General features: G+C 42.6%; 2 protein-coding genes across 3 annotated transcripts; one reads left to right on the top strand and one right to left on the bottom strand.

Annotated features, from left to right (window-relative positions):
- The first annotated feature begins 28,012 nt into the window (after positions 1 to 28,012).
- On the top strand, positions 28,013 to 59,523 carry LOC134457627 (microfibril-associated glycoprotein 4-like). The gene is made up of 4 exons (XM_063209633.1): positions 28,013 to 28,030; positions 28,147 to 28,243; positions 58,824 to 58,991; positions 59,170 to 59,523. Exons 1-4 carry the CDS (start codon positions 28,013 to 28,015, stop codon positions 59,421 to 59,423), a joined length of 537 nt encoding a protein of 178 aa, XP_063065703.1. The 3' UTR covers positions 59,424 to 59,523.
- On the bottom strand, positions 49,530 to 54,272 carry LOC134453378 (uncharacterized). 2 transcript variants are annotated; one of them, XM_063204247.1, is made up of 3 exons: positions 53,698 to 54,272; positions 52,965 to 53,574; positions 49,530 to 50,138 (listed from the first exon to the last, which is right to left on the bottom strand). In XM_063204247.1, exons 1-2 carry the CDS (start codon positions 53,968 to 53,970, stop codon positions 52,972 to 52,974), a joined length of 876 nt encoding a protein of 291 aa, XP_063060317.1. In that variant the 5' UTR covers positions 53,971 to 54,272; the 3' UTR covers positions 49,530 to 50,138; positions 52,965 to 52,971. The 2 variants fall into 2 exon arrangements, with proteins under 2 accessions (XP_063060317.1, XP_063060316.1); XM_063204246.1 differs by lacking the exon at positions 49,530 to 50,138 and having other exon boundaries at positions 51,412 to 53,574.
- Positions 59,524 to 72,089: the final 12,566 nt, after the last annotated feature.

Here is a 72,089-nt window from a genome sequence, read left to right as displayed (position 1 = left end):
CTTGCTGGCAGAGCCTCATGACGTAGATAGAAGGAGTCCAACTAAAGTTCTGGCTCAGCTCTCGCTTGTGGATGTAGGCTTACCAACCATTTTGGTTGTAGTAGAGAGGCTGGGAAAAGTGGACAGTTATATCGTATGTGGGCTATTGAAAATGGTATATTACTGTGTTTGTGCATAGTGTATTAAAGGGACAGTTTGTTCAATTTCAACATGCAGTTGTATTGCTCACGCTACCCTTGACTTGTCAGTACCTGGTGATGCCACATTTTTCGGCTCAGCCCTTTCCGAGATATGAGCAATTCTAATGGGGGCAGCGTTTGTTTACATTTTTAAAAAATGAAACATGGGCCAACTCCAAATATTTTCCCAAAAGGTACTGCTGTTTGCTAGTTGTCTGCTGATGTTTTATAACCTTTTGGATGTTTTTGGGAATAAATAAAAATGTTTTTTTGAAATGTAAACAAAGAGCTGCCCCCATCACAATGACCAGGATCTCGGAAACGGCTGAAGAAGAAGAAAAAAAAATCTCAGGCACTGACAAGTCCAGGGTAGTGTGAGCATTTCAACTGCATGTTGAAATTGACCAAACTGTCCCTTTAAGAAAGACAGATCAGCGAGTCTATCGGTTTATCTAGAATATGAAACTGTTCTGGGTCTCCGCGCTGTCTGTGGCCATGCGTGATTATAAACAGGGGGGCGATATCTAGGCCTATCTCTCCTTTGCTTTCACATGAGAGATGCATTTCATAGGCAAATCTAAAACAGTCTCAAAGTAGACCATTACATAGGCTACTTAGAAATAGCGACTACTTTAATATTTTCCCCAAAAACGGCATTTGCCGTGGAGTAACGACATGCCTGGCTGCCGCCTAAATGGACTTGCGCCCTCTGTCCATGGTGCTGAATCCGCGGCACTACTCTTATGTGAAGCGCGTTAGTTTCACGAGGGGATTGGCTTACAGGCTACAAAAAGACCAAACTATACAATAGGCTATGGTTGAAGGCCCTACCCTTTGCCGACAATGATGAGAAATAATATGGTCACTCAAAGTGAGTGGCATGGCGTCAAACGTTTCCTAGCCTACTCGGTGCAAAACAATAACTCATAGCACCCGAGAAAAATGCCATGTTGTAAAAATGGCATATAGCCTACAAAACAAAACACAAAACAATAAACCGGGCGGCGGGACTTTCGATTATATTCCCTCCAAAAATGTCCGCATGTCACAAAAAAACAGTTATTTGCATTGTCCGTAATTATACCAAACTAAAAAAGTATTCCCGTAGGCTAGAAGAAATCAAGTCTTCAGCTGCTATAATCCTCGTTACAAAACTGAAACAAAAATGCCAGCACAAATATTACCTAGGCTATATAGCCTATCTATTTTTGCATTGCGAGCTGTCCACGTGTGTGGTGCTAGGGGCGAAATGTGCACTGGCAGCACTCGTCGTTGAGTTTGGGAGATGTCTTTAGTGGGAGTAGGCCTATTTGAATGTGTAAAACACGTTGGACATGCTGGACATTTTCAGGAGGCTATGCTTGGGGAAGTAGATCGATTATTATTTGCATGCGTCTTGTTCCACCGTCAAGCTTGCATCAGCATGCCAACGTTAGGCTATTTGCCAAACTAACGTTGACGTGGTCCTGACATTGCTGAATAGCATATCTCTACAAAATCGGGAGTAAATTGAATTGAATTGAAGTCTCCCAACATGTCTTGCCAATCCACGAGGATACGGAAAATCTAGCACACCACACGCGGAGAAAGCGTTCCTTTGATAGAGAGGATACCTGCGTCTTTGTAAAGTGCTGCGCGCACGTTTGATTGCCGGTTTTACAAATTACGGGGATAAACATGCCAGGTCCAAATTACTAACAGGAAAAGAGGGACGATGACAAAGGGGATGAATCGCCAGGAAGACACGGGTGATCTTTCTCGCAGAGCAATGTTGTCTTCAAGAGCGAGTCTCGCCTGGTTTTGTGTAGGCTAGGGTTACGACACGCAATCCACCGCTGGACCAGCTGGCTATCAGCAATCACCGCAAGAATCAAACCTGTTTGTTTCAAATCCTGGTCATCCCTCGTGAGTGTAGGCTACTGCATATAGGTTAGGCCTAGTTAAAACATTGCTACGACCCAATTTGGCACACTGTCCACTCCATGCGCAAAAGACACAACGTCGGAAGGGATTCGGTTACTGACAGAGGTACGAAGCAGTCCTCAACTTCAGAAAAAAAGATGGAAATGTGGATACTATGTGGGCCTGGAGAAAGAGGTTCACTCTCTCCAGCAGTTCAAAACCACCGTGTCAGGTTATGCTTCGGAAGCATATCTGGGTTTTTTTCCGACAAAAACGAAGCGCCATAAAGTCACAGTCAAGTTTCTAGGCTATAGGCCAGTACAGCAGCGTTAATAAACTCCAAAAAAGTCATGTGACATACCCTAATAATGACAATCTTACTGTGCAAACGAAGTGTGGGGGATTGGGGTAATAAAAACAGTTGGTGGTGGGTAGTGCGCGATAGCTCTGTGATGGGGAGGGGGATTCTTTTGGCTACACCTAGCCTACCCAACTCAGGACTCTGGATCCAACCGAGAATCTCCACAATGAGGGAAACACATCGAAAACATAAAATTAAATATGCTATATGCACAAATAGAGTTCATATCAATCAGACATTCTATTAGGTTAACAATGTTATTTTGAAACCTAATGAAGAGCCACATAATAACGGTCTGGCACACCCTCATGGCGCTGCTGCAGCGCATTGACATGGAGGAAACAATAATATGATTATTATTTTAAATAATAAAACGGTTCAGACGGTATCTGGTGGATACTGCCACTGTTTAAGGCCATTTCACTTCTTGAAATTGAGCCTATAGGTCTGGGAAGGTGTTACAATATTAGAACCTGGCCTATTCTCTGCGGTGCTTAGTATGTCGGTAGAACGCGGCGACTCCCTCTATCTACGTCGGATCAATATGGGCCAGGTTTGTCTCCGTGCGTCAGCGGACACACACACGCGCGCACACGCACACACACACACACACACACACACACACACACACACACACACACACACACACACACACACACACACACACACTTACTTTCTTTCTTTCTCTCTCTCTCTCTCTCTCTCTCTCTCTCTCTCTCTCTCTCTCTCACTCACACACACACACAAGTTGTGAAATGATGCCACTCTTGTTAAAAATTACATAGCACCACCAGCATGGACAGCTCCCCACGAGTCACTTATAATGGTTGGTCTTTTCCTGGGATTTGATTCATGTCGTTTGGGGGAAAATATTAAAATAGCCTTTGTAATGGTAAGAATATTTCCAAAGAGCCAAGATGGGGCTTAAGATCAATATGGGCCAGGTTTGTCTCCGTTCTCTCTCTCTCTCTCGCGCGCGCGCCACAGACCCACGCAAGTGCAAGACAAGTTTTCACCACCTCGTGAAGTGTTTAGACCTGGCCTATTTAATGTCGCTGTAAATTGGTGTAATGTAGCAGAAAGTGCGAGACATTCGCTGGACTCGTTGCACGCAACAAGTTGTGAAATTATTTCTTAACGGTTTTAACCGCATCATTCACGACTCTCGAGCAGTTTGAGAACTGAGAAGAATGAGAGAGAGAGAGGGCAGTGACTACCATGTCACTGAGACTATGTGTGTATTGAATCCAAGTGCAGAAAAAACATATCCATATAGATTATTACATAATGCACCATGTTATTACATTTCCATCAAAAAAAAAGTTGCGGCCGCATTCCGTAATAAATTTCACATTTTGTAATAATTTATTACAAGATGAGAAAAAAGTTATTACGAAATGCGTTCAAGAAATGTATTACGAAATGCGTAAATTATTACACAATGCGGCAATTGTCACCGCATTATGTAACAATTTGTTACATTATTACATATTGCACCGTTATTACATAATGCGGCGTTACAGCGCATTTACAGTCGGCCACAAATATGAACAAGACGATGAGCTCGCACCGCTTTGCTCTACTAACACACCACGTGTGAGGAGAGGGGGGGTAGGCAGTGAGGAGGAGCTGAAGTGGGGACCTGCGCAAATTTGTGTAGAGGTATGAGACAAGACCCATATACACACGTGAGTGAGTTGTTGACCAACCAATTCATGGGCGTGTGACCTCGGAGGCAGTCCGCAGACGAGCGTTGAAGGGGATAAGCAACTGCAGAAGTTGCAAGGGCTGCAGTCGCATTCATCCTGCGATAGTTAGACACCATGTGACGTGTCACCTCGTCAACGCAACATTGACGAAATGTCGAAGTTTGACAGGAAATCTAACCGTCATGCAGCATTTTCATCCAGGGTGCATTGCTGTCTAAATGCGCATGCATGCGTTGACCACATCTCGATCTCACCTACTGTTGGCCTGTTTGGTTGCTTGCCTGCATGGCACAACATTGTGCTGGCACTCTGACTCGCTGGCTGACTGGCTGACTGGCTGCTGGCTGGCAGCCTGCTGGCCGGACTGGTTTCCTGGCTGGTCGGTTGACTGGCTGGCTGGCTAGTTGGTGTCATGGTTGCTGCAGTTTAAGTTAGCCATGTTAGCCATTCCCTTGTGGACATCTGTTCATCATAAGTGCTGTTACTTGAAGCTCATCTGAGATATCCACTTTTGAAAAGAGTTGATTGATGACATCTAACCTATAGCCTTAATCTACCATTATGATTCAACTCTGTTCATAATGATTTTTTACAAAAATATTTCACATGTGTGAGGGAAGTTCCCCCACAATATGTTAACAGAGCAATATGACACAATAGTATACGGCACTCTAGAATGGTGCAAGAGCTCCGATTCACTTTCAATGGGCGGACCCAACGTTCGGTGGTCACTAGTTTTCTGTAATGCCCACCTAATAATACCCGCTGCCAATGGCAACAAGTTTGGTCACTTCAGAGATCACTCCGCAAGAGGATCGGTCATATCTTCACTGATATGTCTTGCCTTCTGAATTTTAGCAGTATGGGAGCAGCGCGATTAACGCACTCTGCTGGTGGCCCACTGATGCTCCAGTAACCAACCACTACTCAAACGTCTCTAGACGAATTGCAACAACACAAGAAGTCTCTCTGTCACTGTCCGCCGGCCGCTGTCGTGACATCTTTTATTAAAACTATTGCCTAGTATTTTTTATTTCATTTTTTTTTTTACATGTGAGGAGTTCGTTGACAGTTTCCTTAAGGGTGTTGTAGCCTGTAGGCTAGAAGTTGCCTACTCCAGCCAACCATCCGGCGCACAGTGCTGTGCCTGTAGCAGGATCGATAATGATGGTCAGGGCGCACAGCAGTGCTTGGGTTGCTATGCTTTTTTTCTGGAATACTGTCGCCGATTAGATAGAAATATTCATATGTTATGAACCCTGGTTCAGTAGATATCGCGCAGTGAACGAGGCAGCCTGCAAACAGTTTGAAGCGCAACGTGGCTGTAACAAGTTAGAAAGTAGCCAAACTCTGTTGCTTGGTAACCTTTTAAAATTATGAGCGTTCCACGAACTATCTTTCTTTGCGCACGCTATAAAATGGCAATAAACGTGTTATTTTAAACTACTGGTTAACTATTTATGCTTTCTAATGTTGGTAAAAGCCGTATAATAAGCGGGATAATGTATTGTCCATACGTGACTATCGGAAAAAAATTCCCTTCGAAGCGGAATAACACCCCTCCGCCTTCGCCGTCTGGGTGTGTTATTCGCCTCGTCTGGAAAATATTTTCCTATAGTCACGTGTGGACAATATTTTATCCCTTACATAGTATCATACTACCAGTGCCTCAGTCATGGTGGATTATGGGGGGGAGGGATTTTGGGGCTTAATACAGTTAAAATCGTTGGCCAGGGTTCCCTCTTTTAACTCGTCTTAAAGCAAGACAACGCTTAACATGAAAAATAAGACACTTTGCCACCTTTATAAACCCCAGCCAACGATTTTAACTGTATTAAGCCCCAAAATAGTGGCATACCCCTTTAACTCATTGGCTGCCAGCCATTTTCATAAAAGAGTAACCCAGAGTGCCAGAGATTTTTCAGCATTTTGGGTGTTTTTTGGAGGCTCACAGAAAATTGAGTTCTGTGTCTATGTCAACACCATACCTATCAAAACACAGATTAGACGCTCATCTGTCATCAGAAAAAAACGGTGTCTCTCTACCCCCTTCCGTTCTTTCATAATCATCTGTTCAAAATAAGTGGAATTCGCCAAAATGCTGCTTTCTAGCCAAAAAGCTGAGAAAACGCCATTTGAAGTTGACCTATAATTGCAAGTGTTTTTGCTCATAATGACACCGTCCTAACAACTCCAAACCTATCAGATGCTATTACAGAGTCTCCTGTCATCTGTAGCCAGAACAAAATATCGTTTGTATGGTCTTTTCAACCTAATAATGTACTGAAATATAACGGGGTGGGCTTGAAAACAAGAGTGTTTTGGTTTGTTGCTGGCGCGCACAATGGATCATGACAGCAGGTGCATGTAACTCATGTGAAATACTAAACTCACAGAAATACTGTCTCATAGTCCCTCTGTTTAGCCTGTAGTCCTCTCGTTGGGGAACAAATCACAGCTGATTTGTTTCCTCCTGTACCATGTGAACTGAGAGGCAGGCAGGCAGGCAGCACAACTTAGCTTACTGCTGCTTCTTTGGCAGAGCGGACAATTTGCAGATTGATGATTACAGTCATCATGTTTCTGCTACAGTATAGTGATCTTGTCATATATTGTTCAATGAATTTTCTTTTGATAAAGTACTGATCACATATCCAACATTTCACAAGCCGATTGGAGTGGGGAAGGCTAGCTGGTCTGAGGCTAAGTGCAATGCTTTCTCAATGTGAGCTGAATGTATCTGACCAGACACAAAGGCTAGCCTACTCTGTTCCAAGAATCTGCAACCCCCCTGTCTTTTTGATGATACAGTAAGCTGATCATACTATACAGATCCACAACTGCAACTGTAGAATGAGTAAAAATAGTTGACTTACCAAGGCTCCTTTATTTAGGCTTAGTTGTAAGTTGTTAGCGATTTCGTGCTAGCTAGCTAGCGTAGCAAACAATAGCCAAACATTCCCAACCGAGGTGACCACTAGTCCCGTGCATTTTACTGTTAGATGATCTTTTGTACACATCATCCTGATGTTGTGTAGGCTGATCACATTATCCAAAATGAAACAGTTGCCACACAGATCATCTCTGGTTGAACATGGTGTATTTTGGGCAAGCTAGTTACAATGCCTACTAGCTAGATGGCAACAGGGGGGTGTATTTTGATCATGAGAGGAAGTTTTTTTTTTTGTCAGGCTCTGACACTAAAATCAGTAGAATACCTGTGTTAAAATCAGAGGGCAAGAAAGTAGACTACTGTCACAGGTACTTTACTTTCAAAAATGATTTTGCTATGCTACTTTTGAGATTATAATAGTAAAAAGGGATGTTTTTGTCTTGACATTTCCTCTTGATGTGAGCTAATGCCCTGCCCTGACTGTTCCTAAGGACACTTCTGCCACCTACAGGAACAGTTAGAACATGACTAGAGGCGTGAAATTAATACACAACATAGGTCAGACCGTCCTCAAGGCGTGGCTGTAAAAAAACGCAATTATCGGCGAACGACGTCGAAGGCAGGGGGCGTCACTATTCAAAATGACGTCACTCGACGACTAAGGCAGCCAATGAGTTAATGACACCAACTTTTAGTTGGTTCAACAGTCTTTATTGTTGAAAATAATGACAATTCTTAGCTGATTTGACACCCTTTGTTGTTAAAAAGAATAATCACATGACACAATAATTTAACATCAACACCGGTATAGTGTGGAATTCCACGCTTTTAAGTGTTATGGGGTGTGACTTTTTAACAACATGCAGTGTAAAATCAACTAAAACTGAGTGTTGATATTTTAACATTTTCAAAAGTGTTAATTTAACACCCAAAAGGATGGTCACATATACACACCAAAGCAGTGTTACATTTAACACCCTGGTTGTTAATTTCACACTGGTATTTTTGCTGTGCATGCTGATGCAAGCTCGACGGTGAAACAAGACACATACAAATAATAATCGATCTACTTCCCCAAGTATAGCCTACTGAAAATGTCCAGCACGTCCAACGTGTTTTACACATTCAAATAGGCCTACTCCCACTAAAGACATCTCGCAAACTCAACGACGAGTGCTGCCAGTGCACATTTCGCCCGTAGCACCACACACGTGGACAGCTCGCAATGCAATAGGCCTATGTATAATATTTGTGCTGCCATTTTTGTTTCAGTTTTGTAACGAGGATTATAGCAGCTGAAGACTTGATATCTTCTAGCCTACGGGAATACTTTTTTAGTTTGGTATAATTACGGACAATGCAAATAACTGTTTTTTGTGACAATCAGACATTTTTGGAGGGAATGTAATCAAAAGTCCCGCCGCCTGGTTTATTGTGTTGTGACGTGCATGTGGATGAGCTTTATTGAAGTTTCATGTAATAGGCCTACTGAGCAGTGAACTGAAATTGAAAATAGGCTATATGTCATTTTTACAACATGGCATTTTTCTCGGGTGCTATGAGTTATTGTTTTGCACCGAGTAGGAAACGTTTGACGCCATGCCACTCACAGTGACCATATTATTTCTCATCATGTTAGCAAAGGGTAGGGCCTTCAACCATAGCCTGCCCTATTGTATAGTTTGGTGTTTTTGTAGCCTATAAGCCAATCCCCTCGTGAAACTGTAACGTGCTTCACATAAGAGTAGTGCCGCGGTTTCAGCACCATGGACAGACGACGCAAGTCCATGTAGGCGGCAGGCATGCCGATACTCCACGGCAAATGCCGTTTCTGGGGAAAAAAAATATTAAAGTAGTCGCTATTTCTAAGTAGCCTATGTAATGGTTTACATTAGGCCCGTTTCCACCAAGCAGTACAGTACGGTACGGTGCAGTTCGGTTCGCTATTGTGTGCGTTTCCATGACAAAACTTCCCGAACCGTACCCAATAAAGGGTACCAAACCGTACTGGAAAATGGTACCCTTCAGGAGGGGTACCAGTTTATGGTACGGTTCGACAATTATCTGCGTTTGTCCCTAAATATAAACATTGCTCCCGCGATTAACTTCAAAATAGCAACGGACATAACTGACAGGCTGATAGACCTGCATTTGCCTTTCTCTTGATATTAATTTTAAAATGGAGAAAACAAACATCTGGTTTGGAGGATAATGAGGGAAGAGTAGGCCTACAGCTCTCAACAGGGAAGTGGCAATCCAATGGAAGTTGAGTGGATTTAAAAAAAGAAATGTCCATCCAGGAATTTTGATTTATTTTGCGATATGCAACTTTTACGCACCAAGAGTCAACCCCCGTGAATTCAGCGCAGTGTTGCACTTTTCACCAATTACTTAAACTGTTGCACGACTAAACTACCTTACGCATCTTTTTCATGGCTTTTCAAGTCTGTGATGGTGAAATTAAAGCATGATAGATCCACCTTCTTTGGTCTCGTCTCGGAAAGCGGGGAAGTAAGCGACAGACTGGTTGCCTGGCAACTCACACGCAACTTACTCCACAGCAGCTGGAGCAGCGCAGAAAAAAAGGGATTTTACTGTGAATCTACCAGAGGTTACGCCAAGTTTGGTGTAATAAGCAGCCACGTGTGTAACTAATATGAAAACAAAAAAAGCCTCCATTGCTGTCGCTCAACAAAACTAACCGCTCGCTGTCTGTGTTCGATGTGCCGGCCAAGCGCTGGCTGTCACGCGCCTCTTGCTGATTATAGTCCCTTTTGCGGTGGAGACACAACTGTACCGAACCGCACCAAAAGCATTCCGTACCAAACTGGCAGATAATGAACCGTACTGTACCGTACTGCTTGGTGGAAACGTAGCTCATGAGACTGTTTTAGATTTGCCTATGAAATGCATCTCTCATGTGAAAGCAAAGGAGAGGTAGGCCTAGATATCGCTCCCCTGTTTATAATCGCAAATTACGCATGGCCACAGACAGCGCAGAGACCCAGAACAGTTTCATATTCTAGATAAACCGATAGACCCACTGATCCGTCTTTTTTAATACACAATGCACAAATGCAGTAATAGACCATTTTCAATAGCCCAAATACAATATAACTGTCCACTTTTCAAAGCCTCTCTACTACAACCAAAATGGTTGGTAAGCCTACATCCACAAGCGAGAGCTGAGCCAGAACTTTAGTTGGACTCCCTCTATATACACTGTAAAAAATAGCTGTTAATTTAGGGTAATTCTGCAACAGCATTCTACAGTTTTTTTTTTAAAAACAGACAACTACTGTGAAAATATTACTTTGAGTCACGTATTGAGCATAAATAGTAAGTACTGCACAATAGCAGCCAGGCCCGTTTCTAGGATTTTGGGGGCCCTAGGCAACGGGGTTGTCGGGGCCCTAGGGTTTTTTTGTAGGCGGGGGGGGGGGGGGGGGGGGGGGGGGGGGGGGGGGGGGGGGGGGGGGGGGGGGGGGGGGAGGCACCTGACAGGGTAGCCACGGCGCCAGAACTTCAGGTTTCGGAGGGGCCAGACAATTTTTGGATGGCACTTCAGTCATTGTCACATAGCCTACCATTACAACACAATGTCACAGAAACCATAGAAATCTAATGGAACAAACAAGAAGTCACCTTATAGACAGTGTTGTGGCAGGGCAACACATGCATGAAGGGCAATGAATGCATAAAGAGCAAGCATACACCAGCATTTCCTGTGAGGAAATGCAATCTAGTATGATAACTAGTCCCTACAGTTCATTTTATGAAACTTTATGAAGAAAGACCTGGGCAAATATAGCCCATTCCATTCAGTAGGCTCCCCTCATGAAGTAGGCTAATTTGTTCAGTTTAGGCTAACCTGGCCTGTCTCACATGAGAGTATGCCTATATGGCCCAATCAGATTTTTTGACCCTACCACGAAAATCATGATCTGCATTGCCAATCACAAATAAAGAAAGGTCTAATCTTTCCAACCACTTTTAAAATCTAACCAAGGGTGCTCCATTTGTGCAATACCAACTATTGACTCATAAAACAATAGGCCTAGTCCAGAAACTCAAGGCTGAAAAACGAATGAGCAGGCACAGTGGGGGGTTTGGGGGGATGTGATATTGGTAGCAAGAATTCTAACCAAGCCAGGGGGGGTCTCCCCGACGAGATTTTTTTTTCGTATTGCATCCACCACGCATTTGAAAATACAATCCAAAGTTGTTAGTAGTACCGCAGCACACACAAATAGGCTACTCTGTAGCGACCCAGGATCACTGAACAACCACCTACGTTACTCCGTGGTTGACAGCTGTGTCAATTATAGGGGACCAATACCCCGGTGCCCTTACCTTGAGTTGTCTTGACCGCAGAATGTATCCCAAATCATGGTCCCAAATTCCAATGTGTAATCCATATAATAGTAAGAAAGTGGGCTACAATGTAGCTATCCCAGCGCACTTGTGTGACTCGTGTTATCCGAAATATTGGTCATATGCATATGCATATGCACATTGTTCATTCGTTTCTTCTTGCGTTTGTCCACATTCAAAACAGTTCCGTGTCGAAAAAAGGTGCGTTATTGAACAATCGACGTTTGCCCAGTGCTTGTTACAGCACATGGATAATGCTTCACGGATGTTTTTGAAAACATAACACTGTAGCCTAAATGAAGCATCTCGCTGTCTGTGCGATGTCAACTGGCCTGGGACAGTTTGGTTGCAGTGCAAAGAGTAGCCTAATATGTCGCCTTCAAGATTAACTTTTATTTTAAAAGCAACTGTCTTGAGCCAAAAATGTAGGCCTAATATAAACTGGCGTCTGCGCAACATCCAGTGAGAGATTATGTAGCTTCATCTTCAGTTTGTATTTGCGCTGGATTTGACGGTTGAACAAATTGGAAGGGGGGCCCCCTCGAGATGGGGGTACTTCGACTAACTTTGTCATTGCACTTTTCGGCAAATGACATTTTCACGCTGTCGCTGATGCAAACCTGTTGGAAGGGGGGGCCCCTCGAGCAGGGGGTATTAGGGAGGCGATATTGCTTCCCTCGCAGCAGAGCCCTTCATAAAGACGGCATTGCCTTATTATAAAATTATTTTCAATCGTCGTTGCTGTTGGGTCCATAACCTGTCGTCCTTGGGGGCCCCACCTACTCGGGGGCCCTAGGCAACTGCCTACATTGTGTACCTTAACGCAAAGGGCCTGATAGCAGCATTGGCCGTTGTGGAAGCAACCAAGATATTTTAGGCAGCACCATTGAAACCCATTCATCCTCCACTTGTCCGTGATCGCCATCAAGCTGCAAAAGCCTACCACCTGAAGAATTTAAGTCATTCTCACTGGTTAAAGATTCTCTGATACTAACAAGCATTAAACAATTTCTAAGGAAACTACAATACTTAAAACGTGTTTGATGCAGCACAGTATGATGATTTTCATCACTATGATTTTGATAGTGATGAAAGTGTGAATGGCTGAAATTTTTTAAGAACTTGAACACTCTTGCAACACGCAGATCCATCTAAACCAATCTGCTCATCAGTGCCTGGCCTCACCTGAGTAGGGCTGTTATGCCATTATTCAATTACGATGGGAGGGTGGGGTGGTAACATGGCCAGGGTACCACAGTTATGGAGAATGATGGGTGGGGTGGGAAGTTGCCATGGCCATATTCATGAATGCAACTATGACCCAGTATTTGCCTGTCATCTCACAGTACAATTCAACTTTTACCTGAAATGTACTGTTATTTTACTTATACTACTGTATAAATATTGTAGAGCACTTTTAGTTTAACAATATTAATACTGTGAACGTTCTGTAGAGTACTGTTATTTAACAGTTCAATTGCTGCTGAAAAAATGTTATATACTGTGATACATTAAACAGCACTGAGCTGTATTTGATGTTTGGTGTGAAATAACAGTAGAATTACAGGTAAATATAATTGCCAGTAACTGCCGTTATTTTGCAGGGGAATTTTCTTACAGTGTATGTCATTGAGGCTCTGCCAGCGAGGAGCCCAATATTTCAGAAGTAGCTGTAAAATGATACATTTTCATAAAAAATATTGCAATTTGGCTTTATTATAGACTGTGAATTTCACATATATGTTTCAAAACATCTCTCCTGACAACATCCAGTATATATTTAGTTATAATTTTAACCTAAACGTTACCCTTTAAACTCTGGATTTATTACACATTACTTTTTCACAACGACATTAGTTTAACCCTTTGGAGACGGCGCATACAAATATCGTGCACTGGGGAACGATGGCGTTGTGGTTGTTATGGCAATAAAATACACATCTGCCGATTAAAAAAAATGTTTTGCTGACATTACTACAACCTAACCAATCAAAAAAGAAAGATTTGGAAATGCTTAGTTGTGATTGGTAGCTAGGTTTATCTATCATGTTAAAGGTACCGCCTTCAACAGCTGAGCGGCAACTCGAATGGAGCCGACGCTCACAGCTGGATATTGACGTTCACTTGTTATGATAGCTGCTCCACCTCGGAAGCGCGTACAGTCGGGATGAAGTGGTGGCAATGATGACAGAAAATAACAATGAGAGCGATATTGACAGCGAAACCGGTGGTCTTTCAAGTGATGAGGAGTTTGCCTTGGACGAGGAGTTGGGTGGAAGCGATTCAGAAACAAGGTACGTGATGAGCTACGTGAACTTTTGCTAACAATCTAGCCAACTTTTGCCGGTGAAGTTTGAAGCTATCTCGTTGTTGTTTGTTACAGTATGTGGCCCATTGCCTCTGCTAATATGAAATGATGTTTGAAAAGGGCATTGATCGAGTATTAATTTCTGTCAGAGGGGGGAAAATGAGCTGGTCTACTGTAGCGATTCATTCATTCAATCTGTCAGCCCGTAGGTATTACCTCAGTCTGTCAGACGCGTCAATATTCTGAGATGGTACTCCCGACGCTCACTTATTTTCCTCAGGAAAATGTAGGCCTATATTTTTCATGAATTTTATATGTAAAGGAAGTATCATCTCTGAAACCTCTATTTAGCTCATTAGATGTATCAGCACATTTTGTGCTTTTCTGTTCAAGTTGTCCAAGCTATGACGATAGCCTATTTTGTTTCTCACAAATAAGCTAGCCAACTTTTGCCGGTGAAGTTTGAAGGTATCTCGTTGTTTGTTACAGTATGTGGCCCGTTGCCTCTGCTGATATGAAATGATGTTTGAAAAGGGCATAGGTTTTGATCAAGCGTTAATTTCTATCAGAGGGGGAAAATGAGCTGGTCTACTGTAGCAATTCATTCATTCAATCAGTCAGGAAGTAGTATCTGAAGCCCATATTTAGCTCATTAGATGTATCAGCACATTTTGTGCTCGTCTGTTCAAGAGGTCCAAGCTATGACGATATATTTTTCATATGCATGACTATAAGCTACCAATCTAAATTTATGAGGAGGAAAAAAGGCCACTACTGAAAGCATCTAATGCACACTCCATGAATGTTTATGTTTACTTTATCTAATTTATACATTATGATTATGTAACTTATGCCTGTAGTCCTATGTGAATCATTGTGCAAGTTTTATACTGAAAATCTGTTTTGTTGCATGTGTTGTATGGGGAAAACACAATGTGCACAAAAGTATTGTGTGCTGTCTGAGTGAGCTAACATGATAAGTTGTTTTTTTATGATTGTATGATCACCAGTGTTGTTCTCTGCTTCCCTTCTAGCTTTCATCCAGAACCAGCATATGACCTAGTGGGCGGACCAAGTGGAGGAGGATGAGGAAGAGGGAAGGCAGAGGAGGCCGAAGCAGAGGAGAAGGGGGCAGAGGACGAGGAGAAGGGGGCAGAGGAGGAGGAGGAGGAGGAGGAGGAGGAGGAGGCCAAAGCAGAGGAGAAGGGGGCAGAGGACGAGGAGAAGGGGGCAGAGGACGAGGAGGAGGAGGAGGAGGAGGAGGCCGAAGCAGAGGAGAAGGGGGCAGAGGACGAGGAGAAGGGGGCAGAGGACGAGGAGGAGGAGGAGGAGGAGGAGGAGGCGGCAGAGCATGGGCATCAGCTTCCAGGGTCAGAGGAGGAGTTGGGTCACAACAGCCTGTTTTCGGTACCAACTCTTACAACACACCAGACACACCAAACCAGCTACCACCATTCACACCCCTAAGACTACCAGGCTTACACCTGCCTGCAACACTCCTCCGAGGTGCAATGAGCTATGCTCTTGATTTTTTTAAGTTGTTTTTTTACAGTGGAGGTCATGACACATATTGCACAGCATACCAATGCATATGGTTGGATTGCTGTGCTGCATAAGCCAACATATGCCAACAAGCATGGCGAGTGGGTAGATACCACAGCAGAGGAGCTCTACAAGCTGGCAGGATTTTTATTTTACATGGGATTAGTAGATGTCAGCCCTAACAGTCGTTACTGGAGCAAAAAGAGCCTGTATCATGGTCTGTTGGGACGTTCTTTTGTGACACGCGACCGATACAAGGCCTTGATGGCTATGCTCCATATCGTAGACCCCAGTGCTGAAAGTGACTCAGAGAAGCTGTCCAAAATCTCCACCTTCATGGCCCACATCAAAGACCAGTGCATGAGTCTTTATCAGCCATTTCAGCAGGTTGCTGTTGATGAACGCATGGTAAAGTCTAAGCAACGCTCTGGAATTCAACAATTTATGCCAAACAAACCAGTAAAGTGGGGAATCAAATTGTGGGTTTTGGCAGACAGTGCCAACGGGTATTCATACGATTTTAATCTTATATTGGGAAAAGAGCTGGGCATAAAGAAGGAATACAAAGTATATTCTTTCTGTGATGCGCCTCAATGTAAAGTGTATCTACACTGTACAGCAGAGAAAAACTGTGCACTTTGGCACAGCCAAGACTATCACAAGGAATTGTGAGACAGTGTGTTTTTTGAAGATGTGTTCTGTTCGGGGAGAGCAGATTGTCACTATTATTATTTTATTTATTCATTATTTATTATTTATCTATGAATGTATTCATCTATTTATAAATGTAAATATTTCTATGAAGCAATATATGCATTGTTTTTCCATTGTTATTAACAACAAGAACAAAAAAGGGGGTGGGGGTTGGGCGGGGGGGTGTCATCTGTATTCATCCAATTGTCCAATACATCTATTGTCCTGTTTCAATCCAAATATTCTATCAAATACATTTTTTTACAAACAGGAAACAATAAAGAAATGGTTTATTGCACCAGATTTTGTTGTATTTTTGTATTCACTACTAGTGCATAGCTAGTCCTGTCTTATGGTAATGTGAATGTCAGTAAAAGAATTCTCGCAGCATTCTAAATTGATATAACTGTTTTTTTGCACCCATAACTAAATGTATCATATCTTTTGAACAGTATGTCCTAGCCACATAAACTTTATATCTTTATGTAGCACACAAAATTCTGATCATTTGATACACTCTATATTTTTGTCCATCTAGTACAGAAATATGTCAAAAAAGGATTTATGTCTGGAATTTTCCTTTTTTTAACGGATTTTTGTACAAGTACCAACTGATCTTTGTCAAGATATTTCATTAATGAATGAAAACTATATGCTCAAATTTATATCATTTTATAGCCCTGGTTCTCCTGATTACAATGGTATATATAATACATTTGGTGTATGTAACACAACTTAGAAACACTGAATTTTATGGAAGGTCTTCATGCAGCGCCACAAAATAGAATCTTTATCATCGTCGCCAAAGGGTTAATCATTTAAAGCATTGACTATTTTGAAAGCATGAATTTACTTAATTTTAAGAGCCTGCAACAGCAAAATTTACATGTCACGTCATCTACCCAGGTATGTTAGTGCTGAATGAACACATTCTAATGCAAGATGAGTGTCTTGACATTTAGATGCCACTTATTGCATGCTTTTATGTTCCTCAGAGGCTGAGATATTTAGGTTTTTATAGGTTGAGGGCAACTTTTCCCAAAGAGGGCTTAGGCATTCAGCAGCCTTTTTAGCAGGTGCCTTAGGCATCAATGGGTTAACTCAATTAGTAAAATATCCTTTGTGTGCATGCACTAAGTATTATTTTGCTTAATGTGTGAGATAATATCCACGCACACGCACGGGCACGCGCACGCGCACACACACACACACACACACACACACACACACACACACACACACACACACACACACACACACACACACACCTTACTTATTTATTTGGGCTGTCATTTCTATTCAAAACTAACAGGATAAAACAAGTTGCTTATTGGAAGATAAAAGACATTTGAAGCCAAAAGATGAAAAAAAGAGTATTTCCATTATGAATGCATACTAAGGGGACCATTATTGCATGGTATGAACTGCTCTCAAGCCAACATGAGAGCTCTTCAGAGGGGTGTGCATACAGCTTAGAACATATGCGGCTGTGACAGCGACTTACCCTCCATACTGGAGCTATTCGAGGGAAGGAGCATCAGGAAGGGAAAACAATGCCTGATCCTAGTCACCCCAACTATGAACTGTTTTCTATATTACCATCTGAGAACGGCACAGAAGCTTGAAATCTCACACTACCAGACTCCAAAGTAGTTTCTTCCACCAAGCAGTTAGANTACTGATTCATGCTGAAGACAACAAGGCACTTTCTTTGCACTCCACCCCTCTCTCTTTTCTAATTTTTATTTTTAGATGCGTCCCACGCATCTCTATAAGAGGCTTTGGTGTCCGTCCGTCCGTCCGTCCGCCGTCCGTCCGTCCGCCCTCCCGTGATGCGTTTCTGAATTGTGATTCCCTCTTGTGATTCCCTCTTGTGTCCACAAGGTGGCAGTCGCTCAGTTTTGGCCTGGAGCTCATGTGTGCAAACCAAAACGTCTACCATAATGGTTAGCAAACCGGCTACGCAGCTGATTGATTGCATTATCTGACACAACTGCAGAAGCACAGAAGTCTGTATGCATATTCCATCCATGTGTGCCATGAAATAGGAAGGCATGAGACATTTGCAGATAGCGTTTCCTATGTACACATCTATGGCCAAGAGACCGTGCTCTTTGCCAGTGAGAAAAACATGGCGGCACTTCCTGTTGATTTTCACATGAAAGTTTTGCTTAATTTAAAGTCCCTAAGCGACTATAAATGTTGTGGCTTCCATATATTGATGTAAAAGTGCCCCACGAAGTAATGAAGCACAACAAAGTTACTCCACATTACCATTTGACCACTCGTTTTTCTATGCTAACAGGGTAGCTAATGTAGCATTGTAAATGATCCAGGGAGAAAGGGGGAAATGTTGTGATTTCAGTCCGCCTGAGGCAACGATTTTCGTGGGGAAGATGACCTGCATCTCGGTGGCATTGAACCACGCCCCCGTGCCTTATTTGGCTCGCTCAGCACGTGCGTCCTCAGTCCAATCGCAATGCTTTATTTTCCCCAGACGTTTAATCGCATTTAAGTGAAAGTGCCATGTATACACATCGCAAAATAACTCTTAATCCGATCTATTTAAATCGCATTTATTAAATCGGACTTAAAAACATCATGTACACGTAGCCAATGTCTCATTGATTAGTTTATGGAACTTACGATTTGTCTGTTACGGTCCACGAAGACAATTGAGGCAGTCGGTTCATAATAGGGAGGCGGAGCACTCGGAGGGTCACAGGCAGCCTCAAAATGAATGGCAGTGAACGAGGAGCCCGTGTATTGAAGGATAAAACTCGCTGTTTTGAACTAATAATCGTCCGGGGAAACTTCCTTCAAAGTTCACAGCCTGCCTCGTGAATTCAGGGAAATGACAAAAAAGTGGGATAATCATACGTACATCCAGATGACCACGAGCACTTGTAGAATCCACAGTCCCCCCCTATCAGCTCAGTTTGACAGCTGTCAGAACGCACCCAGCGAGCGGGGCATTCGGAGGGTACACTATTTACAGCCTTCTCGCTATTTAACCCATGCCTGCAGTTAGGGGCGCTGTCGAGACGAGAGCGCAGCCCATTCATTCTGAATGTAGTCTGCAGTCCTCCGTTGGCGCCCCTACAGTGCAGTACCTGGCGAGTGGAACCTCTCGTAATAGAACTTCTCCGAGAGCGTCTTGACAGCTGTCACACTGAGCTGATAGGGGGGGACTGTGGATTCTACAAGTGCTCGTGGTCATCTGGATATACGTATGCTTGTCCCACTTTTTTTTGTCATTTCCTTGAATTCACAAGGCAGGCGGTGAACTTTGAAGGAAGTTTCCCCGGACGATTATTAGTTCAAAACAGCGAGTTTTATCCTTCAATACGCGGGCTCCTCGTTCACTGCCATTCATTTTGAGGCTGCCTGTGACCCTCCGAGTGCTCCGCCTCCCTATTTTGCATATGAACCGACTGCCTCAATATCCACGTGAAAACGCAAACGCCTGCAAACCACTGTTTTGACAGAAAGACAGTTCACCTGTCGCCTACTCTGTTTTCTTCCCAAAGCGGCATTTAAAAGTATTCCATGAAATCCAACATCAACGTCACTTCAAATAGGTGACAGCATCATGCACACACATGAAATAACACTTCAGTGAGGGGGGGACATCACTGCTCTCATATTAAAGTGAAAAGAGAATTTCACATTTTAGTTTATTTAATGTAGGCCTATGTAAAATTGCAAATAGCCTATTCATTGAAATCTGTCCAGAAAGGGTTGTAATGTTTGCCTGTTTTTTATGTTTGTAATTATTATTTTTTTTTAAATAAAAAATCGTGATTAAAAAAAAAATAGCCTAACAAAAATAGAGATTTTATGTTAAAAAAAAAATGTGATATGGGATGGACCGATGGCCCCCCTAGCTAAATTCGCCTTAGGTCCCCACATTGCTAAATGTAGTGTAAGGGATTATTTTGAAAAGACAGTAACATGTAATCAGCAATGCATTACAGTTTTTCAGTAAATTGCCCAACACTGTTGAAATCCTATGGTACTTTTTCAAATCCAGGCTTATACAGTACATGGTAGGCTTATTGATAAATTGCCTTGACAGGTTATGAGGAGGCCAAGGGGGCGTTTGGGCAAAAAAGGTTCAGAACGGGCATAGACGGACGCATCTGTTGTCCGCCTGTCGGACTTGTTTTTATATTTTTGAGGACACAAAAAACATTTTTTTACTCTTTATAGGCTTCAAACCTATAATACGATGTAATAAACTAATCTTGAATCTTGAATCTTGAATCACTACGTCAGCTATGAGATGAAAAACAATATTTGATGAGAAGAAGTCCTTTAAGGTATTTCATGGCTGAATTTCTATCATGGGTCAAAAATGACCCACGAACACCACAGGTATATGCAGCTTTTGAACACAACACAAGGGTTAATGAACAGTCTGACTCCCATACCATGCTTGTACACATACTGCATCACACTTTCTAAAATCATTTGGAAAAATAAAAACAGAAACCTATTATTAACACCATACTGCCTTAGTCGTTGTAAAAAGTACATCCTCTGTTGGACTTTAGTACAGAGGCTCTCTGTGGACTTGCCATGTAAGCAAAATGTCCATGAAGACACCAAGGTATTTGTACTGGATTTGTGTTGGACACTGATCTTGGGTCAAATATCTTTTCTTGGGTTTTACTGACATTGATGGGCAAGATGGTGGGCATCACACCAGTCAAGTCAGATTGTATCTCTTAATGGTATGATGCTGTATCCTGATCTATGTGAAGAAGCGACAGAATTACAGTGTCATCTGAGAATTTGACAATGCAGTTATGTGGGTGTATACTCACACACTCATTTATGCAGATGGTGAAGAGGACGGGAGAACTCACACAACCTTCGGGAGCATCTGTGCTTGTGCACTTAGTTTGTGAGGTAGCATTGATAACTCTGATGTATTGCGTCCTGTTTGTTAAAAAGGAATACTACAATTTTAAGATAAAATAATTACCGATGTTCATTAGAATCTCTAGTAATTGAAAAAAAAAACAGGTAAAACTGGCATGCATTGACACATACTGTTCCAAGCTTGCACCTCTCTGTCTTGGCTAGATCAACTTTCCTTCTGATAATGAACAGAGAGAGAGACAAATGTTCATGCCATGCCATGAATGTTGGCCTACATGAGACATAATGTTCCAAGATGGTGCCGTTCTGTCTAGGCTTAAAAAACGGCATGGTTGGCATTGGTTTGTCATCACTGGTTTTCCATACGATGACGGACAAAAGAAGAAAATCAGGTTCTGCTGTTATGCTGTCAGTGTCATGGGAAAGACAGACGAGCACCCAAGTGTGTCACATTTTCGTAAAGTTTATTGAATTATGAAGGGGGGGAGGGTGTGTGTGTGTTTGTGTGTGTTTGCGTGTGTCCGTCCCAGTGGCAGAAACAGTTGGTGTACTGGTGGTGGTGGAGGGTCTGGGGTCACCCGCCAAAATGCTGGGCATCCTGGGGGAACACACACAAGCAGAGCAGTCAGAGGCACAGACAGGGGTAAGCAGAATCAGAATCAGGATGGTAGATGGCTGGTCAGCTTACCCTGGCAGGAGAGCAGGGAGTGTCAGACGGGTCCATTACATTTTTACATTACATCACATTTGGCAGAGGCTTCATAACCAAAGCGACTTACAGTCAAGGACATAATCACATCAGCAACACTAGCAGATACAAAGTGCCCAGGAAATATTCAGAACAACAAGTGCAGATGCCAAGTTTACTTTCCTTTTAGCACACACACACACACACACACACACACACACACACACACACACACACACACACACACACACACACACACACACACACACACACACACACACACACACACACAAACACACACTGGGACAGGTCAAGCATTGGTGCAGTGAATAGCATATTGACGCACAGGTGAATCCTATTTCTAATTTCTACCCCTACTCCTACGCATTCCCCTGGGCTCTCGTTCCTTTAAACGGAGAAGTAAGGGGTAGGGCTTGGAACAGTGTTTCTCAACAGGGGTACCGGGGCACCCTGGGGTGCCGTGGGCCCCCATCAGGGGTGCCGCGGAAACGTGGCTGATAAAAAAATTATGTAATATGATACATATTCGTCTAAATTGATAAGTTAATGCTAGTCAGTGGAATCTTTCATCTGCCATTTACGCACAATAAAGTACATTTAGGTCGCCCCAGTAAGCTGCAACTTCGAAGGTAGGTTGTGTGACGTCTCCAAATGTGTTACTTTTCTAAGCTTTTGTTGTATTCGATGCGATGCCATGTTACAGCTTGTTGCTTAGGGGTGCCTTGAAAATGTTCAGTAATTGAAAGGGTGCCTCGCCTAAAAAAAGGTTGAGAAACACTGGCTTGGAACACAGACCCTCCGAATTGAAACACCACTTCAACAATCACGGAATGACAGCTAGTCCCCCTGGGAAACAGCCCAGGCGGAATCCGCGGCGCGGAATATCACGCCAGGGGTGTGGTCACGGATACTCCCATTAGATTCTCCCTGGGGCTAACTACGTTTCTCACCCGCCTTTCAAACCTCGCGGCCTGGCCTGTCTCTCGCGGCAGACAGCAGGCAGACCCAGCGAGATAGCAAACGGCGAACGGTCGTTTGCACACATTACTCACCCAATATCCCAACACAGTGTGTACATAGCTTAAATACGATTGTGTTTTGGTCCTAGATAACATTTAAGCCCCGTTATTGCTTTGAGTGAACAGACCTGTCCTCTTTTTGACATTTATCTCTCGTTGCCTAATGAAGGTCAGACAACTGAACACTAACAGCGAAAAAGAGCACTTCTGAAAGTTTGAGAGAAAATATTTTTTTTTTGCATGTACACAAGTGAGCCCACTTACCCCCCAACTTGTAACTTTTTGCCATGAAATCTGACGGTTCCGGGTAGCATGCACGCGCTAGCTGTATTCTGCCTCGTTGACTTTGCATTGACGTGACGTCACTCGGCCGGCTAGTTTTTGTTGTCATTTTTATAAATAAATGTGCAAGTTTTGAGGATGGCAACAGCCAAAATATTGATTAATGGGTTGTCAGGGGGTTATATAAGCAGAAATAAAGTTGCCACTCATTAACACCAACAAACTGACAAGATATGAGACTGGACCCACCACCTACATTGTACAAGATAAACGTTTTAACTGTACACAACATTAACATTACTTTGGTTGCTACTTGCATGCATGCATGCACAATATGAACAGAACAGTCAACAGTGACAATAAACGTACAGTTAGCCTATGCTAAATCAGGGTAACCCATTCAATCCAGTTATGTGTTATTAGGATCATCCACACAGTTCCACCTGCCCAAAAAATGAAAGGTAGTGCTACTAAATTGTATTTGAAGTATTGGTATTATCACGTTTTCAAAGAGGTAGGTGGATTTTAGCGGCATTAAGCTTCTTACCTTAGCTTGCATAGTGGCTTCTGTTTACATGCTGCTGGTGGTGGGGTCGTCCACATTGTTTAGTTCACACCAGGCATTTCTCCATCTCGATCTTTGGTTTTGGGAAGGGATGAAATGTAACCCCTCCCTCCAGCCTTTTTGGATCTCCGTTGTCGGAATTACACACGCCATACGCACAACATTTCATTTTATCTTTCAAACTCGGGATCTCTCTCATAGACTTCCATTCATCAAAATGGCTAGCTTGACTAAGGTCCCGAGCTTAGTAACGGTTGCTATGCTAGGACAGTCATGGGTGAGCGGTTAGGGCGTCAGACCTGCATCCCAGAGGTTGCTGGTTCAACTCCCGACCCGCCAGGTTGGTGGGGGGAGTAATTAACCAGTGCTCTCCCCCATCCTCCTCCATGACTGAGGTACCCTGAGCATGGTACCGTCCCACCGCTCTGCTCCCTTGCACGGGTGAGGCATGAATGCAATTTCATTGTATTCACTTGTGTGTTGTGGAGTGCTGTGTCACAATGACAATGGGAGTTGGAGTTTCTCAATGGGCTTTCAGTTTCACTTTCACTTTCTATGATTGGTCAGTTACTGTTTTGGGGGTTTGGCCGCGGAAAGGTCAATTAGTACCTGACCTCACTTGAGTGCAATGGACTGTCACAACATGATTGAATTACTGCCTGCAGCTGCCAAAGCTAATCACTCTAGTCACATAGTTCACTTTCACCTCTATATAAACTCAGACTGTCACAATGCTTGAGTTGCTTGCCTAAATGGCACAACACAGTGCTGGTTCGCTGGCTCTCTGTCCGGCTTGTTGGTTAGTTAGCTAACTGACCGACCAACTGGCTGTTTGTTGGCCGTCTGTTTGGCGGGCTAACTGACAACTGACTCTTTTGGTTGACTGGCTGACTGGTTTGTTAGCTGGCTATACTACTGACTTGTTTGTTGGTTAGTTGGCTGACTGGGTGTTGGTTGGTTAGCGGGCTCTTTGGCTGGCTAGCTGACAACTGACTCTTTTGGTTGGCTGGCAGACAGGTTTGTTGGCTGGCTAGCTATTTGGTTGTTACTGGATATTATGGTAACAGGTATCCTGTTTGCTCTGTTGCTTCCTTCACTAGGAAATATCAACTTTGTTTAATTATGCTCCCCCAGAATATTCCATGCACACTGGTAAATGTACTATCATGCAGGAAGCTGCAAATATCAAATGATCGCAATATTGCACACAGTGCAGTTAGTTGTGTCTTTCTGTAGTTATGGACAGTTCTGACTATCATCTCAAGAGAGCAGTGTGATGGAGTGGTTCCATGCCACAGTTGTCTCAGTCGTGGTGGGGAATGGGAGGTGCCACAATAACATGGTAGCTACCTCTGTTGTGGTGATGAATGGAGGGGCGGGATCATGGTAGTGTGGGAAGGGTGACAGTAACTTACTGTGGTGTGGCCACAGTAAACTACTGTGTAAACTGTGAGGATGGCCACAGTAAACTACTCTGAAATGAATGCAATTATAAGCCAGTAAGTTACTGTGACATCACAGGAATATTTTTTACTGTGCACCATTATCCAACAGGAGAGGATGTTCAGCTGGAGGCTGAGGGCACTGAAATGCAGGACAGACAAGACAGGGGAAACTATATGTCCAAAATCCATACAACTTTATAATCTGTCCATTAAGGACAAAGAGAAACTCCTTGACTTGTCTGCATGATCACCCTTATTTTTTTTTCAAAAATCGATTTCTATTTTCACTTCTCTTTTTAATCTACAGGGCAACCCGGGAAAAAAAATTTTCCCCTTGGGGATGAATATAGTTTAATCTAATCTAATCTAAAAATCTCAGAAAATATTTTGGTCACCTGTACATGTGTTATTTATCCTGTGTGTTTCCTTCTCCTCAAGTATTTAAGGACAGCATCTCAAGGTTGTTTCATTGTGCCTCAGCAGCAGCAGCAAGGCAAAAGTGAAGAGAAGACCTTACTCATCCTCACAGAAGAGCAGCTCTCCTCAGCCATGGTGGTGAGTCTCATGTCATACTGTATTCATGGTGTTTGTATTGTTTATGTATGCCCTATTTATTGTATTCATGGTAACACTTTATTTTAGGATTCACATGTTAGCTAAATATTGGTATCAGTGCCTTATAAGACGTGTTGAGCAAAGTAAACAACACATGTTGGTAACATTTTATAATGGGTAATGCATTTTTTGACAATGTCATAGGCACGGTTACTAGGGGAGGGTCATGCAAAATTTGACAATCAAGGGTGAAAATCTTCCCGAAAAATGACGAAAAATCCCTTATGGATTTTGTATTGTGCATATAGGCCCTACTCATTTTGTAACACTTAATTTTGAGATTCACATGTTAGCCAGTGATACTCAGACCTAAATATTTGTACCAGTGCCTTTTACCGTAAGGCATGTGCTAGGCAAAAAAATACTTTTTACAATACTTTTTAGTTGTGTATTCACAAATGTCTTGTATTTCTGCCAATAAGGCCTTAATTAGTTGACATTGTAATAATGCCCTATAGACCCCGAATACTATAAGCCACTTATAAAAGTAGTTGGACATAGAGCCGCTGAAAAAATTGAGAGACCACTTAAAAATGTTCAGTTTCTTTTATTTTGTTATGGATAGGTATGGGATTGAGTAAAACTTGAGTAGGCACTTAGGCCTACTGTAACATCCTATTGATTTTGTGTATTCATACATGTGTGCATACGTGTGTGTGTGTGTGTGTGTGTGTGTGTGTGTGTGTGTGTGTGTGTGTGTGTGTGTGTGTGTGTGTGTGTGTGTGTGTGTGTGTGTGTGTGTGTGTGTTGTGTGCACCTTAAAAATATCAACAGCACTGGGTTATTAACTTTGAATTGTGGGGAGAGGATCACATTTTTTATTTTATTTTACTGTTTTCTTGATTTACTTGATTAATTTGTTAATACTCATATTATTACTATTATTTACTTTACTTATTTATTACTAATAATATTAATATATTACTATACTTATTATTTACTACTACGCAGTGTTGTTGCTCCACCCACAATTTCGTTGACTTCATTGACAATGACAATAAACTCCTTGAATCTTGAATCTTGAATCTTGAATACAAACATTGTTATTTTATTCTATAAACTACTGGGAACATTTCCTCCGAATTCTGAAAGAAAATATTGTCATTTAGATCAATTAATTGCAGAAAATCTCAAATGGTCAAAATAACACACACGATACAATGTTTCCAAAATCCAAAAAGGCAAAGAAAACAATAATATAAGTCCATATCGTCAAAAATCTGTATGTCGTCGGCTTGCTACCAAAACTGCCTAAGTCCGAATTTGGTCGAAATGAGATTTTTACATAAACTTACTCCCCTACCACAGCTGCATCACCCTGCCTTTCCGCCAGGGTCATTGATCAATCACAGCAGTCACCAGAGTCAAAAATCTGTATGTATAAAGTCACACACTGCCTATGAGAAAATGAATGACCAGGGACGTAGCTATAGGGAGGACAAGGAGGGCATTTGCCTGTAGGCCTAGGGCCCCCCTGCAGGTGGCAGCCCTATTATGACCTTGGCAGAAGGTATGGGGGCCCTATCTATTTATCCTGGGGCCCTGTGACGATATAATAGTCTAAGAATTGTCTTCCTCTCGTCTGTCGTCTCTACTAGTCCCCCTGCTGGATGTCTAACTTTAGAAATTGTGTTCCCCACAGCCCTGCTGGATGTCTAAAAGTGTGTCTGTCCAGGAATTGTCTTCCCCACAGCCCTGTTGGATGTCTAAGTTTAGGACATGTCTTCCCTGCAGCCCTGCCGGATGTCTAAGTGTCTAAGTTTAGGACTTGTCTTCTCCACAGCCCTGTTGGATGTCTAAGTGTCTAAGTTTAGGAATTGTCTTCTCCACAGCGCGTCTGGATGTCTAAGTGTCTAAGTTTAGGACTTGTCTTCTCCACAGCCCTGTTGGATGTCTAAGTGTCTAAGTTTAGGAATTGTCTTCTCCACAGCGCGTCTGTCTGTTGACTCTACTACTCCCCCTGGTGGCGATGTCCCACCCGTTGGTTCACAGCCCGCTACCCTTCGACTGTCAGGACGTTTACCAGAATGGCTCCAAGCACAACGGTGTGTACACCATCTACCCGACAACAGCTGACCAGCCGGTGTCCGTGTACTGTGACATGGGCTGCACAGATGACGACGCTCACAAAAGCCACAAGGGACAGTGGACGGTAGGCAACTGGTTAATGAATCAATCAGCACTTATACACATTATGCTCTCTCTCTCTCTCTCTCTCTCTCTCTCTCTCTCTCTCTCTCTCTCTCTCTCTCTCTCTCTCTCTCTCTCTCTCTCTCTCTCTGTAAATAACATAAAACAAGTGGACAGTGTCCCTTGTAACATATCCCTTACTTAAAGACTTAAAGACTTAAGACTTAAAAAAAAACCTTGTTGGTCAATTTTAAAAGTAAAGCCCGTTAACACACGCTGTTCCACCTGTTCCGCTGTCACTACCATCCATAGCACTCTTCAACTATGACAGTTCACAGGGCCTTTAGTAGTACATTTCAACTTGGTCATCATTGCCATTCTAGTAGCAGCTGTTTCATAATGGGGGCATGGATTACTGCAATTAAGTGTTCTAATGTTCATTGTTAGCCTCCAGACTCTCTCCCTTCTGTTAACCAGGGGTTGTGTCTTACTGGAATAAAGTGATAATCTTAAGCCTGTTCCTTTCCCCTCAGGTGATCCTGAAAAGAGTGGATGGAACTGTCAGCTTCTACAGGCCCTGGGATGCTTACAAGGAAGGCTTCGGGAACAAGGACGGAGAGTACTGGCTGGGTAGGAACAACAAACAGACATGCACGCACGCACGCACGCACGCACGCACACAAACACACACACACACACACACACACACACACACAGGCAGGGTATATTTTAGTTGTTTATTTTATTAAAGGATCCCCATTAGCTTTATTTTAACTTATGGGTCATTTCCACTGCACATATTTTCCCGGTACAGCTCAACTCAGCCGCCAACATTTTGCATTTCCACTTGCGCTCAACTCAGCTCAACTCATGAGAAGTTCAGTAGGAGCTGTTTTTGGCTTAAGAAGAGAGAACAAAAAAGAAAATGTGATGCAGGAGTTTTTTAATGCTCCGCCTATTATACACTTACACTCTGCCTCTGTTTTCTACAACAAAATGTCGAAAATTCAAACAAAAATGTGCGAAAATTTAAGAATTATCTGGCAGAAAGATCTTGATTCAGATCTTGATACAGACATTGATGAAGAGGTGTGGGAAAGTATTATTTCAAATGTGGGAAGGGCTACAAGGGATGCCAGGAATAAATTGGTAACACTTTAGAATAATGGATGCAAAAAAGCATTATAAAGACTTAATAAATAATTAACTATTGATGAACAAAACATTAACAAACGTTTGTAAATGATTAGGAAATGTAAACAAATGCTTGTAAATGACTAGGAAATGTTATGTTAATATTTCATATTTATCAAACATTTACAAGTTGCTTGTAAATGAATAAAATAGTCTGTTATAAGGTGTGTAAAATCTTGAATATATCATTTGTAGATATTTTATAAAGCATTAATAAAGCTTAGTTAATAATAAAAACATTTGTTAATGTTTTATTCATCATTAGTTAATTATTTACTGAGTCTTTACTAAGGAACATTATTATAAAGTGTTACCAATAAATGTATTCACTACAAAATTGTACATAGGTATTATTTTACACCAAGTAAGTTATGTCGAATGGGTTTAACAAAGGATGATAAATGTTGGAAGTGTAACAAAGAGGTGGGTACACTTCTCCATGCATTATGGGATTGCCCCTTGATAATGCCCTTTTGGAAGGCGGTTTTGAAAAAAATTGAGGACTGGCTCAGTCAACCTCTACCAGAGTCTGCACAATTTTGCCTTTTAGGAGACAAATCATTGATGCCAGAGGGAATTCCAAAAGCTGAAGGTAGACTAATAATGACAGGTTTTCTGGTAGCGGCCAGAATTATTCTTCGTAAATGGAAGAGCCCACATAGACCAGAAATTAAAGAGTGGCTTCAACTTATGTCAGAGACAGCTGCCTATGAAGTCATGATTGCAAGGGTGCAGAAGGAGCCAAGTAAGGGTAGTCAGGCATGGGTGTATTTTGATTACAGTGTTGGTGGAAATTTGTAGGGGATTTGGGGTGTGATATGTGATATGTATTCTGAGTGTGGGTGTGTATATTGATGTGTCTGTGAATGAGTAGTTGAGTGCTGTCATGTTCTGTTGCTGCCGATGTTTGTTTGTGGGGGTTTTTTTCTTTCTGTTTTTGAATGTCATTTGTATGTATTTGTGTTGTTGAAAGAAAAGAAAAGTAAAAAAAAACTTTAATGACAAAAAAGAACTCAGCTCAACTCAGCTCTAAAGCCAGCTGGCTGGTTGAAGCGAGCTGAACAGTATGTTGACAACCAGCCCACTGATTGGTCAAGAGGCGTGACCTCACCCCCCATGTCTTCATGCGGGACTTTAAAAAAGGCACCATAACAAACTACGGATGAAGGCAGAAAGAGTAAAACAATTGCAGTTGCAAGTTGCTTTCTCCGACAAAGTATAGTCTTGTCGTTTTGTCCACATTCCTATTTCCACTTCTTTTGTATGACTATATCTGTTATTAAAATATAAAGCAGCTCTATTGGTGAGTCTCCATGGACATATATTTGATGACCAACTTTGATGTTGAAATGTTTATTTAGAAAAGAGTGATTTATAAATGAATTAAATTGTGGAGATGATAAAATAATAAAAGTGGAGTTTCTGCCCGAGAGAGACATGTAGCCTGCTATGTTCCCCAACATTGTTAAAGGGATACTGTGCAGGAAGAGGTCAAAAAGGTACTGCAACTATGCTGCTCATTGAAACTGGGCTGCTTATTGCCAAATTTGATCTTCACATTAAAGTTTACCAAGTAATAAACAAATATTTTCTAGTATGGTCCAAGTAGAGTCATTTTTTCAGCTAAAAATGGCTGTTTTGGAAATTCAAAATGGCGGACCATGGAGAAGATCCCCTTTTTCATGTATGAAAAGTTCAATTTTTCCAGTCATAATGAATACTTAGAATTTGATGGTGGTGGTAAGTATTCATGAAAAAGGTAACATTAGTGAATGGGCAGCATGAATTCCGGAAATAAACAACTAAAAAGCTCACACAGTGTCCCTTTAATCATCATTGTCAACGAAAGCACAAGAATAGCACATTGCACCTGAATTTTGTAGACTATTGTTTATTTTCTCTTTGTTATATTTTCTTTTTTTTAACTAAAGTTTTACGCCATGTAAGAAAGTGATGATAGTGAGTACAAAACATTCTAACTTGTAACTTTCTTGCCTGCAACAAGTTTCCCCATTCAAATCAGTCTGTTAATCAGTGACTCCCCTCACCTGAGTACTATGGGCTGATATGCCATGATTCTATTTTTGCCTGCACTTGCAAACACCTGATTACTGTAGTCACATGGTACTGTGGTGGGGGAGCAGTACCACAGGCAGGGTATTTCAGTGATGGTGGGGGATGGGGAGGGGACCAGTACCACAGTCAGGGTACCTCAGTGATGGTGTCAGGAACATGAGGGGGCAGGACAGTAACAAGTATAGTCATGGAGGAGGATGGGTGAGAGCACTGTTGTTTTTGTAGATGTTAACAATCTTGACCATAAAGCCAAATACATTGTCACTGTACAACCAAAGCCGTCAATTTTTCACTGTAAATTTGACGTGATTTTTTTTACAGTGTGGCTCGCTATCTACAGGTATACCCTCGTAGGCAAAAATATGCCATGTGATTGTGCGAGTCCACAATGCTGGTCAAATGAATGAAATCCCAATAATTATATTTAATATTAATCAAAGTTGTGCAGTGGGTTGTGGCAGTTAGGCTGTAAGCGAACCATTCAAATATACAAGGGGGTGCGCAGGAAAACAAAGTTTGAGAACCGCTGCTTTAGAAAAGCAGCTGAGCTGGATATCCTCAACAGTAATCCATGCCAGTGAGGGTGCATTTCAACCATCAATATCATGTGTTCATCATTGGCTCACTTTATCTGCAGAAGTGCATGTGGAAACAGCGCAAACTGAAAAAATGCTTTTCGCTGGTGTAGACACTTTTTAGCTTTCCATAATGTCAGATGGTTCCTTAGGTGCTGCCTTAGGTGCCACCTTCTCAGGGGGCTGCACATTTTCAAATGGAAAAGCCAACCATTCTGATTTGACAGCCCTGCTCAGCTCAACACAGCGCAACACAGCACAGCACAGCACAGCCGGGTTTTGGTGGAAAACTGGTACTAGTTCCTAGTGGACACACACACGCACATACACACACACACACACACACACAGACACACACACACACACACACACACACACAGACACACACACATACACACACACACAAACACACACACTCTCGAAGATGTGCATGTGCATAATGCACTTACAGTAAGTCTGTTGTCATTTCAGCTCTCTGACTTACGTTTGTACATACACATTACATACACACACACACACAAGCAAAATACACACATGCACATACACACACACATGCAGATACACACATGCACATACACAAATATGCATACTGGTAAACACAGCTCTGTCTCAGTTCTATTTCCTTCCACCAACTATATTAAAGTACCAACGTCAGTTCTGGCCAGGCCATGGTAGTCAAGAAGCTTGCCGCCCTCCCCTTCATCTAATTCATTCCTAATTGATCCAGGTGCATTCCCGCAGCTGATAATCTTTCTTCCCTACTGATTGGCCACACAGCTTCGGCACGCCATTTAAAGTCTATCCACTTCCTCTCAACTCTATGCTGCTCAGTTTTTGCTGGAGTTGGTGTTGCTGGTTGCTTGTTTTCTCATGCCTAGTTCTGAACATGTTGTTTAGCATTCTTTATAACTCTTTGTCGACAGGGTTTCATCTCTGGTAGGCTGCACATTTTCTTTGAGTTGCCTCGTTAGTTCTGCCTCCGTTCCGACAGGGAGTCCACCTATGATTTCAAATTTTACGCACTTCAATTTGGATGGTTGATTGTTTTCTCCGTGCGGTGCCGTCCTTTAGGGCGTTAAAACTGAATTTTGTGGATAGCCTACCCCAGTTTATTTATTTTGCTGGCTGTACAACTTCCCATGCTTTGAGCTTTCGCTGATTTTAATATTGCAGTATATATACAGGTCCTTCTAAAAAAATTGGCATATTGTAATAAAGTTCATTATTTTCCACAATGTAATGATAAAAAAAAAAAAAAATCATATATTTTAGATTCATTGCACACCAACTGAAATATTTCAGGTCTTTTATTGTTTTAATATCGTCGGCTTGCTACCAAAACCGCCTAAGTCCGATTTTGGGGTTTTCGGTAAACAGGGAAAAACTAAATTTCCTAGGGGGTGCCAAACACCAATGGCGGTTCTAGGAAATCTGAGACCCTGGGCAAAGAGCAATTGTGAGTCTCCCCTAATAATGTTGGGTCAAAAGGAGGTTTTTGCAGAACTTTATTCCCCTACCACTTCTGCATCATCCTGTCATTCTGTCTGTGTCATTGGTCCATTACAAACAGTACCTGTCTAAGATGGTAATTTATTTTATTTATTTATTTTGAGTGAAGCTGTAAGTCAAACATGAAACAACTTCTAAGGAAAAAAAAACACTTCAAAATAAATTATTTGATGCAACACAACAAGAACAGTACACGGCACATGACTTTGGTAGTTATACTATTCCTTTTATTTTTATTCCAAACTTAAATCTCGGAAATATATGATTGAAATACTTTTGTAGACCTTGTAGTGTATGCTGGTAAATCTCATATCTATCAACAGATTTTCACAGTGTTCTTTTGTTTTCTACTTCTTTCAGTCGAGCTAGTTTTCTATAATAACATTATTTACATTCTCATCCAAAGTAAAGCACTTTTTGCCATTGTGCCAGAGCAATGGCCATAATGATAATACCAGAGACGGTTTAAATGCAGAGACGGCCAGCTCGACGTTCCTTCCTGTTTCACTTATGACGTCGGCCACGCCCCTTTAGGAGACCTGATAGGAGACTTTTATAATGGGCGCCTATGGGCGAATCTGACTTTTCCACGGATACGACCAATGCCTTAATTCATGGGCGGAGCGATGGATTTAAAAATTGTATATCTTGCGAGCCACATGCCTTCTTTACATTCTGAAAATTTAAATTACATCTCAGAATTAATTTTTCACAGAGAAAATCGACTTTGTTTGACGCGTGTCCCGTGGAATGGCAAGAATGATTGACAAGCGGTGCAGAATATTTGCTTTGCGTGAAAACAGGAGCGGTTGCCTGCATTAATTGACGTTTATTTTTGTTATGTTGTTTTGTTGTTACATCGTAGGCCCTAGTTCACGTCTACTTTGCACGTCTGTTGTGAAATAGTAGCCTAATTTCGGCAAATTATTAAAAGCTTGATGTTCATTTCTGCACGTTTCAGTTTCAATGCTGTCCATAAGTAGCCTGTTTTCGTCGCTCCCCAGTCTGTCCACGGGTTTATAGCCTAAATCTAGTAAGACACAATACCATGCAAATAAATGACAACAGTTGGGTGGCAAATGCATAGGCTACGTTAAGCTACTGCTTCAGGTTAAATGAGCCTATCGACTTCATTCAATAGGCTACTCATTGCAGCAGTCTGTGTTGCTTCAGCATCATCTCATCCAGTCAACTGTTAAACGAAAGGCAGGTTGCGCCAGGCAGGGCAAAAGTTAGCAGAGATGGCTGGTTAACTCGGGCATTAGCCTATAGCCTATTTCGCAAATATTGTATTAGTAGGCTAGTTCAGATACACCGCGCTCTTATATGGTGCGTCTCCAGTTGAATACAGGTGAGAAAGTGGATCGCACTCGGGTTCTTCTTTTTATTTTTTACATAGCAGCAAGAGTGTAGACAAACGTGTTGGCTGCTGCCTTCGTCAGTGTCTCCACTTCTGCTGCTATGTAAAAAATAAAAAGATGAAAAGAAGAACCAGAAGTGCAATCCACTTTCTCACCTTCTAAGTTATTCAACTGGATACGCACCTCACGGAACAACGTGGTGTATCTGAACTAGGCTACTTCTTCTGCAACTGAGCCACACCAGCAGCCTCCAAGATGTCCTTCGAGACGATTAGTAGCCTAAGTTAACAGACGCAAGAGCCAAAACTTTCACCTTCAGCGCAGCAGAAAGAACAAAAATCCTGTACTATCCAGCAAATATTGGATTAAAAACCGTGAATCTTGACATGAGAAAATAGAGGATAGGCTCAACAATGCACTAACGGGATGCACAGGATACGAGTTTGATAGCGTAGGTTCTCTCCAAATGTTAGAGTTTGGCACTGCATAGCCTGCGCTCTCTGGATATTCTCTGGGTTTTTTTTTATCAGACTATTGAGCGATTTTTAGTCATGCATGTGCAGCGCAATGTTTTAGTCAAAATTCGGTACAGTTCCGTGAACTTGGATCCTCTGAAGGCACGATATGTACGCACAAATGTGTCTAGAACAACATGTCTGGTCGGTATTCCGACAATAGACATTAACGTTGGAATAGCGACATGTCAGAATAGCGCCACATAACCGTTTTTGTAGATGTTAACATTCTTGACCATAAAGCCAAATACATTGTCACTGTACAACCAAAGCCGCCGATTTTTCACTGTAAATTTGACGTGATTTTTTTTTACAGTGTGGCTCGCTATCTACAGGTATACCCTCGTAGGCAAAAATACAAACGAACCAATGGTGCATGATTGATTCTGCTCCAATGATGCACACGCAGCCAAATTACGTCATATCTATTTACGCATCTAATACGTTTTCTACCTAAACCCAGCTTTGCTGTGCTGTGCTGTGTTGCGCTGTGTTGAGCTGAGCAGGGCTGTCAAATCAGAATGGTTGGCTTTTCCATTCGAAAACGTGCAGCCCCCAAGAAGGTGGCACCTAAGGCTGCACCTAAGGGACCATCTGACATTATGGAAAGCTAAAAAGTGTCTACACCAGCGAAAAACATTTGCAGAGCATTTTTTCAGTTTTCCTTGTTCTATTTTGCACTGTTTCCACATGCACTTCTGCAGATAAAGTGAGCCAATGATGAACACATGATATTGATGGTTGAAATGTACCCTCACTGGCATGGGTTACTGTTGAGGATATCCAGCTCAGCTGCTTTTCTTAAGCAGCGGTTCTCAAACTTTGTTTTCCTGCGCACCCCCTTGTATATTTGAATGGTTCGCTTACAGCCTAACTGCCACAACCCACTGCACAACTTTGATTAATATTAAATATAATTATTGGGATTTCATTCGTTTGACCAGCATTGTGGACTTCGCACAATCACATGGCATATTTTTGCCTACGAGGGTATACCTGTAGATAGCGAGCCACACTGTAAAAAAAATCACGTCAAATTTACAGTGAAAAATCGGCGGCTTTGGTTGTACAGTGACAATGTATTTGGCTTTATGGTCAAGAATGTTAACATCTACAACAACGGTTACGTGGCGCTATTCCGACATGCCGCTATTCCGACGTTAATGTCTATTGTCGGAATACCGACACGTTTTCCACCGTCCGCCGCTATTCCTACATGCCGCTATTGATACATGCCGCTATTCCGACATCCCTAACCCTAACCCCTAAAAAGTGTCGGAATAGCGGCATGTCGGAATAGCGCTATGTCGGAATAGCGATTGCCCCCCGTCAAAAACAGCAGTGCTCTCACCCATCCTCCTCCATGACTATACTTGTTACTGTCCTGTCCCCTCATCTTCCTGACACCATCACTGAGGTACCCTGACTGTGGTACTTGTCCCCTCTTCATCCCACACTATCACAGAAGTACCTTGCCTGTGGTTCTGCTCCCCCACCAGTATACCATGTGACTGCAGTAATCAGGAATTTGACAAGTGCAGGCAATAATTGAATTATGGCATAGCAGCCCACGAGTGATTCTACGATTCCCCTACACTTTGGCAAAAGCAAAATGTCAATTATCAGTATTTTTTTTCAACTAAATGACCTAGATGTTTACATAGTGTATATATTTAAGTTTCCAAACAAACAAATTGCCAAGCTTAATCTTAAATCATTTGATAAATACTCTAATGAAAGCGAACATTTGCTTAATTATTTTGTCAACAGTGTTATGGACAAATACTATGTAATTTCAAACATATATAAAAATACTACAGAGTTTAAACAATATATGTTTGAAAGTGCTTATGTCCCTTAGCAGTAATGTTGTCATTAATCTGTGCAACTGATATAGAAAATGTGATTGTTGAGCTTCATAAGTAGGATTTTATGAGTCACTGTGATACAGACTGACACATTTTTCTAGCCTAGCGAGCCAGACCCGTACAGCAAAAAGCTGTACCAGGGTCTAGGAGGGCTGGGCAGCAGTGTGGGCGGGATAAACGGTTGCATCAGCACTCAACGCCACGCAATTGGATGGCAAACAACCAATCCCCACACACTTCTGTGTAACGTCACAGCTGTCTTGTGAAGCGGCAACTCCGAGCCGTCGTAGCAGTGAATGCGTGTGATCACCACAGCCACAAACAAGTTTCCTAATAAATCGTGTTTTCACTTACATTGTTCAAAAATGCCTCGTTTTCAACCACACGGCCCTTCTTGATCATCCAGCGAAATGTTGAGCAATTTGGGGCTTGTTAAATGGTTATATTTATGATTGTTGTCAACATGGCATGTTCGGTGTTAGCTAGCTAGCTCCCCATAACTAATACACGGCTGGATATTAGCTCTGACGACAGATTGGCTAGCCGCTAGCTCGGTAGACTCGGTGTCATTCCCATCTATTTAGTAAGCGACTTACAGACTTTCAAAGCTCCCAAAGTCTCGTTTTTAATGACATGGATCTTTTGAGAATTTGGGGCAGGCATATAATACAAGGCTGGATACCTAGCTCTGTGTTATTGGCGTCAGGTCAGCTAGCCACCGAGGGCCCCTTTGTAGGTGGAGCGGCAAATTCGAGCCGTTGTAGCAGTGAATGCATGTGATGACCACAGCCACAAACAAGTGTCCTAATAAATCGTGTTTTCACTTATACAGTTCAAAAATGTCTCGTTTTCAACCACTTGGCCCTCCTTGATCAACCAGCGAAATGTTGAGCCATTTGGGGCTTGTTAAATGGTTATATTAAGACTGGATACCTAGCTCTGTGTTATTGACGACAGGTTAGCTAGCCACTAGCTTGGTAGACTATGCCATTCCCTATTTAGTAAGCTACTCAAAGACTTTCAAAGCTCCCAAATGTCTCGTTTTTAATGGCATGTGTCTTATTAGGAATTGGGGCAGCAATTTCATTCTACACCTACAGTAGTGGTCTGATAATAGCGTGTGACTATCTGGTCCTGTAAAATGCTCAACTTAGCTTACCGAGCTAGTTTAAAACATCGAATGATCAAATGGTATTGTGTTGTGATCTATTTGTGTCCGATAAGTTCATGGTGTATTATTACATCAATCCATGTCAGACACGAAATGTATTATCATCCAGGCTTTTTAAATTAAGTGCAGTTTCGTGCTGTACGTAGCACGGACGGACACCATGCTTCTTCTTAGAAAGTTTCCTGTTTACTAAGTAGCCCGGCCCCCCTCGCGATTTGATTGGCCCTGTCATCGGATAACTTTCAGCCTCGCAAAACGACCGGGGTCCGTTAGACTGCCCCGGGAGCAAATTCAATTTGCGGTCGCTAGGGGCGTCTAGATTTCTAGGCTAACATTTTTCATCATAAATACCTATAATGTCTGATTTGAATATAGTCACCCTCCTTACACAAGACTTCCTTCTCCAGAGATAATCCCTAGTGTATGTTCATAGGATTTTTCCAACACATAAGGGATCAATAGCGCAAAAACACTTTCAAAACAGTCAATCGTGTTACTCAACTGTGTTACGGTCAAAAGTGCAGGGGAACAAGTCGGCACTTTTTTAGGAGAAAAAACAGAGCAGACAAACCCATCTCCCTAGAACACAAATTATTTTGTTTGTTTGTCTGTCAATATGGATATAAATTGGCAAAAACATACTCCTCCTCAACTGTCATCAGTGTTGCCAGATTGGGCTGGTTCCCGCCCAATTGGGCTGCTTAGGATGGCCGTGTGCGGGTAAAAATGGCATCTATCAGAAAAACCTTCCCACTGCTATATAAATCAATAGAATTGGACGGGTTTTTAGGGCGGATTTTGATCATTTTTTGGACTGGAAATCATCAGCCTCATCTGGCAACCCTGACTGTCATACTTAATTGTAACACCATTGACGGTAACACCGTTGACATTTCAGCCATTTTTATGGTGTTGTGCTAACTGAGGACCTCAGAAGTTCCACCACAACACCTTAAAGTGCCTGTCAACTGTGTTATCCACATATTCATAAGAATCTGAATTAGAAATCACATGTAGAAAAACACAGATAAAGCATACAGATACATGAATTGATTAAAGTGTACCTCCGGGATTTTGGACACCAGACCTCATTTCCGAGTCAGCCAGGGTGTAAACAATGTGTCCAGACCGTTTTTTTTCACATTCCATGCAGTCCTTGTGAATTCTCATATCCATGTTGCTAAGCTAGCGCAAGTGAACGGATATGGTAGTAGTAATATAAAGTCTTATCCCGTTTAAACAACATTCAAAACAAAACCGTTATTATACCATACTGCAAGTGTAAATGTTTGTCTTAGTAGAATGAAGTTTGAAATTAAACCAACCTTGCACTGCGTGGATTTTGCCATGTTGAGAGACTATTTTCTCGGGGTCGGCGGAATTTTACTTTGCTCTCTTCAGTTGTGATGTAGCCCACCCACCCACTGCAGGGACCCGCAAGAGACATTGCAAATCAAGGCTAGTTCTACAACTGCTTTCGGATCGAATAGTGGATTAAAACCCAACGACATCGCACCATGGTACATCAGTGTGTATATACCAACTGCAATAATAAAGCCCACAGATGGGTATCGCAAGTTTCCATTGGTTTCCGTGAAAGATGTTGAAAGAACCAAACTCTTGCTCCTGGCTGCAGGGCTACATCAACACACCGATGGAGACGCTCCGTAAGCTACCCCGGTGCTTTGCAGTGACCATTTCAGTCCCGACGACTTCACAAAGTCCTTCTCGAAGTCTAATACCTACACGGAAAACTCTAAAAGTGTCCGTGGTGCCAACCGCATTCCCAGATCTACATTTTGTGGCGCGCACCAACAGTCTCCGAAGAACAGGTTTGCTATGCTTTCTGCTTCTATGATGGTAGCCCAGTGGTATAATGGCTTCGCCTACGTTAGCCAAAACTTGGGCTAGAAGTTACCCTTTTGGATTGGCATGTTGTAACGCTTTACTGTTATTTTGTGTAATTGCTGTGACAAATGGCATTAGACATGACTTGCCGTATTCCTATGGATTCATAAGTTACGCAACGCTATGTGATCTGGCTTGACATTGTGGGATATGTCACTCGTAACTCTAGTTGTTATTACAGGGAATGTTTTTTTTGTGACGAGATGGAATGGAAGGATGAAAGGGATTTAGAAGAGATGGGTGCACTGTTCTGTTCGCCAACATCTAATGCTCTGTAGACACACGGGTCATCTAGTAACAACTAAACATTGTCATGGCATATTCAATGTTACGAAAGGTTGACAAAGTCGGACAGAAAGCATTACTCTTGGTGTTTGCGAGCGAGGTCAGGGAGAGGGGAATAGCGTTCACTTTTGCAAACTTTTTGGATTTGCATGTTGTACTGCTTTACTGTTATTTTGTGTAATTGCTATAACAAATGGCATTAGAATTGCCGTATGGACTCATACGTTACGCAACGCTATGATCTGGCTTGACATTGTGAAATATGTCACTCGTAGCTCTAGTTATTATTACATGGAATGTTTTTTTGAGACGAGATGGAATGGGAGGATGAAAGGGAGAAGAGTGTGCGTTCTGTTCGCCAACATGCTGTGTAGACACACGGGTCATCTAGTAACAACCAAACATTGTTATGGCATATGTTTCAATGTTACGAAATGTTTACAAAGTCGGACAGAAAGCATATTACTCTTGATGTTTGCGAGCGAGGTCAGGGAGAGGGGAAAACCGTTCAGTTTTACAAACTTCAAAGATGAAAAAGAGTTCGCTCTATGGAAAAGTTATGGATGTGTCAAACGAAGCTAGGATTTGTACTAGGAATATCACTCCGCGGCTGTCAAGCTTTCAAACCGGAACACAAATTGCTGATGGTGATCAAACATGATTGCAATGTTGGTTTATTTTCAAACGTCATTCTACTAAGACAGACATTTACACTTGCAGTATGGTATAATAACGGTTTTGTTTTGAATGTTGTTTAAACGGGATGAGACTATTTTTGGGGGCAGGCTACTACCACATCCGTTCACTTGCGCTAGCTTAGCAACATGGATATGAGAATTCACAAGGACTGCATGGAATGTGAAAAAAACGTTCTGGACACATTGTTTACACCCTGGCTGACTCGGAAATGAGGTCTGGTGTCCAAAATCCCGGAGGTACACTTTAATCAATTCATGTATCTGTATGCTTTATCTGTGTTTTTCTACATGTGATTTCTAATTCAGATTCTTATGAATATGTTGATAACACAGTTGACAGGCAATTTTCCCGCTATGAGAACATGAAAAAGAATGGATTAAATTATGGAAGGATGGAGCTCAAAATTTACCAAAAAGTCTTCCCGTATCCTGCCAAAGAGGTTATGACATCACGTGATGTTATTCGTATGGCCTAAGACCAAACCATTACTGATTTATGGAGGAGGTTTCAGACCGTGACACGGTTAACACAGTTTTCGTGGACACACACAAAATGGCAAATTTCATGTATAATGGAAAGGACAGTGGTCTTTCTGACAGTTTTGTCATATTGTGATGATTACTGTGAATCAACATTTGCAATCGTCTTGGGCAAAACAAGTTTCTTTACATGCTAATATGAAGACTGAATCTGACATTTGGAAAACAGGACGGCATGAAAACGCCCAAAACCAGTATTAAATATTCATTCTTGCTGAGGGAAATAATGCTATGTCTACACTTTCTGTATTATATGAAAGATAAATGTTTTCTAATGTCCAAAACATCATTGGATGCAGTTAATAGTTAGTGGAATTGCCAAATAAAATCCACGGACTTAAAAGTTTAGGCGAATTAGAGAATCACTCCCATAGTACTCAGATGAGGGGAGTCGCTGATTAACAGACTGATTGGAATGGGGCAACTTGTTGCTGGCAAGAAAGTTACAAGTTAGAATGTTTTATGCTGACTATCATCACTTACTGACATGGTATAAAATTTTAGTAAAAAAAAAAACAAAAAAAACCAGAAAATATAACAAAGAGAAATTAACGAATAGTCTACAAAATTTAGGTGCAATTTGCAATTTGCAATTTTTTCGTTGACAATGATGATTAACAATGTTGGGGAACATAGCAGGCTACATGTCACTCTCGGGCAGAAAGTTGGTTAGCCTATTAAATAGGCTAACTTATCAAATATATGTCCATGGAGACTCACCAGTAGAGCTGATTTATATTTTAATAACATATATAGTAATAAAAAAGAAGTGGAAATAGGAATGTGGACAAAACGACAAGACTATACTTTGTCGGAGAAAGCAACTCGCAACTGCAATCGTTTTACTCTTTCTGCCTACATCCGTAGTTTGTTATGGTGCCTTTTTTAAAAGGGAGGTCACGCCTCTTGTCCAATCAGTGGGCTGATTGTCAACATACTGTTCAGCTCACTTCAGCCAGCCAGCTGGCTTTAGAGCTGAGTTGAGCACAATTCGAAATGCAAAATGTTGGCGTCTGAGTTGAGCTGTACCAGGAAAATATGTGCAGTGGAAATGACCCACTGGTGTGGAGACGCTCTGGTAACACTTTACTTAAAGCCAACATTATAAGCGCATTTATAACAAATTATAACACACATTATAATTACTTACAGCGTATTATGACTACAATCATAATGCTTCATGATGCTTTATATTAACAGTAATGGATAACTATGAATCTAGCTTACAATGCTTTATAAATCCAAGGGTGTCATGAGTGCTCATGACTGGCTATAAACTACAGGCTGCCTGATGGGGCTTATAGTACATTTTGAGTACCTATACCCCTCTATGCACAGACCTGGATGATAAACTGTCATAAGGCTGCATACGATGCTATAATGGTTCATGTGAGATCATAAGTCGTCAATGTGTGTCTAAGTAAAGTGAAGTTCATATGGATGCATCATAATGTACTGTAAGCCCCATCAGCCAGCCTGTAGTTTATATCCACTCATGAACACTCATGACACCCTTGGATTATAAGCTAGATTCATGGTTATTCATTACTGTTAACATAAAGCATCATGAAACATCATGGGTGTAGTCGTAATGCATTGTAAGTAATAATAATGTGCATTATAATTTGTTATAAATGCACTCATAATGCGCTATAGATATGGGCTTCATAGAAAGTGTTACCGACGCTCTTAAGGCTGAGTCGTTGTTACTCAGTGTCTCCCATACATTGAGGAAACTATGGCGGCCCGCCATAGTTTAAATTTGGCCGCCATAGTTTCAGAAAATGTAAAAAAAAAAAAATATATATATTATTATTATTTTTTTTTTTTACGATTTCCGTTTTTGTTAAAAACGATTTGAATTACGTTTTTCTTCGCATTTTCCTCCTGGAGAAAACCACAAGTTCTTGAAAGACAGAGGGATCAAAAGCCTAGTCAAGTTGTTATAGTTACGTTAACTTGGGTTTGGGCAGGGACGCAGGAAGTGGGGTGCTCCGGGTGCTGGACAACAGACGCAGCTGCATCATAGCCTTTCTACCTAGGCTACTGCATCACTTGTGTATTAGGCCTACCCTAAATTCAGACATAGTTTTTTTCCCTCATTATTATTCTAAAATAGAAACACAAAATATGAATATTTTCTACTTTTTTAATACTTATAAGTAGTTTGAAATGTGAATGCAATTTTGGTTTGAAATGAGTGATGAACTTTTAGACCCCAACCAGACCGGAACAGTGGTGTAGAACGGTGCAGCCAGTGACGCGGGAGAGATGTTTGTTTTGTTTAGCTTGTGGTGTCAAGGTAGTAATAAAAGTGGTATTAACGGAGATATGTTGGCTTGGCCATGCATCATACACGGTCTTAAAACCACTGGAGGAGCTAACTTGTTGTGAAGAGAAGTCTCATCACTTTGGTGATCAAACATGGACCAACTAAGCAAGGAATTAGGTGAATTTAAAGTGCGACGGGAGAAGGGAATGTCACCAAAATTGTGCATCGTGTCAGGTAAGAAGTGACTTTTGTTCCTTGCGGTGGAGATTGGATTCGTAGTAGCACATTGGTAGGCTAGGTCTTGCCTATTGCTGGTGAAGTCTATCTTAGCCTCGGAGTTTGCTATGGGGTGTATCTGTAGCACAGCCAATGTTGTGCGTGGCTTGTCTATCAACTTTTGCCAAAGTTGAATTGCCGCGGTGTGAAATGGCTGTGCTATTGTTAGATGTTTTGTACTTTTGTAGTGGTGGCGATTTGTTCCTTTTGCCTCTTGCTGCTGATTTGACCACCGTTTAGCCTATGGCCTACGTCAAATGCAAACTAAAGGTGGCTTTCACACTCTCCCTGTATCAATAGCCAGCAATGGCACGAGCTGCTTTGGCGCTTAGCCTACTTCTCTCGCCGATCACAGCACAAACTCTTTGGCCGTCAAGAGTGTATTCCAGAGACGTGCGGTCAGGGTAGGCAGGGTAGGCAGTGCCTACCCTGGGATAAATGTCTTAAAAATAAAAACTAACACGTGTTTTAAAAAATATTCTTCAGAGTTCACATACACAACAATAACATTGATTCAGCATAAATTATGAGCTGTTTAAAGTACAGTATACGCAGGACAACGATCAAAAACCTAAGTAATCGCACGAAGCAAAGCGCTCAGGCTTGGGCAGGTTGCCGTGGCAACGCGCAGTCCCGGCTGGTAGCAGAGACAGGCTGCTGGTAGGTAGCGTGAAATCAGAGCATTCGAATGCCAGCCAGGCAGCCCGGTAAGGCTCGCTTTTCCTCTGCCTAGCCTGCCTTCATTGCTGTCAATGTAGAAGTTTGCGCATGCGTCTTAAGTTGTCACATAGCTTGTCAATGGGACTAAAAGCAGAGCCTTTAGACTCTGGCGGGAGTATGTGAGCCAATCACAGCGCCCAACATGAAAAATTGTTACAATTCAGGTAGCCAATTTCTGCCTACAGGCAGCTATGATAGCAACAACTAGCAAGGCAAGGCTTGTTCAAATCTCTAGCCGTATCGGAAAGAAAACATGGCAGTCTTTGGCTTTTTGTCTTTATTATTTTAAAAAATGCCGAGAAGTAGCAAGAAAGACGGTTCAAGTGACAGACAGCTGAGCCGTTTGCAATCGCTGCATTGTGGATATTCAACATCAGATGGGTAGCAGCTTCAAGTAGTTTGAATACACTGGGACAAAATGTCTTCTTCATGTCAACCACCCAGGGCTTTTAATGGAACTAGCTTGCATGAAAAACACAGCCTACTTGTGATTCTGCTTTAAGGTAAGATTCATCTAATTATTATGCTGTGGGTAGCCTTTTAACATGAACATGCTCAAGTTTTTTCGTGGTGCCTTTTGTTGTCACTTGTTTGTCAAGGTGTTGACATTGAAGATTGGTTGTGCTGTGGTGGACATGAATAGACCGTGTGTGTGTTATTATGGACGCGAGATTGTTTTTTGAGCGTACGACATGACTTCATTTCCCTAATTTATTATGATGATGACTACGCGATGCGTGAGTTGTGTGGAGCCTGTTAGCAAGTGCAGCTGCGTTCTTTTGAAGTGCGCGGTGTGCGAGATCAAAGTGGAACAGGACGATTGACTGGGGATGGTTTCTTGGAGTGCTTCTGCACTCACAAATTGACTTAATTTGAAACACCTTGCACAACCGTAGCTGAAGTGTTTGAGAATACTATCACGCACAAGAATGAGTCTCAGAAGGGGTTTCGTTGGTTTACTCGATACTGTCTGAATGCACGGGTCATGTTTGCAAGCAACCCGCCCCCTTGCCTACTTTCCTTCTTGTCTGTGAGTGTTTGATTAGCAGCACAAAACGCGGCAGTGAAGCAGGAGCTGTTACCTAGGTTGGTTTATTGCTAAATGTAAATCGTTTTCCCCTCACATGCTATGGTGTGATTCACAGTTGGTGAACTAGACATTTTATCTTCAAAAGAAGGCTACACTGTGCCACCCTCCATCCATGTGAAACACCCTGGCATTTGCAACAGAATAAACAGAAGAGCAACAAAATCAACTGCTAAAGCCAAAAGTTAAAGCTTTCCCCCCAAAATGTTGTGATGTTGTAGCTTTCTAAATTATTATTGTAAAATGTAGGCCTACAGGTCCTTAAAGTGTAACTTGCAGGTTAAACACCACTAAATCTCATTTTAAGAACCTCAATACATACATTTAGATGTGATATATGTCAAAATATCGAATTATTGCATAAACAACATTTTCAGAAAACTTTGTCAAAAATAACGGCGGCTTCTTTTAAACAAACATTTAGAATCCGACGTAGATAGAGGGAGTCGCCGCGTTCTACAGACATACTAAGACATACTAAGCACTGCAGAGAATAGGCCAGATTATAATATTGTAACACCTTTCCAGACCTATAGGCTAAATTTCAACAAGTTAAATGGCCTTAAACAGTGGCAGTATCCACCAGATACCGTCTGAACCATTTTATTATTTAAAATAATAATATTTTTTGTAGGTTTCCTCCATGTCAATGCGCTGCAGCAGCGCCATGAGGGTGTACCAGACCGTTATTAGGCTACCGTATTTCCTCGATTTGTAACCGGGCTCCTAATAGTAGCCGGCCTCGTTTTGTAACCGGGTGTTGTGAAAAATCGGAAAAATAGACACCGGCCCCGTTTAGTAGCCGGTCTGGTTTAGTAACCGGTGCGTTTTAAATTACTCATTTTGCACAACGTGTTAAAGTTTAAAAAAAAATCGGAACGTGTGTAGGCGATGCCTACTTTAATAGCCTAAATTGTAACATTTAAATGCCTCCTCTCCAAGCGGCACAATCGAAACTTAAGGTGCTTGCAAATTTGCCTGGTAGCCTATCCAACAAGACAAGCCATGTGACATTAAACATAGCCGTCGTCTTGCGGAGAGTTGGACGAGTTGGCGTGTGTGTATGAGAGAGAGAGAGAGAGAGAGAGAGAGAGGAGAGAGAGACAGGAGAGAGAGAGAGAGAGAGAGAGAGAGAGAGAGAGAGACGTGCTTCCCGAAAGCGCTTTGCAGAAAGGGAAAGGTGATGTCTCCAAATATTAGGCCTACACAAAATACCTCTTAGTAAAGTAGACATAAGTGAAGTATTTTGCTTAATAGCAAAGCCGACTCGATTGGTTCATATTGCTCAGAGACCTCATACCGAAGTCCACGTTTTAATGGAGTTGCATGCGCGAGGTTGCAACTGTTGCGACTGTGCTAGATCACGCCGAACAGGTGCTTATACTGGAGGCTCTTGCGCAAACAGTTAAGTCACTGCATACCCGCCAATGATGAAGCAGGTTTCTTTATTAGTTTTAAGAAAACAGCCTTCCCGGCGCACAGGGTGCAGACATTTTAAAAAACTGGTGCCATCTCTGACTGGCCAAGATGAAATCGTCTGCACGCTTCGAGATTATAGCCTACATCGCATATGAGATGATTATGAGATGACATTGCATGTCCCACCACTATCACGAGACATTGTCTTTAGACGTTGACGGGCAGCGGGAGACATGCATCCACATTGCCCCGGTGAAGGAGAATGGTCATTTTTGCGCACAGCATCAAACAGAATTGCATCAAACTGCTGTTGCATCAAACTGCTCTGACATTCGTGAGCCGCGAAAGATGCGTATCTATTTGAAATTAAATAATCACAGGAGACTATGAGTCTTGCCTGTCCAAAGAACAGAAACGCTGGCAGTTTGGATTGATATAACTTTGCGCCAAATATTAGCCTTCACGGCCATGAATGATGTTCCCTCATGTGTGCCAAATTGGGTCGTAGCAATGTTTTAACTATATGCAGTAGGCCTACCCTACACTCACGAGAGATGACCAGGATTTGAAACAGGTTTGATTCTTGCGGCGATTGCTGATAGCCAGCTGGTCCAGCGGTGGATTGCGTGTCGTAACCATACACAAAACCAGGCGAGACTCGCTCTTGCAGACAACATTGCTCTGCGAGAAAGATCATCCCTTTCTTCCTGGCGATTCATCTCCTTTGTCATCGTCCCTCTTTTCCTGTTAGTAATTTGGACCTGGCATGTTTATCCCCGTAATTTGTAAAACCGGCACTCAAACGTGCGCGCAGCACTTTACAAAGACGCAGGTATCCTCTCTAATAAAGGAACGCTTTCTCCGCGTGTGGTGTGCTAGATTTTCCGTATCCTCATGGATTGGCAAGACCTGTTGGGAGACTTCAATTCAATTCAATTTACTCCCGATTTTGTAGAGATATTATGCTATTCATCAAAATGTCAGGACCACATCAACGTTAGTTTGGCAAATGTAGCCTAACGTTGGCATGCTGATGCAAGGTCGACGGTGAAACAATGACGCAGGAAAATAATAATCGATCTACTTCCCCAAGCATAGCCTACTGAAAATGCCCAGCATGTCCAACGTGTTTTACACATTCAAATAGGCCTACTCCCACTAAAGACATCTTCCAAACTCAACGACGAGTGCTGCCAGTGCACATTTCGCCCCTAGCACCACACACGTGGACAGCTCGCAATGCAAAAATAGGTAGGCTATATAGGTAATATTTGTGCTGCCATTTTTGTTTCAGTTTTGTAACGAGGATTATAGCAGCTGAAGACTTGATTTCTTCTAGCCTACGGGAATGCTTTTTTAGTTTGGTATAATTACGGACAATGCAAATAACTGTTTTTTGTGACATGCGGACATTTTTGGAGGGAATATAATCGAAAGTCCCGCCGCCTGGTTTATTGTTTTGTGACGTGCATGTGGATGAGCTTTATTGAAGTTTCATGTAATAGGCCTACTGAGCAGTGAACTGAAATTGAAAATAGACTATATGCCATTTTTACAACATGGCATTTTTCTCGGGTGCTATGAGTTATTGTTTTGCACCGAGTAGGAAACGTTTGACGCAATGCCACTCACAGTGAGTGACCATATTATTTCTCATCATTGTCGGCAAAGGGTAGGGCCTTCAACCATAGCCTATTATATAGTTTGGTCTTTTTGTAGCCTGTAAGCCAACCCCCTCGTGAAACTGTAACGCGCTTCACATAGGAGTAGTGCCGCGGTTTCAGCACCATGGACAGAGGGCGCATAGGCGGCGGGCATGTCGTTACTCCACGGCAAATGCCGTTTTTGGGAAAAATATTAAAGTAGTCGCTATTTCTAAGTAGCCTATGTAATGGTCTACTTTGAGACTATTTTAGATTTGCCTATGAAATGCATCTCTCATGTGAAAGCAAAGGAGAGATAGGCCTAGATATCGCCCCCCTGTTTATAATCGCAAATTACGCATGGCCACAGACAGCGCGGATACCCAGAACAGTTTCATATTCTCGATAAACCGATAGACCCGCTGATCTGTCTTTTTTAAAACACAATGCACAAACACAGTAATAGACCATTTTCAATAGCCCACATACAATATAACTGCCCACTTTTCCCAGCCTCTCTACTAGAACCAAAATGGTTGGTAAGCCTACATCCACAAGCGAGAGCTGAGCCAGAACTTTAGTTGGACTCCCTCTATCTACGTCATAGAGGCTCTGCCAGTGAGGAGCCCAATACTTCAGAAGTAGCTGTAAAATGACAACATCCTGACAACATCCAGTTTATATTTAGTTATAAATTTATAATAATAATAATAATAATAATAATAATTGTATTTGTATAGCACTGTGTCATACAAGGCATGTAACTCAAAGTGCTTAACAAATGGGAAAAAACATTGTTAGAGATAGATTTAAAAGGAGAGGTATAGAGGAGAGGCAGAAAAAGCAGGAAGGCAGAGGAAGAAGAGATAGACAGAGAATGTAGAGTCATAAGGTCAACGTAGGTTAGGACCAGGATTCTTAGATGTGTAAGGTCCATAGTGGCTGGGCCTATCATAAGTCATAGATAGTCACACAGAGATTGGGCGCTCAGGTGCGGCCCCTGGTGGCATCAGGGGTGAGGAAAAACTCCCTTTCGCTTGATTCATAGTTTGTGAGGGGAAAAAAAAAGCTCAGTGAGGTCTGAGAAAAAAGACCCCCTGTAGTCAGGAAGAAACCTCAGGCAGAGACCAGCGGCCACCTAGGGGAGCCCCCTGCCAGGGCTGGATTGCGAGTAGTAAGGGCGCTGCGGCAGCTGGGACACTATGACGCCTTGGCAGCTAGGAGTTGGCAAGGATGAAGAGGTGGGTCTTCAGCTGCTTCTTAAAGGAGTCGACGGAGGTGGCTGATCGGATCTCGATGGGGAGGGCGTTCCATCTCTTGGGCGCATAGCAGGCAAACGCGGCGTCGCCGATCTTCTTCTGCGGGGGGGTGGGGGTCCTTAGCAGCTTGGCATCAGTGGACCTGAGAGCTCGAGCAGGGGCATAAAAACAGAGCATGTCTGAGATATAGCTAGGGGCAAGTCCATTTAATGCTTTAAATACTGTGAGCAGAATCTTAAAGTCGATTCTGTATGAGACAGGTAACCAGTGCAGGTCTGCCAAGACAGGAGAGATGTGCTCTCTCATTCTGGTTCTTGTTAGGATTCTTGCCGCAGAATTTTGAATGAGTTGCAATTTGTCAATTATTTTTTTTGGGAGACCAGAGAAGAGAGCATTGCAGTAGTCTATCCTACTGGTGACAAAGGCATGAATAAGTTTCTCAGCGTCTTGTCGGGGGGCCAAGCCGCGCACTTTGTTGACATTTCTAAGATGGAAAAAAGCAGATTTTGTTATCTTGTTGATGTGAGGCTCAAAGCTCAAATCCGAGTCTATGACCACACCTAGGCTAGTAACCTTATCTTTAATGTGTATGCTTAGGTCACCTAGGCTTGAGTGGAGTTTTGCACGTTTTTTCTTAGGCCCAATGAGCAACACTTCAGTTTTATCTTCATTTAATTTTAGGAAGTTACTGTTCATCCAATCTGTAATGGCAGACATGCATTTAGTCAAGGCATGAATGGCAGTGGTTTGGCTAGGCTCGACAGAGATATATAGTTGAGTGTCATCGGCATAGCTATGAAAATCAACATTGTGCTCTCTGATGATGGAGCCCAGGGGCAACATATAGAGAGAGAAGAGGAGAGGGCCCAAGCAACTACCCTGAGCAACTCCAAAAGGCACATCATACTTGTTGGAGACGTATTCTCCGATGGTGACAAAAAACTGTCTTCCTGTAATATATGTTTTGAACCACTCTAAGACGTGACCGGACAAGCCTACCCAAGATTCAAGGCGGTCAATTAGTATGTTGTGGTCTATTGTGTCAAAGGCGGCACTGAGGTCGAGGAGGATAAGTGCTGAAACTTTGTTTGCGGCAGTGCTGAGCCTAAGATCACTTATTATTTTGGTTAGTGCTGTTTCAGTGCTATGGTTGGCTCTAAAGCCTGATTGGAATTTTTCCAAGATATCATTCCCAGCCAGATGTTGATTAAGCTGTTTAAATACAACTTTTTCTAGTACCTTGCTTATAAAGGGGAGGTTTGATATAGGTCTGTAGTTGTTTAAAGAATTCTGATCTAAATTTGTCTTTTTTAGGAGTGGCTTTACCATGGCTGTTTTGAATGAGCTTGGAAAAATGCCTGTAAGCATAGAGATGTTAACAATTTGCAGTAAAGGTGCTGCTAAGCAACCAAGTATGTTTTTTAGCAGATATGTGGGGATCGCGTCAAGGCTGCAGGTAGACTGCTTACTTTCCCTGACTATTTTACAGAGGTCGTCCTCTGTAATTGGACAAAACTTTTGGAAGCTCTCAGGTCTCCTAGGGGGGTTTAACCCTCCCCTCGGTGTATCGCCTGAGTGGGCGACAGAGGTTGCTGCGTTTCCACCTTGGATGCCTTCTCTAATGTCGGCAATCTTTTTATTAAAAAATCTAGCAAATTCCTCGCACTTGGCATGTGATGCTGCATTTAGGTTGTTATTGCTATGTGTTGGATTAAGCAGGTGGTCAATAGTGGAAAAAAGAACTTTCGCATTATGCTGGTTGTCTGTTATGATTTTGGAAAAATATGCTTTTCTCTCTGAGCGTACCGCATTATTGTAGGAGGAGATCTCATCCCTAAGGGATTGTCTGTGGACTTCTAATTTAGTTTTCCTCCAAAGACGCTCGGTTACTCTGCATTTTCTTTTTAAGGCTCTAAGTGAGTCATTCATCCAAGGTGAATACCTAGCTCTGGTTCTTGTCGTCGTTCTAATTGGAGCTATGTTATCTAGAATTCCTCTTAAGTTGTTGTTGAAGCTATCAACCATTTCATCAGGTGTGCAGTGACCATTTAGTAGGTCACCTGATTTGATGAGGTCTGAAATCTTAAGCTCAGCAGAGGCATTAATGCGTCGTCTGTGAATGACATTGTTGGGTGTGCTAATTTGTGTTGAAATGTCAAAATCAAAAAACACACAGTGGTGGTCGGAGAGGCCGACGTCCGTGACCGATATATTGTTGATATCAAGCGCATGTGAAATAACAAGGTCAAGTGTGTTGCCTTTTCGATGGGTAGGCTGTTCTGTAACATTCTGGACGAGACCGAATCCATTTAATGTGTCTAAGAAAGACTTGGCTATTGCGTCATCTGATTTATTTACGTGGATATTAAAGTCGCCAGCAATTATTGCTTTGTCATAGTTAGTAAGTACGTCCGACATGAAGGTGGAGAAATCAGATAGAAATGACGAAGAGAATTTCGGTGGACGGTACAGAACAATAATAATCAGTTTGAGGTTTGCTTGGACCCTCATTGCCATGTATTCAAATGAAGAGAAAGAGCCCAGATTCATCTTAGTACAATTAAATTTGTTGGAGAAAAGTATGGCTACGCCTCCGCCTCGTTTCTTTGGTCTCGGGGCGTGAAGGAATTTGTAATCGGAAGGGCAAGCCTCAATAAAAGTAGCCGCCCCGTCGTCTTTAAGCCATGTTTCGGTAAGAAACATAAAGCTTATGTTTTTGTCCGAGACCAGCTGGTTTACTACGAAGCTTTTGTTGGTCAAGGACTGCACGTTAAGTAATGCAGCATTAACATTCAAAGTAGTAGAGCTATTGTTTATGCGTTCAGGTGTAATCGTAATTAGGTTGTTGTGTACACAACCAGAGGGTCTATATCTGCGAGCTTTCCTACGGGTAGTGACAGCGTGGATAGCTAGTGGGGTACTCTCTGTTGGGCACGCAGTGTCTAAATTGGTGTAGTGCTTTGGATTTGAAACACCTGTTAGTCAATCCAAGGACCGATGGGCTTCGAGGGTCAGCTCTAGGTTGGTCGCGAGGAGACGAGCGCCAGATCTGTTTAAGTGCCTTCCATCTCGTGCGAAGAGGTTTCGGCGGTTCCAGAAAGCGGAGAAGTTGTCAACGTAGGGAATGGCTTCTTGGCGGCAGTGTCTCATCAGCCAGACGTGCAGTTGGCGGATTCGGGAGAACTGGAAGGCAGAGAAACAAACAGAGGGGATGGGGCCTGAGATAGCGTATTTTTTTCCAGTGCTGCGAAGGGTATTAATAAGGGAGAGGAAATCGGACTCAAGTTTTTTAGACTGCTGCAGCCGGATGTCATTGGAGCCTGCGTGGACGATGAGAGTTGTGGCAGTAGGATACTGTGACAGCGCGTCCGGCACATTCGACTGGACATCGGCTACGAGAGCTCCAGGTAGGCACCACGTCTGGGCGTTTCGTAGGGTTACGTGGCGAACCATCGAAGATCCTATGAGGACTGTTGATGGTCGCCGGGGTTCTGAATGGGCAGGCTGCTCTCGGGTGATTTGCCTGGGGGTAGCGAGGGTCCGGCGGCTACTGGGTCGCACTCTTTGTGGTAGAGGCTTGGGCACCTGGTGGGAGGGGGGGACAGGGTCAGTTTCTGCATCAATGACTGAGTCAAGTACAGAAAAACGATTGCTAGTCACTAGAGGTGGTGAACATTTCTGCAGTACTCCCCTGCCGCCGTTAACCACCTCCGTCCAGCTACGACGCGCGGGAGTGGAGCACGGTGGATTCGGGGGGGACTTCGGCTGGTGTTTGCTGTGGCTGGGGAAAAAAGATAGTGTAGTTAGGTTGGCGCTAGTATTACTGGTTTGGTGTTTCAACGTGGTGTTATGGGATTTTATGACTATCTCGCAACGTAGCCGGCGAATGTCACTTCTAAGTGTTTCAATCGTCATGTTGGCTTTGGCTAGTCTTTCATTAGCATTAGCTAGATCACTGCAGGCGCAGGTAGAGTTGGCCATAATTAGGTCTGCGGATGCAGCAGAAAAGGTTATTTTTGCGAGATAGTTGGTGTAGTGTTGCAAAATTGACTATGAGGTGAGGTGAAACTAAAGCCGAGTAGGGCTCGGCGCGAAAAAAAGTTATGTAGGCTAGCCTGGTGGAAAGCAAAAATCTATTTGGATGGTGGGGAGGTTAGCCTATGTGCTTATGTTGTTGTAAGAGTGATAACAAGGTAACGCTAAAGTAACACTACATCGAATCAGTTGTTTGTAGTTGTAAGTTCAGACAAAGCTTTTAGGAGAAAAACGAGAAGAAACTTAATTTCGTCCGAGTAGCTCCTCGACGGGAATAGCTTGATCCGGAAGCGGAAGTGACGTCCTAAACCTAAACGTTACCCTTTAAAGGTGTACAAAGTATGGGTCCTGGAGCTAAATTGGCAATTTGGCAAAACAAAGAAGTGTAGCTGGCAGAAATTGGTAATTGGCTGGTAGAAATTGAAATTATGTTTTCACTTATTGTTTCAGATTTAGGTCTACTGACAATGTCCAAACGTCTAAATAGTGTAGCCTATTTACTTATTTAGTTATTAGAGCTGTGGTGGTTAAGCACTGATGGCATCTTATAGCCTACTTTATATTTACAGTATTTAGAGAAACATACTAATTTGTTGCACATTAAAGACCATATCAGCATGTTTATGTGAATAGGCCTATTTGCCTATCCAAGCCATACCTTGTGGCATAAAGGCTCAGTTATGCTTCCTACTTGTGCCACAGAGTGAGCTTGTCGCAGCCATGATGCAGTTAATTTTGGTTTATGCCCTGTTTTGAAGCACGGTCTGCGCGATGTCATTCCACGCTGAAACTGCCTTCAATACAAAGAGTAAACTAGACGTGTCGGTTGTTTTTTTAGCATCACAGACTCGACGAGAATGAAAATGAAACATTAAATCTTTATATCACGTGCATGTTTGATCGCATTGGCAGCCACAGTGGTAGTTTGGAACAAAGAAGTGGCTCATTTGTCGAGGACGAAGCGGAATGTTTCCTCGACCTCGGAACCACTGTTCAACTGTCCAAATAACTTCAGCGTCGTAACTTGCAAGCGCATGTGTTGTCTTTGGTTCGTGTAAATAAATCAAACAACAAAGCACGGGCAACTTATTTAATGAAGAGCTCACAGTCCGTAGACCGACGAATGTTAGAACAAGGAAGTAGCGCTTGTTCTCGACTCGAGGACAGAGCAGGCTGGTCGAAAGGACCAATCAGAGACCTATTTTCGCCCTTTCACGCCGTCGCTCCCTGCGTCGAGACACAATTTTGGGGAGGTGCCCCAGAGTACCTGCGTGATGGGGGGGGGGGCTTCACTACGTTAACTGCGCGGCTCACTGCATTACGACGCAGGGACGCTGGACTGGAGGCATAAACCACCCTTAAGGCCCCTCTCTCTCTCTCACACACACACACACACACACACACACACACACACACACACACACACACACACACACACACACACACACACACACACACACGCGTTACATTTCAGATCTGCATGAAAGGGGACTATTTGTTCAAAGTTTTTAGTCTTTTGTAAAAGTTTTTAGCTGATAGTGACTCTCCAGATTTGGTTAAAATGCAGGAAATTGCATCTAAGAAATACATTTTTTTCTGGGGGAGGACCGAACCCACCGTTAAAATATATATATATATATATATATATATATATATATATATCGTCGGCTTGCTACCAAAACCGCCTAAGTCCGATTTTGGGGTTTTCGGAAAACAGGGGAAAACTAAATTTCCTAGGGGGCGCCAAACATCAGTGGCGGTTCTAGGAAATCTGACACCCTGGGCAAAGAGCAATTGTGAGCCCCCCCTAATAATTTTGGTCAAAGGAGATTTTTGCAGAACTTAACTCCCCTACCACATCTGCATCATCCTGTCATCATGTCTGTGTCATTGGTTCATTACAAACAGTACCTGTCTAAGATGTTGATTTATTTTCTTTATTTATTTTGAGTGAAGCTGCAAGTCAAACATTAAATGGCTCCAAGTAAAACAAAACACTTTAAAATAAATTATTTGATGCAGCATAACAACAACAATGCAATGCACATTATTTTGATAGTTATACTACTCTTTTTATTTTTATTCCAAACTTTAATCCTGGAAATGGTGAATGATTGAAATATTTTTGTAGCCCTTGTAACAGTTTAGCATGCCAACAGATTGTCAAAGATTTCTTTTACTTTCTACCACTTTCAGTCATGTTAGCTTTCATCGCAAACATTAACATTCTCATTCAAAGTAAACCACTTTTTTTCATTGTGCCAGAGCAATTGCCACAATGGTAATACATTCATTGCGCATGCCAGGGCAGATCCAGCTTGCAGTGCCACACAGAGAAAGCCATGCAGTGACGGCCAATCTCCATGTTGAGGTCCCATCAGTTATGGAGGAGGATGAAGGGGGTGGGGCACTTCATTAGTCCTTGTACCTCCTCACGAACTGTCTCCTCCTTGTTTATCATCTTTGGTTAACTTCTGCTATTCTCTATGCTCATAGAACTGCCCCACCCTCCCAACCTTGCCCATGACAGAGGTAACCTGGTCATAGAACTGTGCCCTGCCCACTTCAACACCATGACCGAGGCATTCAGAATATGGTATAGAACAACTACTGGATACTTCATACATTGGAGTTCATCATCCCACTGCGTATGCAATAATATGTTGCATAAGTACTATCAACCCAATGCTGTTCAAAGTCTACATTACAAGACATTAGAGTATTATAAGAAATAACAGATTGTCATAGGAGATTGTACTTTATGGCAGTCTTCTATAAACCTCTGATAACATCAAATGAAGCACCTGATTAATAAATGCTCAATTCGCTTTAAGACTACAACCATTGTGTGGTAATACAATCATGTCAGACAGTGATGTCTAAGTATGAAGTTTTGAAACATGGGCATTGTCTTTGAAGAGAGAGAGAGATAGAGAAATAAAAAAACTCTTAACAGATGTAAATAAACTGCTTCTTGCATCAAAAATGGCTAAGTCAAGTTACCCAAGTCATTCACATTGACAGAACAATTGTGCACGGGGCCCCAGGATGAATAGATAGGGCCCCCATACCACCTGCCAAGGTCATAATAGGGCCCCTACCCCTGCCACCTGCAGGATGGCCCTAGGCCTACAAGCAAATGCCTTCCTTGTCCTCCCTATAGCTACATCCCTGGTCATTCATTTTCTCATAGGCAGTGTGTGACTTTATACATACAGATTTTTGACTCTGGTGACTGTTGTGATTGATCAATGACCCTTGCACAAAGGCAGGGTGATGCAGCTGTGGTAGGGGAGTAAGTTTATGCAAAAATCTCATTTCGACCAAATTCGGACTTAGGCGGTTTTGGTAGCAAGCCGACGATATATATATTCTATATTTACTGCCTACCCTACCATACCCTTCACTGCACGTCACTGGTGTAATCACATACGGGAAGCATGCCTGTCTGTGTGTCGTGCGTGCTTTTGTGCGCGGGCGGGGAGACAGGGCAGTTGTCCTGATCTTATGCATCTTGAGATACAGTCGCAATTGCAAGACAATCTAAATTGTTTGAAAGCCCGGTCACCTCTCACAAGTGCATTGCATAGCCTAGTCATGCATTTCTACTAATTTCACACATTGTAGACTGCCCATGGAGAAGAGAGAAACTGTCGCGGCAGCGCGATTTGCTCTTGAACACACCCTCACCTCCACATTAGGTGTGCGTTTCCCTTCCGCAAGAAGAACTTAATAATTTTGAAGTGAAATGTTAAACAAAAAAAGGTCAAATCTAGTCATCCTTGGTTAGGCTACATAAAACATGAAGAAGTTAGTCAGATGGGATTCGCCATTCTTCATCCTAAAATTGATTAGAATGCAGGAAATTGCATCTAAAAAACACATTTTTTTTTCTGGGAGAGGACTCCCAGAGCCTCCGCCGACCACAGCACCCCCTGGTCAAAATGAGTTCCTGCGTTCCTGTTTGGGAGCAATATAAAAAAACTTCAGAGAAGGGACAGTTGGGATGAGTTTACTAACACTCCCCAGGCTTTGTTTTACAGTTATAATGAGTTAGGTGACAGGCCTTCATTGACACAGCAGAGGAGACATCGGGCTGCATATAGAAATGAATGTGAATATAGACATAAATGTGTAATATGTTGTTCAGCCCTTTTAATGGAAGGAATTTTGAAAAACTGGCCCTGTGACCAGCACCCCTCATGTAGAATGTGTACGCCTATGTGTGTGGGGGAAAAGGCATAGCCTACCCTCTTAGACCCTTTTTGTCTATGCGTTACACACAGTGATCTTAAATTCTTATCTCTGCTCCTATTTTGTTTTATTATTGTTTTCATTATATAGACCCCTGCATGAGGGACAAATGAAACTGTGTTGTAAACAGAAATGATTCACTGTACTGCATTTTTTGACAATGACAATGTACTACTATTATACATGTCATGGGTAAAATGGGTAGCCTTATTTCTCAAAATATAAATGGCTGAAATGTTGGCCCAGGCCTATAGTTTCTCCATGCGCCAATGTCATACTTTACTCATTGTTTTGCCATTTTGCATTCACGCTGTAGCCTTATTTCTCAAAATATAAATGGCTGAAATGTTGGCCCAGGCCTATAGTTTCTCCATGCGCCAATGTCATACTTTACTCATTGTTTTGCCGCTTTGCATTCACGCTGTGTGAATACAACTTCCACCCCCCCGCCACCCCCCCCCCCCCCCCCCCGGAAAAAAAATCCCTGCTACCCCCATAGTTTCCAAAATTTCTGTGGGAAACACTGTTACTTGATGTGTGTTTAGGTCTGGAGACGATGTATAGACTGACATGGCCTTCAAAGTATGAGCTGAGGGTGGACATGGAGGACTGGCAGGGTGGCAGTGTCTTTGCCCAGTACACCTCCTTCTCCGTGGAGTCTGAGGACGATGGCTACAGGCTTCGCTTGGGGAACTATGTCGATGGGGGAGCACGTGAGTTGAATCACTTTGTTCCCCAAGAAATGCACACTGTTTGTATGTATTTAATTTCTGTGTTTTCCTTGTTAAATTCCTATGCAATTTAAATGGCACTAAATATAGCATGTCCTAGCAAAACACATAAATAATATCTGGTTGGTTTGAAATAATACCTGGTTCATGTGATTCACAGGTGATTCTCTGACCTATGTGAATGGCTATAGATTCTCAACCTACGACAAAGACCAAGATGGATGGTCCAGCAACTGTGCACATGCCCATAAGGGTGGCTTTTGGTTTTACAGCTGCCACTATGCCAACCCTAATGGTTTGTTCCAAAAGGGGCAAAATTATGGGGAGGGGATCAATTGGTATCACTGGAAGACTAACTATTACTCCCTGAAGTCCATGACAATGAAAATCAGGAGAGTGACTCCACCTGAGTAATGCCAGGAGCCCTGCACTTCTTTACTTTTTTGGCCTTTCAAATCTTTCCTTTTGCGCATGGCTAACAGTAATCAATAATCAGGAATCAGTAATCAGTAAGCAGGGGTGTAACTAATAATTGATATGTATTAATGCATTGATCCTGCGGCCGGCGATTGAAAAATATCGTATTGTAGGGCATTCTTAAAGGAATTATCCGGAGTTGGAACAAGTTTGCCTCATTTTTGCATGTTTGGGACGAAATACAGTCACTCTAGAGCAAAATCAAGGCAAAATTATGCGTTTTGAGAAAGTTTGATAATATCACGTTAGCCTCGTTAGCCATATCAGCTATGCAATATGAAAGATGCGGGCATCGTTTTTCGGCGGTTACACGCATTTCAAAAACACAACATTTTAAAGTCTTGCACAGCTCAAAACAACGTCACACTTACCTCGTAATATGTTGAGGGTATCCACACATAAACCAAAGTGTCCAAAGTCCTTCATGTATTCTTGAAAGGTCTGCAGAATGTGTTTTGTGAAGCTACTACCTTGAGAATATCTAAATTACGGTCAAGACAACTATTTGACACTGAAGCCCACCAAGTAGATTGCCGAGTGCGTTGCACCATCAGCTATGATTATTTCCATAGCGAGTAACCACAGCTGATGGTGCGACGCACTCGGCAATCTCCTTTGTGGACTTTTGTGTCAAATAGTTGCATGGCCGTAATTGTAGATATTGTCAAGGTAGTAGCTTCACAAAACACATTCTGCAGACCTTTCAAGAATACATGAAGGGCTTTGGACACTTCGGTTTATGTGTGGATACCCTCAACATATTACGAGGTAAGTGTGACGTTGTTTTGAGCTGTGCAAGACGTTAAAATGTGGTGTTTTTGAAATGTGTGTAACCGCCGAAAAACGATGCCCGCATATTTCATATTGCATAGCTGATATGGCTAACGAGGCTAACGTGATATTATCAAACTTTCTCAAAACGCATCCTTTTGCCTTGATATTGCTCTAGAGTGACTGTATTTCATCCCAAACATGCAAAAATGAGGCAAACTTGTTTCAACTCCGGATAATTCCTTTAAGCATTGAAAATATTGAATCGCTGGCCCCTGCCCAATTCCATAGCTGTTAATTGTGCAACATAATAAAATTGGAAAAGCAATTGGGAAAGTAACTGGAAAGTAGTCAAGTCGAACCGAATTGTATCATATCGTGGGGCATTCGTAAAGTGGACCTCCGGGATTTTGGACACCGGACCTCATTTTCGAGTCAGCCAGGGTGTAAACAATGTGTCCAGAACGTTTTTTTTTTTAAAATCCAGTCCTTGTGAATTCACATGTCCACGTTGCTATGCTAGCGAAAGTGAACGGCTATTGGTAGCCTGCCCCCAAAAATAGTCCAGTTTAAACAACATTCAAAACAAAACCGTTATTATGCCAGACTGCAAGTGTAAATATTTGTCTTCATAGAATGAAGTTTGATTAGTCACTTGGTTAGTAATGGCTATGCAGTCAATATGCGGCCACTGTGAGAATTCCTCACATTTTGATATAAAACCCTATACTCTAATTTCAAGCAATGGCTTTCAGTAACCACTGTGAGATGTACCACTGCTTGATACACTGTTTTCACATGTTCCACTTGAGGTATTTGTTATTTAAAGAATAAAACAGCGCGCACCCCCCCCCCCCCCCCCCCCCCCCCCCCCCCCCCCCCCCCCCCCCCCCCCCCCCCCCCACCCCACAGCTGGTTAGGGATGGCTATTCATTTAGTCAATATGCTGCCACTGTCAAATGCCACCTCACATTTTTCTAATCCACTCTACTCTTTTCAGGCAATAGCTTTCAGTAACCACTGCTTGCTGCCACTGTGAAACGCCACGTTTTTGCTATAACAATCTAGTCATCCAAATAAAGGCAATAGCTTTCCGTAACGGTTTTGAGATTTATACCACTGGTTGCAGATCTTAAGTGGCTCATTGGAGGCAGGATTTCCCCTAGCTAGCACTTGATTGCTAAGGTGGACACCTTGACAAAAAATGTTAACACCCCACCACCTTGACTAACAAAAATTCTGCGGGGAAACACTGGGAGGTATTATTACTATTTACTTATATGTTGTGGGTCTTCTGAACAAATATACTTGACTATTGATATGTAGGTGTACAGTCAATGTAACAAACCCAATGATTTTTTGTAATACTAGGCTAAGCTGTTACTAAAATAATGTGTCACTTGGTTGCTATAGGGCTATATACATTACCATAAGGAACATAGCTCACTATGAGTTTATTTTATTGTACTCTATTTTCCTAGGTTGAGGGTCATTTTTTCAGAAATTTACTAGACTGTATTGATATATGATATAATGTAATAAATAAAAGCACCACCACTTCATCTTGTGTCCGGCTGCAGTTTCTTTGTGTGAAGCTTGAAGGTGGAGTCAGGGGTATGTTTCTCGAAAGCACACTTGTTAACCAGTCAGGGTCGTTTCTGGTGGACAAAAAGAAAATGGATTACAATAATGTATGACTTCTGCGATCAATTTCTAAGGAAGTCTGTGGAAGACGGAAGTGGGGAGAGGTAGGTGTGCCATTTCTGAAATCTCCAAATGTATCATGCCTGTGCTAGCTAATGCTAAAATGACCTATGTGGCACCTAAGTCACGGCCTTCAACTTCCGATCCGTGGGGCTGGAGCTCTCAAAATTTTGAATGAGAGTTAATGGAGCGAGTCAAGCTAAATCCTCATCCCGTTTGGCATGTGCTCCGGATTTCACATATGATGACAGTGAATTTGAAAGGTTTGGATTTGCGTCGTGAGACCACTCATTTTCAACAGGCAAGAAACATTATTTGAGCTTTTGTGCAAACCTATGTTAGAGACTACACGTGCGCCTCGCATATTTGACGTAAACCAAGGCACAGCCAACCCTACCGCTGGACCGTGGCTTAATGGCTGCACGTCGGACATGCAACGTCTGTTGTGTAGTCCAAATAATTACATATTTTTGCACACACACAACTCAAAAATTGCCTACACACAATTTTCGGAATCGGTCTTCGAATTCTCAAAACTCTACACACAAATCTCCAAACCTCACACACAACGGGCCAAACTCTTCACTACCTCTGAAAAATGCACGTCTTGTCTCAAAACAATGTACTCTCTTCTAAAAACCTCATTTTGTCGTCAAACGACACACACAGACAGTCACTACAATACACATTTGCAGACCCATTAAAACACTGTTGGTCACAGGGTAAAACTAATTTCTCCCAGTAACTTGGGCTTTTTTGTTCTGGATTGCATGGATACTGTGACACAAGTTGGAAAAACTTAATTCCCACAACACACAAACAGAAACAGAAAGATTTTTATTTCTTTTTCACAAAAACAACACAAAGATAAACCCCACTGCCTATTTGGCAGTACAAAAAAACGTATTACATTACTGTATAGCCTATTGCTATGAACAAAAAAAACCACACACACTCACATCTACAGGTACTCTACTTCATCCTGCCTTCTATTGTGGTCTGGCCACAGGACCTCATCCACATCACATGCAATCGTTTCCCTGGCCAGGCAGCGAGGGAAATACCGTCTTGCATGGCGCATCCACCCAGAGAAGGCATCAACAGCAATATCGCCACATGCCTCCTCCATTGCCTGTAGAAGGGGGATGCGTGTTTGAGGCTGTCTGTCATAGACTTTCCACCTCCAGGTGGAAAAGAATTCCTCAATGGGATTGAGGAACGGGGAATATGGAGGGAGGTGCACGACAATGAATAGTGGGTGGTTAGTGAACCAGTTTTGGACCAGAGCAGCCCTGTGGAAACTCACATTGTCCCAAATGACAACATATCTGGGCTGCTCTGGACCATCTGCCTGATTGGGTGCAATGAGTATATTGTACAGAGTGTCCAGAAATGTTAGGAGGAGTGCAGTATTAGGGCCAAAACATACCAAGGCGGAACGGAACCGGCACGGGACGAACGCGGTCTTTCTGCTTAAGGGGGATTCATACTAGTCGTGAGTGGCGCTAGTCTCCTTCATACTTCACTCACGACGATGGCGCGCGCCGTCACGTGACCTAAAATTTCGACACGCCCCCCGTCGTAAGCTCAAAATTCGGCGCGTGTCGCCACGTCGTGCACACGAGGATTTTTCTAACTTGTCGTGCGCCACCAGCGACCATGCAGGTAGGCAGACAAAGCAGGAGTTGCGAAGAGAGGCTACAACTACTGTAGGCTACTACAGAATGGATCCTGCATCATTTTGAGGATAATAAAATGTCATAGAGTTATTTTATCTTCTCTCTTAAATGTTGTTCAGTGAAACAATTGTTTACTTTGTTCAGAAGCACGTTGTGTTCGGCGATCTATTTATAAATTCTGCCGCCAGAACAATGCTCTCACATGGTCTTGGAATGATCTGGCAATGTAGGCTACAACAAAAAAATATATGTTTCAATGTGGTAAGTCAGACGTTCAGTAGCCCTACAGCAGCCGTGTTTGGCTTTCTATTTTATACATCAGTAGAACTCACACTGCGAGTTGCGAAAAATACTGCCGTTTCTCTCATGAACAGCAGAGGGCACTTCCGACAATGCGAGCAAGGCGCTTTTGAAGTATGAATAGTCTGTCGCAAGTGATGACGTCATTAATGGTTCTCGCGCCACTCGCGACAAAGGGCGCACGTGAAGTATGCAGAGCCCTTTAGTTTCGGCCGGTGTGTTTTTCTCTGCCTTTCACACTGACGGCGTCGGCGTGCGCGGCCAGTCCTGTTCAAAACCCCCCCACAGCTTGCTACTTTGCCATTCATTTGAATGAGACACCGCCGGTCGCCGGCGTGAACAATACGCCCGAGTTCTATTGTCCAAATGCAGCGCGGCGCAGAGCCGGCTCCCATGCCGCTGATGCTCGACTACCGCCGGTTGGTGTGTAAGGACAGATAGGTTTCAATGTATTTTCACCGACGCCGGTAAAAAACGCGGCCGTTCCACGACGCTTTACCGCCTTGGTGTGTAAGACCCCTTATATGGGCCCAGGTTGGCATGTTGGTGGATAACACCATTGATGCCAATTGCGGCGCACATAGTGATGTTGCCACCACGTTGCCCTGGTTCCTCAATGATGGCCCGTTGGCCGATGTAATTCCTGCCTCTCCTCCGATGTTTGGCCAAATTGAAGCCGGCCTCATCAATGGAAATGAACTTGTGCTCCTGGGCAGCCATCTCCATATCAAGGATTCTCTGAAACAAACATGGTACACACAGTTACAATAGTAAATTACTGGACTCACTGTGCCATTGTAGGCTTACTGTAATCAATCATTACATGTGTACAGCACTTACTTGCACATAGTTGTGTCTCAGTTCCTTCACCCTGTCAGAGTTGCGGGAGAAGGGAACTCGGTAGATTTGCTTCATCCGCAGTTGGTGTTTGCGCAGCACCCGGTCCACAGTAGAAATGCTCACACTTGGGACATTTTGAAAAACATCATTGTTTTCAATGATGTTCCTCCGCAGTTGCCGTAGAGTAATGGCATTATTTTGCAGCACCATGTTGACAATTTCTGTCTCCTGCTCAGGGGACAGAAGACGCTCCCGGCCACCTCCTACTGGCAATCTTTCAATCCTGCAACACAGTCAAAATACAGTCAATACTGTACTTTTCAGCTGAATTCATTGATTACAGTATGGGTATGCCTATACTGACATCTCTTGTGAGATTTCTTACCTATTTTCCCTTCGGAAGGTTCGAACAATTCCTGCCACTGTGTGCCTGTTCAAATTAGGTTGAACTCTGAGTCCAGCCTCTCTCATGGTTAGACCATGGTTGATAACATGATCAACTACTGTGGCTTTGATATCATCTGATACCACGGTTCTTGTTCGCCTTCTTCCTCGTCCTCTTCCTCCACCTCCTTGTCCTCGTCCTCCTCCTCTCATTCTTACTCCTCTACCTCTGCCTCTACCTCCAACATTGGCATTCATTTTCCCAAGCAGGAGTTCACCTGTTGCCCTTTGTTATGTAGCTGTGGATTGATTGGTAATTGCAAACAGGCATGAAGAGAGTTTGCCCATGTGATGAGGAAGTGAACATAGTGGCAGTTGATTGTAGTGTTGTGAATGACAGTGTGTTCCATGAGAAACCCAGTGTTTTTCTTTATGAAAATTGAGTGTAAATCCAGAGAATTGTGTGTAATGGTGTGAAAAGAGTGTGTTTTAAATCTGGAATTTGAGTGTTAAGTAGGAATTGTGTTTAGTGTTCAGTGACATTGGTTAGGGGAGTTGGGAAATGGGTGAGATGTTCCAAGAATTGTGTGTGAAGTACCAGAAATTGTGTGTAAGCAATCGAGAAAAACTGTAAATATCTGACTTGAGAACACGTGTATTTTGAATAATTACGATAAATAAGCGGTAACACTTTCTATGAAGCCCATATCTATAGCGCATTATGAACGCATTTATAGCAACTTATAATGCGCATCATAATCATAGTGCATTACGACTACACTGACAATGCTTCATGATGGAGTATATCAACCGTCATGAATAACTATAAATTTAGCTTATCATGTATTATACATCTTGGGGTGTTTTGAGTGATTGTGGATGGTTATAAACTATAGGCAGTGAAGGGGCTTATAATACATTATAACTATCATGATGCACTATGATTAATTATGATGCGCATTATAAGCTGTTACAAATGTGCTCATAATACGCTATAGATATGGGCTTCATAGAAAGTGTTACCAAATAAGCTTTATCTTAAAATATTATTCATTTTTAACCCTTGTAAGGTGTTTGGGTCATTTTGACCCATTTTCAGATTTTAGCTTGAGAAAAATAGTATCAGCTATCATTCTTCCACACTGAGATTCACTGGCTTTGGCTAATTTTCAGTGAGGAACAAGAATCTGAAAAAAATTGTGAACCCCTTGCTAACCCCCCTGCACATTTCTATTACACAGGAGGTGTTCCCCTGTATCACTTTGGGGGGGCTTATACATCAATATTTTTTAAACTTTCTGATACAACAGTGATCACGTGTTGAGTAGACAAGGCAGAGGGTGAGGTATGTGGAAAAAGGAGTGCAGATATTGTTTTCTCTGTATCTCCCACTCCCAAAAACATAAATAAACAGAAATTCACAGGCAGGGTGGGGAACATGAGGGTGAATATGCGCTATGATTTTTTCCCCCTTTTTTCATTATTTTTCTATAAGCCCAGGTCAAAGTGACCTGAACATCTTCTATGTAACCAAAACACGGTCCAATCCAATCCAGAACTATGTAGCTATATTATACTGCGATTATCATTATTTTTTTAATCGCGTTAATTTATTAATCAACTTGCGTGATTAATTAATCAAAATTAAAGTGTTAATGTCCCAGCCCTATTAAAACTACATGAACATTTCAAGGACACTGAAGAACATTCAGCCGGAACATTCTTCATTCCCTACATAACCTGTACTGTATGTCCACTCATTATATTTCTGCTGCTGTGAGTGATTGTGTGTGAGTGCGTGCGTGATTATTCTCAATGTTTTATCTGCGTATATGGTCGTGCGGGGTGATTTGGTGATTTGGTGTGGAATTACCTCAATGACAGATGGCATGAAGAACACCGTTATAATGTTTCTTGTAGTTTCATCTTACTTGTGTACAGCTTATGTTATGTTTTCATGCATTCTCTGTATTGTCTCAATTAATAGTAGGCCTTGCATCTGGTCTATAGGGCAAATAAAAAACTTTGACCTTGATTTTTTGACTTCTCCATTGCCTGTGTAAAGAACGTCAATATTGCACACCAAGATAAATCAGACCATGCCACACCAATGCAAAGGAGTGTGCTCAAGCCTCGTCTCCTTATACTGTTTAGTGGCAAGTAGCATAAGATGTGTGCTACTGCCTTCTGCAGAGGTGAGGGAAATGTAAGCTAAAGCCGGGCATACACTGTGCGATATTTTCACTCGTGGGTCTTAAGCTTCTGCTCACACTGCACGATGGAATTTCACTGTTTAAAAGTTCACAACTCACGACTCACGTCCTCACACTACACGAGCCGACAGTCGGATGCGAGCGAAATGCTTCCACCGTACGATGCGACAGGCATGTTTCCCCGGTCTGCAGAGGAGGGAAAATGCGCACCTGAGGTGGAGATGAGGTCGCGCTCAACAGGGAATCGCACGGCCCTATTAACTTTTGCACGTGAAGTGCCAAATCAGGTCGTAACACTGCTTTAACTGTGCGATTTACGCACGAGCCACGACCAGAATTTCAAACCGTTTTGATTTTCTTGCGACCCTGCGATTGCACGATCGTGAGGCGAAATCGCTTGTCGTTACCCCATGTACACTGCACGATGCGAGACTCACGATTGACCTGCGATTGAGCAAGAAATCGGCCCGACTCTCAAAAAGTCGTGCGAGTGCCAAATCGGGGCAAAAGTCGCACAGTGTAAGCCCAGCTTTAGGCGTTAAGTTCTGCCAGGAAGATGAAGACAGTATTCAGCTCAATTATTCCCTTGCATTAACCAACCAATCACTGTTCTTGTTCTTAGGCACACCCTCTCCCTTGCATTCTCATTCATTTGCCTAGAGCCAATAGGACGCCTGCCCGCTCATTTATAAACCCTCTGTCTATCTCTGCTCTTCTGCTGACTAGAGTACGCTGGTGTCGACGCTCAACGTCAGACTACTCCGCGCTCAGTACTCACATGCCTTCTCTCTGCTGCGTAGTCTCTTTGCTATCTCCCAAATCCTCTGCCATCGTTTTTTTTTTCTAGTCCAAGCCGCGCTTTAGGGCCACCATCTACCGAATAGTCCACGTCGCGTCAAGCTTACAGGCAGCAAAATCACTCATGCTCCCCAGTTCGCTTTTCGGTCACTCACCGATAAGCATTTCGGCGACGACGGTGGATACCAGCTGCCACAGCCGGTTTTCAGTGCTATGCCTCGGGCGGCTCGTGGCTGTTCTTGCACAGGTAACTTGGTGACTATGCTATCCCGCGCGTTTACCTGGCCCAGTCACTCCTTCCAACATGGTGAGTACAACCTTACGATGCTAATGTATAACTTCGCAGATTTCTGACCCTGAATTGGTATAATGGCTTGTAATTAGACGCCCACTCGGGAAGCAAATATTCACGGCAAGTTCATGTGTTCAGGCTCCCCACTTCCGGGGTCGGGTATAGGCAATCACATTAAAAGTAACCCAACCAAAACGCGTCTGGTATTTCAGATGCACAACCGAGCTGGATTTGCTTCATAGTTCGTATGTATCCCTTTTCTCTACGGTTGCTGTCGCCAGTTTCCTTCATGGTTATGATATCATACCCGCCCGTGCCATGTTAGCCGTTTCTGTTATCTGAGTTTCCCTTGTTTATCTTGTAGATCGCCATCACTTCGCTCGAAGGAGCCCGCGGGTCGTACATGGATTCCTCCAAAGGTCACACTTGAGATTACACACTTGTGGAACTCATAACACACGGTAACTTCTGTCCTGCGTCACTACTCCTGGCGCATTCTAACTCCAGGTCTCGAGCGTGGGCAACATTTACCTAATTCCAATTCACCTAGCGGCAACTTCAATGCCTTCAAGTAGGCTAATAATAATTTCGCGTTCATGCCTTGTTGCCAGGTTTGCTCACCTCTCTCTAACTGGCTAATCAGAGCTATCCTACTCAGAGCCATGCTTAACAGTGCACGCTCTGTCATCTGTCTTCTGCCTATTTTATACTGTATATCTGTATTCTTGCAGCCCAAGAGAACAGGACTGTCGCTGTGGACTCCGGCACCCCAAACGTCAGGGCTTGCGCCCAACGTGCCACATTTATGCACAAAGGTTCACTGTGTAATTTTATTTATTGTGTAGTGTAGTGGTTTATTTCCAGAAGTCATCATTCCCATTCGCTAGTGTTACATTTTTATGAATACTCTCAACCATCATTTAATTTTAAGTGTTAATTATGGCTGGAAATAAAAAATTAAAAAAAGGCACTTTTCATACATAAAAGGGGGCTTTCGCCTCCTGCCATCCCTGACGGCAGGTCATGCGCACCATCTTTCGGACTCCAACGATTGTCAAGCACATTCGTAAGTAAGTCACGTTTTATCTATCAGTAAATGATGCCATTCGTATCATAATGAAAACCCTCTCAGTTTCTGGAGAATTCACCCGATTATTACATCATGATGCTTCAAGCCTAGTCCTTCCTTCTCGATTTATGCGAGTATTCAATACTTACCTAAACTCTCTTTGAGGGTAGGCTCTCGCCCCCCTGCCTTATCCATCGGCAGGATATGCGCATTCTTCATCTGAATTATTCTAAGCAGGCGGGGGCCAACGCCAAAGACAATCACTACTGCATACTTCAGTGTTTCAATAAATATCTTAAACTTCTTTTGGTCTATAGAGTCTTTCATGGTAGAAATGTAAGCTGTAAGGTGTTAAGTTCTGCCAGGAAGATGAGACGGTATTCAGCTCAATTATTCCCTTGCATTAACCAACCAATCACTGTTCTTGTTCTTAGGCACACCCTCTCCCTTGCATTCTCATTCATTTGCCTAGAGCCAATAGGACGCCTGCCCGCTCATTTATAAACCCTCTGTCTATCTCTGCTCTTCTGCTGACTAGAGTACGCTGGTGTCGACGCTCCCACCACCTCCCCTTCACCCTCCATTGCTGGCCCGTCCTCGTCCCATGAGGAGGATCTGCAAGGCGTCCCTGCTTTCGACGCAGTTCGGCATCTTCCCTTCAGCCTTGCCACCACGAGGATGCTGAGAGCATCTGCCCTAATCTTCACGGTCCCAGGTTGATAGTCCTCTCATTAATCTGCTGTGAATGCCACCACTTCCAGCCATCATCACCAGTTGGTCCCCCCCGTCCTGTGAAGAGGGGGTAGGCTCTCGCCCCCCTGCCTTATCCATCGGCAGGATATGCGCATTCTTCATCTGAATTATTTTAAGCAGGCGGGGGCCAAAGACAATCACTACTGCATACTTCAGTGTTTCTTCTTTTGGTCTATCGAGTCTTTCATGGTAGAACTCCATTTATTCTTATTTATTCTCCTATATACGTCCGTTGGTCACCTAAAGGGACATTCACTTGATGCCATGGATACCGGAATAGTGCTGTCTTCTTTTCGTCCTTCTTTTCACTAGAGACTAAGGCTGGCGGTATGATTGCTGTAGGATACGCGTGTGCGGGCACAATTCGTGCATGTTAACTTATGCAATTCGTGTCAATTTTACGCGCGTTAGATACTGCAACCAAACAAGTGCGTTTGGTGCAATATCTTCAAATTCGCTGGGGGCGATCGCGAAAAAAGATTGCACAGTTCAATACGAGTGCTTCAGGGGAAAACGACGATGGCGACAGCTTTTCAAGTCTGTCTCGAGCTTGTCCGAAATTACAAACATTCGATTTGCGATCTTGCTTCCCCTTTGCACTTTGACAAAGGAGCGTGTAAATATACTGTAGAAGTAGAGGTATCGTCTCCTTGCCCGGGGAGTCCTTATTTTGTTTTGTTTACAGTCTCTGTGTTCACAATTTCCTTATCGCAATGCTGTGCTCTCTGCCCCCTGGATGATACCACCAGTATTTTGCATGTTGGTCTACTGCTTTTAAAGCAAGCATGTGTAGTCAGTTGCCCGCGCTGACTCATGTAATTTGCGGCCGAGGGCTTAACACAGAACCGCTACATAAGAAGCAAAGATGAAGTAAAAACAAATTGAATAAATTACATTTAAGTTAGCTTTATTTCATGGAAACCATACATAATAAGAAACATTCTTAGTATTAATACTCATTCATTCATTCATTCATTCATTCATTCATTCATTCATTCTAATTGGTGTTTATCTTTTTGCAGAGGTTCTCAAGCAAATACGCGTCTTACACACTAAGCAAACATGTAAACACCCTTATTCCCGTTTTAAGTTATTATTAGTACTTACAGATGTATTGTTAAATTATATTTTATTGGCCTTTCCATGGCCTAACGGTAGGGCAGTGGGCCACTGTGCTGGCAACTCGAGTTCGATTCCTGCCCGGATCATTTGCCATGCTTCCCTGACTCTTTGTCTCCACTCATTTTATGTCCCTCTCTCAACTGTTCTGTCAAACATAAAAAAGATTTGATTTATTTATTCATGAGGATTTATTAGGTAATTGCATATTGGACATTTATTACGTTATTGCATATTGGACATTGTTTCATTGATTGATTGATTTATTTATTCATTAATTCATTTATTCTGAATACATTGTACCTACATGTAAATATTTAAAAATGAGTAATAGTATAATAATTGAACTTTTCACCTGCAGTCCACTCTCCTCAGGCCATAAGAGAGGCCAGTTCACTCTATGTCCACTAGATGGCAGTCTGCAGCCTTTATTTTTTTCTCCAGAGTAAAGCCTGCTCTTCTCCACCAATAGACCCCTCCACTGTTTGTACACAGTTATGACGTAATTTGGCTGTGCTCATGTCATTGGAGCAGAATGGACCATGCACGTACATTTGTAAAGAAACTAGGTGGGTTTTTTGTAAATAAGAAAAGAGATGTTCACAATAGCTTCAGATATGCCGTGGGTACCACAGACATGGGCATTCCTGATGATGTTCTGTTCCAGAAGCATACAGTAAG

Source organism: Engraulis encrasicolus, chromosome 1 (genome assembly GCF_034702125.1).
Source record: "Engraulis encrasicolus isolate BLACKSEA-1 chromosome 1, IST_EnEncr_1.0, whole genome shotgun sequence".
Classification (NCBI taxonomy): Eukaryota; Metazoa; Chordata; class Actinopteri; order Clupeiformes; family Engraulidae; genus Engraulis; species Engraulis encrasicolus.
This window is presented reverse-complemented; position numbering and strand designations above follow the sequence as displayed.

Excerpts from the sequence above, each read along its gene's own strand:
- LOC134457627 (XM_063209633.1), top strand. Across the intron at positions 28,244-58,823 it reads GGACGGAGAGTACTGGCTGG|GTCTGGAGACGATGTATAGA; the intron begins GTAGGAACAACA and ends ATGTGTGTTTAG. Across the intron at positions 58,992-59,169 it reads CTATGTCGATGGGGGAGCAC|GTGATTCTCTGACCTATGTG; the intron begins GTGAGTTGAATC and ends TGTGATTCACAG.
- LOC134453378 (XM_063204247.1), bottom strand. The coding sequence starts at position 53,970 with ATGGCCAACTCTACCTGCGCCTGCAGTGATCTAGCTAATGCTAATGAA. Across the intron at positions 53,575-53,697 it reads CGCGTCGTAGCTGGACGGAG|GTGCCCAAGCCTCTACCACA; the intron begins GTGGTTAACGGC and ends CCCTCCCACCAG.